The 70,419-nt window shown below is 35.3% G+C and overlaps 1 protein-coding gene and 1 pseudogene across 1 annotated transcript; both read right to left on the bottom strand.

The window, feature by feature from the left end:
- Positions 1-1,191: 1,191 nt before the first annotated feature.
- Positions 1,192-55,838, bottom strand: LOC121474207 (transmembrane protease serine 11C-like). The gene is made up of 10 exons (XM_041727115.1): positions 55,783-55,838; positions 47,963-48,081; positions 41,191-41,309; positions 32,599-32,666; positions 29,382-29,545; positions 10,968-11,006; positions 7,322-7,493; positions 5,827-6,086; positions 4,723-4,865; positions 1,192-1,353 (listed from the first exon to the last, which is right to left on the bottom strand). Exons 1-10 carry the CDS (start codon positions 55,836-55,838, stop codon positions 1,192-1,194), a joined length of 1,302 nt encoding a protein of 433 aa, XP_041583049.1.
- LOC121474208 lies at positions 15,562-16,686 on the bottom strand (annotated as a pseudogene).
- Positions 55,839-70,419: the final 14,581 nt, after the last annotated feature.

The raw sequence follows: 70,419 nt of genomic DNA on the forward strand, positions 1-70,419 counted from the left end.
AACGTTGTGAGGGCTTAGTGTAATAATGCATATAAGCTGTGCCTGGCACATAGTGGTCTATAAATGTTAGCTACTATATGAACATAATTGTTCTTGGGGTCCATGAACAAAATCTATATCATAATAAAAGCTATTAGTGGTAGCTTTCGGTGATGAAAAAGAGAAAGATAAACTGACTTGGAGATACGGCCTGGACCACACACAGTCTGGGAACTCACTGCCAAAAGATAATATTCATGAAAAAAGCCAACTGATCTGTTTATGTGGCAAGTTGGCATGAGCCCTAACAGTGCATTTATAGACCTCTGTGCCCTCAGCTGGAATGTTTCTGTATGGGCAAAAGGAAAGTGAAATGAAAGCAAAATTTCCATATTATTTATTCTGTCTGGTAATTGATATTATTGAGGAATTTTAAGAGATTGAAGATATGGAATACATATCTTATATGTTATCTGCATAGCATGTTCAAGCCTACATAGTGAAACACAGCCCATGTGTCTGATGATAATTTTACTATTACGTGCTTCAATGTGAGAAACATCTTGGCCTCACATGTAAAAGAGAAATAGGAACAGATCAATTCAACGTATCCCGTGGGATTATCATGCTGTTTTGTGTCAAGAGAGTGAGGAAGCCATAGATAGGGAAGAGATTAACGTTGGCATGAAGACTGGAAAGAACACAGCTAGACAGATTTTCTTTGGGAACTTTTATAGGCATTACACTGCAATTCACTAGGCTGCAACTTACCAACACATGGATCGTGTGGCAGCCGTGTGATTCAGCAGGGGATTATTTATACATTCGGAAGGGAGTTGATTGCCAACACATATTCTGTGATTTCCTAAGGTACCTGGGTCGACAAATCGGTGGAGAAGACCTCCTTAGTAAACTGTAATCCATGTTTGTTCATATAATTACCTTCAGTCTGGAGAGGGGTAAAGGGGAAATTATATATCCTAGTTCATTACTGTCACTAGCCCCTTTTCACAATCTAACATACAAATTTTTCATAGTTCTGAAATTGTATATCCTTATATTTGCAACATTAAATGCACATAAAGAAAGGTATTCTAAGTTAAATGTGGTTTACAAACATATTTGGAATTGTTTACAAATTACAATTTGTAATTTGTATACAATTATACCTGAAAAAGGTATAATTTTCAAACTTTATAAAGAACTTCTGCACTAGAGACCAGTTTTGGACAAGATCCAATCTCGATAGTATGTTACACGAGTGTAGACACCAGGCTTGTTTCGGAGAGCACATTCATCTCCCCAGCTTACAATGCCAGCAAGGAACCAAGTGCCTTTATAATCTGCACCAACCAGAGGTCCACCGGAGTCACCCTAGAGAGAAAAAGGATACATACAATTACTATACTTTAAAGGTGAATACTGCTTATTTTTCTCTTCTGTAATAAAGTCAGGGAGATGCAGAAAAAGGAAAAAAAAAAAACCCTAGATATTTCAATATTGAGTGGAGTCATTCAGTATTTTTTTTTTTTTGTGGCTGGTTTATCTCACTTAACACAGTGTCTTTAAGTTTCACCCATGTTGTAGCATGTGTCAGCATTTCCTTGCTTTTTAAGGACGAATAATACTCAGTTTTATGTATATACAACATTTTGCTTATCCAATTATCCATCAGTGGGCACTTGGGTTGCTTTCATCTTTTGGATTGTGAATAATGCTCCTATGGGTTCAATGTCCAAATATCTATTTGTGCCCCTTCTTTTGAGTATATATCCAGAAGTGGAATTGCTGGATCATATGGTAATCTATTTTTAACTTTTGTGAGGAACCGCCATACTGTTTTCCATAGAGGCTGCACCATTTTACATTCCCACCAATAGTACACAAAGCTTATTTTACAATTTTTAAAAATCTAGTGCCCTCCCTCTGAATCTAATCTCTTAGTTTCAAATTCATGGAGTAAATGGAGAATAATAGATAGCAATCTCTCCATTTCTTGTCCTGTCTCTTTTGACTTCCTAGCTCATCTGCATCAGTCCACACCTGTATTCATACTCCTTGTCAGCTAAATGGAGATACTTAGTTCTTTCTAAGGCTAATCCCTCCACCTGCGCTCTGGATCAAGGACACTGTTCTATCAATAATCTTCTCTTGTTTGTTTTTCCTAATATGCCTTCATTTTCTCCACTGTCTTTCCCCACCAGGCATATACATTGTTTTTTCCAGTTTTGCCCATCCAAAAAAAATGACAGCCTTTCTGATCTTAAGACCTCTTCTATTGCTCTAATTATTTTCCTTTCATAGCTAAGTGGCTTGAAAGGCTATCAGATTTCTTCTGAAGTAGAAGTTTATATTGAAATTTTCATTTCCTGGTCTTATTTTTCTTCTAAATGGTTTTTCTTTCTACCAAAGAACCTTCTAAACTTCTTATTTTTCTGATCTTTCTTATCTCTTCCTGTTAGCCCCTTAAAAGCATTTATACCAGAGTTCTATCACTTAGGTGCTTATTTTATATACTGTATCTGAGCAATTTCTATCAGTGCTCCTGAATTTAACTACCACCACAGGATGATGATAACTTTCAGATATATATCTACGGCCAGAACTCTTTCTTGAGCTCAAGGTTTTTATTTCTAATGGCACATTGGACATATATACCTGGATATTTCACAGGCACTTCAAATTTAGCACACTCCAAACTTCATTCTCCACAAAACTTCCTTTTCTCCTGTACATCTTCTCTCCAGTTGCTCAGGGAGAAACATGGAATTTAGCATGTATTCCTTCTTTTCCCTCATCCTTAATTCTAATCACTCCTGCAGTCTTGTCTACCTGTCTTGTCTCTTCATTCCTAATGTGTCTTAGTTGAAGCCCTTATTACCTTTTTTAGGATCTTTTAATAGTTCTCAATATCTCTAACTTACTTGCTTCCAGTCCATCTTCCACTCTACGTGTATTGGATTTGGCAATTATATTGTCATTAGTAATCTTAGCTAAAATACTTACACTGATCTGATAGGGCAAAAGTCTGTAAGCAGTGGGTTAGAGAGTAAATAAGTTGAGACTATGGAACACTGATGGTAAACTATTCTGTAGAGATTTGACCAAGAAGGGAAAAAGAAAGATAAAGTAGGATGTACTAAAGTAGAGACCTAATAATACTTATAGGAATGTGGAAGAGTCCATTGGAGTGGGACAGTTTGGAAAATATGGAAGAAAGTTCAAAGTAATGTAAAGTTCAAATATTTGTGTAGACAGAGAGTGGGTGAAGAATACAGACAAAAGATTAGGTTTGAAGAGTAGAAGTAATTAATTTGTTTGTCCTGAGCCTGGAGGGTGAAGATAAGGACAGAAAAGAAATTAAAGGATCTCTCATGACTTTTTTCATTTCTTTTTTCTAGTTAGTATGATGAAATGTCATATGTTAAGGAGTGTAAGGGCATATAGGATCACATTCAAACAATGCAATGAAAGGCTGACATAGACTACAAAGGAGGTATTAAATAATTCTATAGTGTGTTAAGGACCCAGCTGTGATATATATGACACCAGTTTACAAGGCTATCAGATTTCTTCTAGTTGTGCTCAGGAGCTCACACATAGGAGTCAATAAAATAATCATATTGCTCTGTGGCTGGAGATTATTTAGCATAGGTGTGGGGAAGTAGAAGATGGTGAAGTCACTGAGGGTACTGTCAATGGAGTGGTTGAAATAATAACACCTCGAGGCTGCATAGGGTTAGAAGAGAGTCATGGTGCTAAAGGTGATGGATAGAGAAAATTGAGAGAAACTAGGATTTAAACTTGTCATAACTTGGAAGAATAAGGTTAGTGGGGCAGTTGGAAGGATGGGAATCTGTAATTGGAGATGATAATTATGTATTGTAAGTACTTGTTTGTTCGTCTTCTAACTCTAGAGTACGGGGATAATGCTTTATTCACTTTTAACTCCTCTGCACTCAGCACAGCGTCTGGTATGGAGTAGTCCATTAAAATGAATGAATTAAAAAAAAAGGGTCTTTCTGGATTTACCACTGATTCTGCTTGCCTAGATAACTGCAGTAGTACTTTTGTTAACTCTGAGACTATTGCTTATAAATAGCACCAGAGGTGTTTGAAGCATATTAAGCATAGGAAAGGCAGCTTAGTGGAGCATTCACTATGTATACGCTCTATAGCACAGTGTGCTCTGCTGAAGTCTGAGTTCTACTACTTAATACCTGTGAGTTTAAACAATTTATTTGATCTCCTTGTCTCAAGTTTCTTCATCTGAGAAATAGGACTTACAATAGTATAAACGTATGCCACAGGATGATCATAGCTTAAATAAATTAATATTTGTAAAGAGCTTAAAACAGTGCCTACCACATGGAGATGCTATACAAGCATTGTTAAGTCAACAAATTATTTAGAGTGTTGGAATCACCCAAAAGAAGAAAGCTCCATGATCATTAGGTTTGGTGTTGGATTCAGTTGAGTGCTTCTCAGTGAAGGAGGACCAATCTAACTACTAAAGTTGCCAATATTCCATTCATCTCTTTATTGCTTATTCCAGATTTAGTCTCTTCCCCACTCCTACGTCATGACAGCTTCTTGTAACAGTAAGAGCAGTTTAGCCCTGTAGTATTTTAATTTAATAACTATCTTATTAAATAAAAAATTTCTTCTTTTGAGAAAATTGAACAAATAGACTGGAGTTAAAACACACAAAAAAAATCTTGAAAATGGAATAGGCAGATTTACCTGGCAGGCATCCACACTTCCCTCCAGGAACCCGGCACACAACATTCCAGGTGTGATCACACCACTGTATACCTCTTCACTGTTGCAGGTTTTATTATCTATAATCTTCACTAATCCTTTTTGGAGTATATTAGGACTTGTTCCTAAAGGAAGAAAATTATATAATTTTTGCTAAAGTTAATATTGATATCTCTGTCTAGGCTTATTAGTACCTAACACTATGTACAATTTTCAAATCAATGTAAAACATCCATTTAGTTTTGTCTCCTTTCTTAGTCACAAAGCAGATTACATGTATGCCTTAGAAAACAAAATGTAAAATTCATATTCCAGAAGCATATATTTTATAATCATTCTAAGATTTTCTGCCGTTACTGTAATTCTGAATCTTATAATTAATTTTAGATTTTTTCTTGCTTTCAGATGCTTTTATGAACATAAATTGCCACTAAATCTTTACATCATTAAGGTCATGGGATGCACATATTTAAATGATTTTTGCTTAGGTATTGCCTTGTCACTTAGGGCTACTCATTTCTCCCCATCAGAAATGTCCAATCTTCTGTAGTCCTTTTTATGTTTTTATTTTTATTTTATTATTTTATTTTTTTGTAGTCCTTTTTAATTGTTTGCTATGGTACTTACCTGCACAAAACATGCTGTGTAATGTACTTATTTATTATATTTCATGGTTATTGTCTTCGTTTTGCTAAAAATGTAAGCTTCATGAGGACAGGAATATTTGCCTCTTTTATTCATTAAAATATCCAAACCATGCATACTGGTGTTTGGAATAAAGGTGGTAATCAAGATAAATGTTTATTGAATGAATGAATGAATAAAATAGAGGAAAATGAATTACTGCTTCAAATAATGCATTTCTATAAAAACTGCCATTGTTAAGGGAAATTATGGCAAAAGTTCTATGAAATTGTAGTTTCTGTATGAATGTAGTTGAGGATATTTTTCCATCCATTGCACATTATCTTCTTTGAAATGATCCAGAGAGAGTATCTCTCAGGTTTAGTTGTGATTTGGAATGTTTTTTTTTAACTCTTAAAACTCAAATTCAAACAATGTAATGAAGGAAGGTTAGGAACTCACCATCAGACTTTAATGTTCCCCATCCAGTGACCACCACATCTGAATTGGGTGGGAATGTATAAGTAGCTTCTGGAAGACATGCTCTTCGGATGTTGCTTGTATATAATACTGGCGAGGACAGATGTACAACAGCGATGTCATTATCATGTGCAGGATAATGGTAGTTTTCATGAATTATAATATCCTTGATACTTCGCTGTGTTTGTGGGTCACTTAAAAGAAGTCCAAAACTAACACTCCATTCTTTGGGATCACTGGCTCTAAGGAAAATAGATTTATTTATTAAAAGTCCTATATTTCAGAGTTGTAGGAATTAATATATGTTTTCAAACAATTAGGTATGTATTGAATACCCATAGTGCATTTAACATACAAAAGCAAAGCTGTATGTAAAAGAAAAAATAAAAACAACACAAATAGACTGAATAATTCAGTAAGCTATATTTTTATTTTTTCAATAAGCTATATTTTAAAAAACAAGCCATGGGAACTAATTTTATCTGACTAGAAAGGCTCAAGAGTATTTAGAAAGATAAATATGATAAGACAAGAAAGTAAGACTAAATAAAAAGTGGGCAAGATTATGGGACAGAGTAAACTTATGGAAGTAGCCTAAATTCTCTATTACCATTAAAAGCTATGAAGAGGAAGATGCTTCTGATTTTTACTATAATTTGTTAATGAAGGATTTTTGTATTAAGCCCTGAAAAATAGTGCTGTTAGAACATTTCAAAGTCTTAAGTTTAAAGGGGATTTTTATTTAAAAATAAAACCAGTAAGTGCTACATAAAGCCAATAGAAATTTAAAAAAGGGTAAAAATAAACCAAACATTTGGTGCACTCCTTTAAAGAATTAATAATTTCAAGTAGGGCTATAATATATATGGGGTGATGCAAGATGAATTCATACACCTGTGATTAAATAAATAAGACCAGATAAAATAATGATGAGAAAGAAATAGAAGGCCGGTGTTCAGTTTAGGATTTATTGTTTCTTTATAAAATTGAATTAAGTCTAGCTTAGTGATTCTCAGCTGAGGGCTATTTTGTCCTCCAGGAGACATCTGGCAATAACTGGAGACATTTTTGGTGGTCAATCCTGGGGGGATGCTACTGGCATTTGGTGGATAGGGGCCAGGGATGTTCCTAAATATCCTATAATGCCTGGGATAGCCATCCCAAAACAAAGAATCATTTGGACCACATATAATAGTGCCACTGTTGACAGACCCTCTTCTAGCCTAAATATATCTTCTTTTTAAAACTGATTCATTGAGTGATTTTGAGAGTATACTCCACAATACTGAACAGTTGGAGGCATAGTTGTATGGCCATATTCTTTTTGTTTTGTTTTGAATTTAAAACATTTATTTAAACTCAATAGACAACATATAGTACACCATTAGTTTCAGATGTATGTCCATATTCTTGAAAGATATGTTTCAGACTTTTGGTACATGAGTAGCTTTGAGGCTTTATGTAGTCCAAAGCTTACTTTATAAAACAATGAGCAGCAGTGACAAGCCAGCTGTTACTAATCAGAGTGGCTCCACATCGGTGGACACTGTTCTGTTGAAGGCTAGCTTGCCAAGGCCATTCCCCTTCCTGGGCATCCATACCCCCTGCTATCTTGTTGCCAGAAGGAGTTATTGTCCGTTGTCCACAACCTGCTCAAAATAGAATTCATTAGCATATAATGATATTGATATTGCCTATGCATGCATTGCTATAGTAAACAAACTCTCATAATAAGATTGACTGAGGAAAAGCCCACAGTCTAACTGAGGACATGAGATTTCCTGAGAATTCATTCAAATTAGATTGACATCTTCCTCCTCCATCCTCATCAGTTACATATACTCTCTGTGTATCTGTATGGCCTTGCTATGATCTGTTATAAGAACCAAGTGAAATGAAATGTTTGCATTTGGAAGATAAGAATTGCTATCCAGTTACTAAGTTGTATATAGAAATGTGTGCTTTTAATTTTGTGAGCAGTTGTTTAAAGCAGTGATTGCTCTGAAACATTCATAAGAGAGGGTGAATGGCTGTGAATGTCAATGAGATGTTGACAAGAGAGAGTAAACAGAAACGTGTTTGCATTCAAGTTAAATCCACAATATCTGGCTAAAAGGAATAACACATGAAGAGAGCCAAACTTTTCCCAAAGTAAAATGCTTCTCTGCATCAGGACTGTGCTCTAGTGTCAATTTATTTTTTAAAAAAGATTTAATTTATTTATTCATGAGACATACTGAAAGAGAGGCAGAGACACAGGCAGAGGGAGAAGCGGGCTCCCTGCGGGGAACCTGATGTGGAACTTGATCCCCGGACCCCGGATCATGACCGGAGTCAAAGGCAGACACTCAACCACTGAGCCACCCATGTGTCCCTCTAGTGTCAATTTAGATCCAGAGAAACTGGATTCTTTAAATTTTTAAAGCAAATCTGTAGTAATAGTACAACTTTACTTTTATTTTGTCTCTTTCTGATTCTCTTGATTATGTCATCTTACTCTAACAAAAGCACTGAGCTCGTTAAAGATTTGTGGTATCTTTTACTAGAGATTGTCAGCCTCATTAATCAAACTTTTTAGGGGGCAGGAACCATATCTTTTAAAATATATATATTTCTAGGACCTATCATAGAGAACTTACCACCTATAAGGAACTCAATAAATATTTGTAGAAATGAAGTCTATGTCATATAACTCACAAGATATTTTGAAATAAAAATATTTGACTTCAAGACCCCTTTCTGTAATGGGTGTGTTCCATAATATTTAGAGAATGAGAAACACTTGCCATAATCAATGCAGTGGGCATAGATGAAAGCAGTGGTTCTCAATCAGGGACAATTTTGCACTCCACCCCTAATCCCAAGAGAAATTTATCAATATCTGGAAATATTTTTAGTTGTCATAATTTATGTGTGGGAGTGCACTACTGGTAGGTAGAGGCCAGGGATGCTGCTAAAAATCCTATAATGCATAGAACTGTTCCTAAAACAAAGAATTATCCAACCCCAAATGCTGATAGTGTTAAGGTTATGGAACTCTGACTTAGAGAAAGGTATTTGTATCAAGAATGAGAACATTTAAATTAATTGGAGAGGGTAGATGGTCAATTGTTTCATAGGGATACTACAAGATATGGTTGAGATACTCTTTCTCGAAGGTGGAAAGGCATCAGGAGGACAGGGGAGGGACATGCAGACTTATAAAAAGGTCTTTGCTAGCCCTCTGAAGTCCTTAAATTTGTATATTGCTTCTGATACTGGATTGTTCTCTTTGATGCAATCTAAACCTCTGATTATTAAGGCATCCTCTTTATAAAAACCACTTAGCTGAAGCAGAGCCTAGGTGGTTGTTATTTTTGAATGAGAGAGTCTCACTTTGACTCACTGACTGTGACGCCCTTTTCTTTTCCTCTTTCTTTCCACTCCCTTATCATGGAATCTTCAGAGGATAAAACAAATAACTCAGAACCCAAAGGTATAATGGTTCTTCCCTATCCTCCCTTTGGTTTGGACAACTCCTAAAGGAAGTTGGCTTTTACTCAACTTGCTTCGGAGAAATAGGAAAACAAAGATGCTTCACCGTGGGCTAGGAGAACCTCCCCTGGGTGATTCTACTTTCCTGTTTGTGCATTTGTTCAGAATTGTAATCTAATTTATATCCATGCCTCAATCTCCATTCTGAGTTCTCATTTACTCATAGTGTTGTGTCTGTTAAGCTTCCAGCTGCCACCTCTGCAGTATTACCTTGTTGTTACCTCTGCTGAAATCTTAATGGCACCTTGTAGCTTTTGTTATTTCAGAAAAGGTCATACGGTAAACTTCAAGAATTTAAGGAATATCATGAAGACTTGATGGTTGACACTTTCTGAAACATCAAAGACTCTACCAAGCTCTTACACCCTCCCTACCCTTCTAACTTCCATCTCATCTCTCATTACTGTACTTTAATATATTTTGTCATGTACCAAACTCCAGTCTTTCTTCAATCCTGTTTGATTTTTCTTGCCTACCATTCCCCTCTCACTTTTTATTTAAAGTACAATTAAAATTTCAAATAGGCCAAGTCAAATTCAGAATATTGATCTGAATGGTTGCTTAGTTCAGATGCACAGATTGGCTGATCTCTTTCTTATTGCCATTTTTACTCCTGTCTTGATTACCTCTCTTCTATGAAACTGACACATTTTTAATTGTGGATTTTGATTGTATCCATACTAAAATTTCCAATTGGAATGATTGACTTAAAAATGTCCTATTAAGTAGCTTGAGGATTGTTCAGTCAAAATACATTCAGAGAGCAAAATAATCTAACACAGTTTTGTGCTTAAGTTTTGCCCAGCTTGCTCAGAAATAACTCTTCTGGTGACTGAAAGGTACTAAGAGCCATCATGGTTGGTGTCACTGGGCCCTGAAGAGTGATTTCCAGCTCCTAATTAGTCTCAATGCCCAGATAAGGGCAGTGCTTCTCTGACAGCCTGCTACAGGTTCTGGCAACCCTGGGGATCAAATTTCCCACAGTGGTTGTAGAGAAAGTGGAAGCAGAGTGTCTTGGTCAGCAAGGAAGCTACTTGCATGTGAGTCCCAGCTCACTAAGGTTGGCTTGCATGATCAGAATTCCATAGTGAGTTCCTAGGCCTAAAGTTTTTATAGGTAGAGTAAAAAAAAATACAACCAACATCTACTGAGTGCTTATTATGAACTGTATACTTTTGTAAGTACCTTACTTGTGCTATCTTCTTATGTCATTGCAACAGCTTGGAACTGAGGGTTTGGGAAACTAACGTTAACCATCCAGTTAGGATGTGTTGGGTCTGGGGCTCAAAACTGATGTGCAGCTGGTTTTAGATCCTAAATTCTTCATTATCACTGCTTGTCCATAGATCCCATCTGTCATTATGCCATGTAATCCTGCGTTTCTCATTTAAAATCAATTTATATCAGTCAATTTAATCAATGATATCAGTCTATTTAAGACCAACCACAGTCACATTTTCACAAATTTCTAAAAGCAGACTTCCCACTATATCCTTATGGGTACCATATTGATTGTCAAGTGGAAGTCTTTTTCTGCCATCCCGGGAATTAAGTTTCACTGGAAAATTACTCTTTGTTAATGAACTTACAAGCATTGAGAAGATTTTCTGCTGTCGGCATTGCAATATCTAAAAGTCAAAAAAAAAAGAAAAAGGAAATATTTACATTTATGAACATATTAATACTAATTATTTCTTTTTGGGGAACACATTATTCTGTAAATGTAATCATTTTATTCATTTTTGATCATATAATTTCTAGTTCATGGATTAGCATAGAGAGAAATAAAATTTTAGTATTCATTCTTCTGTTTATAAAAAAGACTCTCAAGTTCCGCATTATAAGTTGAAAAAGAGGTCTGGGTCCTGGGAAGTACTACAATATATGAAAAATAGTGATCTTTCACTGTATCTTGAATTCAAATCACCAGATGACTCATTTATGCACCACTTTATTTTTTTTTTAAAGATTTTATTTATTTATTCATCATAGACATAGGGGGAGAAAGAGGCAGAGACACAGGCAGAGGCAGAAGCAGGCTCAATGCAAGGAGCCTGATGTGGGACTTGATCCGGGGACTCCAGGATCACGCCCTGGGCCAAAGGCAGGCGCTAAACTGCTGAGCCACCCAGGGATCCCCTATGCACCACTTTAAATAGTCTTCACCAGTAGCTTATCCCAATAACAATGTTGTAACAAATTCTACACAGATTTGGATCCACTTTACTCAGGAGTGATTTGACACATGTCCTTTTCAAGTTAGTGCCTTAGATTTTTCATTTTCTGCCAGAAGGAACCCACTGGACATTCCAAGATGGACAATAGGAAATGTGGGAGTTAACTCTGCTGGAATTGGTGTAAGATGGGAGTCAATAGACAAATGCCTACCCCTTTAGTAATAGAGGAATACAGTTCTAATATAGTACTCAGAAGATCCCATGGGATGGAGCTAGAGTTGCTTCCGATGCTGAAAATTCTTCCTCTCTATTTTATTCATTTTGCTCTACTCTTTCTCAGATCAACTACTACATGAAAGTCTCTGTGTCAGGCTTTGCTTTTTGAGAAACCAGGTTAAGATACTGAAATAACCATTTACCATAACAGATAATGCTAATAAGTAGGAGAGACTATGCACATTATTATATTTAGTGCATTTTTTGGTGTTGAGTGCATTTTGCTACAATTTGATCCTTTTAAAATTAATATCCTTTGTGTGGTTTCAATTATTCAAAACACTCAATTAAGCGTGTCATTTCATCTACCATTTGCTTTGGATAAAAAATTTTTTTACTCTAGTAATAAGGCAGACTTTAGTATTGTCTACCCATTCCTAGACATCTAGGGAGTATTTTAGGCTAAGATTTACAATAGATTGTTTTGCTTTAGGTCCCAAATCCTTGCAGAACTGCAAACCTGTTTAATTCATGATGAAAGTGTGTGGGAAGGTGGACGAGTGAATCACAATTATGTCCCAAATTTCAGATGGAAAGAAATGTAAATATACTAGCCATTTCTATTTAAGAGTTTCTCTTTAAAAATGAATTACTACCTGCTTGATAGTTAAATACTATAAATGCCAATGTAAGTTCATTTTTATTATGCTCTTGTATTTCTATAAATCCAGAAGGGAGTATCCATTTGTATATAATTATAGTTGCACACTTTTACATTAGGTTGCACAACAAATCAGGGAGACAAAAGAATCTTACCAGAAAGTCAGCTTGTTTGAACAAAAAGGTAGGACCAATTAAACTGTCAGATAGACTGAGTAGACATGAGCCAGATTCACTTAAACAGAAAGGTGGCCCATTTCCACCTAATCCTTCAGAGCTGCCTTCCAGCAGCTAATTTTATTTGGACAGGATACCTAAAGAGTTTGATATTGAACTTTGTGTGTTTAGTAAAATATACCAAACCGTAGTAAGAGATTGGGAAATGCTTAAACTCCTGAAAATCAACTGGAAAAATGTCAAATCCTACACCTTACGAGAACTAATTATTTAGAAAACCCTACTATATTCACAGAACCTTCTTTCTTTGAGGTTTCTTTATTGATGTATGATTTGCTAAAGGGAAGAAATGTTTTTGACTTATAATTTGCTTTTAATAGTTGTATAATCCCAGAGCTTAATAGAATAACTATCACTTGGGTTGGAGGAGGACAGACAAGTACAATAAATGGAGAAGTAATTTAAGCTGTCACTCCTTCGGATTGAGTCACTGCTGTGTGGCTCTTTGTGTTTCCTTCCTTTAAATCCCTTGGCTCACACTCAAAGGCTAGAACTCTTATGGATTTACCTGTGAATCAGGAGTCAACTCTGTAACCTAAGATACTGTCTACAATGTAGCGTATAAAGGAAGTGACAAAAAACAATGGCACTGTCTCTGCCAAGGAGGAGATTCCATCAAAGGATAATAAGACAAATCAGTTTTAAAAAACAGCTGAGGAACTGTGCATTGATCTCCTATGGGCCAGGAATAAAAAACGATGGATGTGGACCCTGTCCTCAGTGAACTTGGAGTGTAGTGGGAGAGATGTACAACTAAGTAGTTAATGTAATCCTCTATGATTAGTGCTATGGTATATTTGTGCATAGAAAATTGGATGCACCAAGAAAAATCATGCAGCATAGAAGGGCAGCAGGGGAAATAGGAATAGCTGATGACAAACATTCTTTTGGGAAGGAGTCAATGAAATTTACTGGGGGCAAAATAGGCATGATTCACTCATTGTTGAACGTTAGATTAGGAGAGATGCTTAGATGCTTTCTGAATGGGCTTTTGGATCTATAATTATTTAATGTTTAGTGTCTTTCTGGGATTGTAAAATAAGAAATGCAAATTTGGATATGCTCATAAAAGCATATCCAGCGACTCTTTTCTTCCTTAAAAAATATCTGAAACATAAGAATGATGAAAACTAAGCTGTATGATTCTGAAGTATAAGGAAGATTTTTACAGTAGCAGTAGATAAATTTATAACATAAATTTTGCATAGAGCATGGGCTTTAACTTAGTGAATTTATTACTTAGGTGAATTTATTACTTTATGTGAGTCCAAATGTTAAATAAATTGATTAATCCTACTTTTCAGATAGTTTTCCTAGGGTTCTAGCATTAAAAATATAGAGGAGATTAGCTGATTCACTTTTGGAGTTTTTTATGGGATCTTTAAAGATTTTCATGTGTTAGGTTTGAGAAAATTTTAAAAATAAATAAATGTACATAGACTTTCTGAATAAGGTTACTACTATAAAATTGTTTTGTAACACAGGAAATATCATCTTCCACCTTGGAAGTTTATTTATAATGTTTTCACCACCCCGATCCCCTCCAAAAAGGAGCATTAATATGACTGGTCTGAATTAAAACACAAAGGAACAGAGCACGGACTTGGATTGTGGTTGAACAAAAACTGATTCTTCACACACTACAGGTTTGGATTAATCACCTGACTGCATACGTAGCTTTAGCAAATGCGTTTCTTTATGTTTCTAATTAGACTGAAAATTATGTCTATGGTTAGACATAACATATCTGTCATTCCTCAGAGTGATGTAGATTAGTTTTTTTTACAGCACGTATCTCCAATATGCTATTTTGTCCCTGAAGATGAAATTTAAAAAATATTTTAAGACTTAATTAACTATAACAAATACATCTTTTAATAAAATGCTTTAGGGCAGCCCCGGTGGCGCAGCGGTTTAGTGCCGCCTGCAGCCCGGGGTGTGATCCTGGAGACCCTGGATCGAGTCCCACATCGGGCTCCCTGCAGGGAGCCTGCTTCTCCCTCTGCCTGTGTCTCTGCCTCTCTCTTCGCTCTCTCTGAATGAATAAATAAATAAATCTTAAAATAAAATAAAATGTTTTAATAAAATTAATAAATTTTAAAATTAATGATATCTTTAAAATTAATTAAACCTAATAGTCAATTGTATATGCGGGTGGTAGCTTTTAAAAAAATATTATTTATTCATGAGAGACACAGAGAGAGAGGCAGAGACACAGGCAGAGGGAGAAGCAGGTTCCCCGCAAGGAGCTTGATACAGGAATCCGGGATCACGACCTGAGCTGAAGGCAGATGCCCCACTGCTGAGCCACCCAGGTGTCCCTGCAGGTGGTAGTTTTTAAGGTAGAACTGTGCTCCAATTTTTTTTAATCTTTTTTTTTTTTTTTTGCATTGCACTTTTTTAATTGCACAGGTTGTTTTAAATAAATGGAGAAAGCACTGTAACCAGAGCACTGTTCCTCTCTTACACTAGCAGGGAAAGATTCCATCAAGTATTTACATAGTAAATTTTCATAGTTATACAAAAGATTCTTGATTTTTACTTGAAGTGTACATGAGGGAAATGAGCCCCTTTAGATAGGTGTTCTCTGCTTGCAGAAGCAAACTAAAGGACCTAAAATTGGAGGCCAGCTTGGGATGCCAAGACGAGGGAAAAGAAATATTAAAGGCCCACTCAAATTTCATGTCTAAGACACTTGTCCAATGATGCTTACATAAGAATTTTAGGCCAGACTACTGCCCTTAAGATACAGGTACCACTTCAAAAGCTGTAATTCTGGATTATAGTAATATATCTGAGTACCTAGCACTGCTAGATGACAAAAGACAATACTTGAGGTGACCTATAAGATTTGAACAGACAAATACTTTAGAAGAATCCCCTAGGACCGTATACCCTCTACTTTGGCTTTTTTAAACGAAGCACAGGCTTCTCTGCTATCTTCAGGCAGTATAATGGTCAAGGGAAAGGGTAACAGCACTGATCATTCCTTAGACACTAATCAGCTGGGGAAAGAGTTCATTGGCAAAAGGGTCCTCCCAAGAAGGGTCTACACCAAGCAGTGAGGACATGTCGTTGAAGGGAGAAAGGGACCCCTTATATCCACAGTCACTATAAGCATCCAGTAGAGAAGATGGCTTCAGGCAGTGGCTGGATGAAAGTAGATCTGAGGTGCCCAGCTCTGGAACGGAGTCATCTTCTATAAGTTCTTCCTTCCCTGAGACAGTGAATTCAGGGAGATCTTTCTCTGAAGGGCTGAAAGGTGCTTCCTCAATTTTCACTACCGCATTAGCTTGGGTCTCCGACTCAGAGGGTATCTCTAAGACTAGGGGCTTGGTATATTCGTGGTCAGAAGGAATAAGTTCATTAATGGCTTCCAGCTTGGCTGATGAGGTCCCCAGTGATGGAGAAGGGGAAGCCGGTAAGGAGCTGGGTCCTTCTGGGTGGACCCCTGGACGCTGCTCCAGGCTGTAGACTCTGGGGAAGGATGTCTGAAGGACATGGCTGGACCCAAGTTGAACAGAATGCCCAACAGGGTATCAGACTGAGTCTGAAGAGTCAATGCTGTCAGGATCCATGGGGGGATGCTCTGGGGGTGGGGGGTGCACCTGCTGCGGCCTCACTCTGTTCCCCTGGGCCTGGGTCTCCATCCCCAACCGCTGTCCTGACTCCTGGCTCTCAACTACAAGGCCATGAGGTTTCTCTTGTGAAAGCTGATTTTCTAGCAAAAGTTTTTGGTTCTTTTCTTCCAAATCTACCACTTGCTGTTCCAGCTCCCTCATTCGAGCTTTCTTGCGGTCTCTGGCAGGCTGGGCTGCTGCTCTTTCCTGCGCAGCACCTCCTCCTGGGGCTCAGGTGCATAAGGCTGGCGGCCCTGCAGGCGGCCTCCGGGAGGGCCCAGCGCGGCCGGTGGGGCGGGGGGCTGCGGGGGGCCGCGGGGGGCTGCGGGCTCGCCCCACAGAAGCAGCACTTTGGGGGGCTCAGCGGCCGGGCTCTGCGCGGCTGCCACCACCACCATTGCTCTACAGTGTCACCAATTTTTTAAAATTTTCATGCAGATTTCAAGAAATGTGAAGAATGCAAATTTATTTGGATGTTATTCTATATTTAGGCATCATCGATCTTAAGCCTTTAAGCAGTACAAAAGGCTCCTAAAATGGAGAGAGGACAAACATGTCCTGAAGAATGCATTTAGATAGTTGGTACAGGGAGCAGTGGACAGTGTGAGTAATGGCATCTGTCTTAGGCTTTTGGAATGACATGCTTGTGTTTCTAAGGGGCCCTTTTGAGGACAAATATTGGATAGAAGGTTAATATGTACGATTAGCACTTTCACTTAGAAAAGTTTCTAGTTTGGTTCTCTCTGGGGCCTAGGCATCTTGTGAAGGTCAGCACTTCGATGGCTTGGCCCTGGGGTAACACCCAGCGGAGAATACTTTGGGGACGGATTTCTTTCAGTTCATATCCATTGCTTTCCTTAAGAAATATATGAAGCTACTTCTTAGCTCTGTCTTCTCAGATAATTTTTTAAGAAGATTTTATTTAGCCATTTGCCTGAGAGAGAGAGCGAGAGAGCACAAGGAGAGGAGTGGAAGAGGGAGAAGCAGATCCCCCACTAAGCAGGGAGCAGGTGAGGCCTGATCCCGGGACCCTGGGATCATGACCTGAACAGAAGGCAGATGCTTAACCAACAGAGCCATCCAGGCGCCCCTTCTCAGACAATTTCTTAATTTCATGTTCTCTGTCAGTTTGCACATAGTAGTTTTTGATGCAAAATAACCATCACCTTGTAATAATTTTGTTCATCCTGAACAAATTAAAAGTTTTTCTCTGGAATTTACCTAAGTTGCTTGTTTAAAATGTATTTTTTCTACAGTAAAATAATTCTTCTGGCAACTGTGCATATTTAAAAAAACAGAAAAATAAAAATATTCAGGCATTAGTTAATGGACCCAATGATAACCATAAGAGAACTTGTAGACTTATTTTATGCAATACTTATGAGTAAAGCCATGAAAATTACATGGTTTTTGAAGTTGCACAAGTAACCTGTCATTGAACACAAACCACAACTATTCTTTTCTTACTCAGAACACGTAGGACTCCTGTGTGTTTCTTCAGACATTTTACATAAGAGACAAAGAATGTAGAAGGCACAAAGAATGGAAAAACTGGTTAGGAAAAAATTCTGAAATCTCTAAGTTTAAATTTCTTCCTGACTCAAGTTGACAGACTGAGTAAAGACATTTCTTTTTTTTTAAAGAGAGCTATTCATATTTTGAATGACTTTTTTTTTGGTCCCTTATTGACTTTTTCCTTAGATGAGCTTTAATAAAAGCTCTTGGATGCACAACTTATCAGTAACAAAAATCACTTTAAGGGGAAAAAACATTAAAACTGGCATCTAGTATATGGTATTTTCAGCTATTTAATGTGTACTGCAATAAGAGAAGCAGGCAAGAGTCATACAGAATTCATCAGTAATGTAAAAAGAAGAATCAAAGTGGTTTTGCCTGATAGTTTCAGTACCTTTCCAATCTTATATTAAGTGTTTGTGATTGTCAAAAGATTTTAACATCAAGAAAAAATCTCAACCTAACTTTGCATCTCAAGGAACTAGAAGAAGAACAAAGTTACCATGAGGAAAGAAATAATAAGTGTCAGAGAAGAAATAAGTAAAATAGAGATAAATCATAGAAAAGATCAGTGAAGCTAAGAGCTGGTTCTTTGAAAAGAGAAACAAAAATGACAAAGCTTTAGTTAGACTCACTAAGAAATAAGAGGGATATTTCAAATAAATAAAATCAGAAGTGAAAGAGATGTTATAACTGATACCCAGAAATACAGAGAATCCTAAGCTACTATGAGCAATTATATTGCCAACAATTTAACAATTTAGAAGAAATAGATAAATCTCTAGAAACATACAACCTACCCAGACTGAATCATCAGATTACAAAATCTGAACAGACTAATTACTGCTAAAGAGATTCAGTCAGTAAACAAAAAGCCCCCAACAAAAAAAAAGTATAGAAACAGATGGCTTCACTGGTGAATTCTATCAAACATTTATAGGAGAATTAATACCAATTCTTTTCAGACTTTTCCAAAAGGTAGAAGATGAGGGAACACCCCAAACTCATGAAGTCAGTATTAACCTGACACCAAACAAAGAAGGATGTCATGAGAAAAAAAAAAATATATATATATAGGTCAATGTCTCTGATGAACAAGGATGCAAAAATCCTCATAAAATATTAGCAAACTGCATTCAACAATGGCTTAAAAGAATCATACATCATGATTAAGTGGGATTTATCCTAGGGGTGCAAGGTTTGTTCAATATCTGCAAATCAATCAATGTGGGGTGGGGGGAGTTGGGCAAAATGGGAGAAGTGAGTCTAAAGGGGGTTATTTTCCACTTATAAAATACATAAGCTATGTACATGGGGATGTAATGTACAGCATCGTGACTATCATTAATACCATATTGCATTTTTGAAACTTCCTAAGAGAACAGAACTTAAAAGTTCTCATGACAAGAAAATGTTTTATTTTTTATTTATTTTTTTAAGAAAATGTTTTAAATAAATATTTATGGTGACAGTTGTTAACTAGAGTGATTGTGGTGTTCATTTGGCAATATATACAGATATTGAATCGTTATGTTGTACACCTGAAATGAATGTAATTAATGTTGCATATCAATTATACTTCAGTAGAAAAGATTTTAGTCTGCTGGAATGGAAGATAAAATATCATTATTATATTATGGTAGGAGTAACTCCATAGTGCTAGACTTTTAGTCTTAAAAATATTGCCAAGCTTCTCAAAGACATTTAAAAAACTCATGCTGGGCGCCTGAGTGGCTCAGTGGTTGAGCACCTGCCTTTGGCTCGGGTCGTGATCCCCGGGTCCTGGGATTGAGTCCTGCATCGGGCTCCCTGAGAGGAGCCTGCTTCTCCCTCTGCCTGTGTCTCTGCCTCTCTCTCTGTGTCTCTCATGAATAAATAATAAAATCTTTTAAAAAAAACCTCATGCTATGACCCATTTAAATAATATTTGTTACAACAGTAACCCAGAAATCTAGGAACATAAGAGATAAAGAGCCAAACTTATCAGGATGTCTAATATCTAATCCCAAGAAATGTGTATGTAAGTATAATTTTTAAAAAAATTTTATTATAATAGCAGACTCAGATGCATTTGTAATAAATAATATTTGTGTACCCTTTTCCAAATTTCCCCCAAAGGTAATAATAGCTCTTAGAGATGTAAAGACATCTTCAAAACTATTGTAAAATATCAAAACCAGGATATTGACATTGATGCTGTCAAATACAAAACATTTCCATCACCACAAGACTTTGTCGTGTTGGGCAGCCCGGGTGGCTCAGCGGTTTAGCGCCGCCTTCAGCCCAGGGCCTGATCCTGGAGACCTGGGATCGAGTCCGTCAGGCTCCCTGCATGGAGCCTGCTTCTCCCTCTGCCTGTGTCTCTGCCTCTCTCTCTCTGTGTCTCCCATGAATGAATGAATAAATAAAATCTTAAAAAAAAAGAATTTGTCATGTTGCTCTTTAATAGTCACAACTACTTATTTCCAATCCTACTCCCACCTTAATCCTTGGTACCCACTAATCTGTTCTCCCTTTCTATAATTTTGTCATTTCAAGAATGTTATATATTCATATAAATAGAATCATACAGTATGTAATTTTCTGGATTGGCTTCTTTCACTCAGTGGAATTTTCTAGAGATTCATCCAAGTTCTTTTATTACTGAGTAGTATTCCATGATATGATGTGCTCAAGTTTGTTTAACCCTTAACTTCTTGAAGGATATCTGGATTGTTTTAAGTTTTTGGCTATTAGGAATAAAGCTGCTTTAGAGATCATGTATACATTTTTGGATGAACACAACCATCATTTGTCTGGGGTAATGCCTAGGAGTGGAATTAATGGGTTTTATGGCTTTTGCATTTTTAATTAAAAAAATACCACCCCCCCCCCAAGAAACCCCAACCAAACTGTTCTCCAGAATGGATGTACCATTTTAAATCCCCAGAAGTATAGTATGGATGATTCAATTCCTCCATATCTTTGCCAGCATTTGGTTTTGCCATCATTTAAAATTTTTTAAGCCATTCCTGTAAATGTAGCAATATCTTATTGTAGTTTTAAGTTGTATTTCTCTAATTGCTAATGATATTGAACACCTATTCAAGTGCTTATTTGCTATCTGTATACTCTTTTTGGTTAAATATCTCTTCACATCTTTTGCCTGTTTTTTTTTTAAAAGATTTTATTTATTTATTAATGAGAGACACACACACACAGAGGCAGAGACATAGGCAGAGGGAGAAGCAGGCTCCATGCAGGAGCCCAGTGTGGGACTCGATCCTTGGACTCCAGGATCATGCCCTGGGCTGAAGGCAGGGGCTAAACCACTGAGCCACCCAGGCATCCCATGCCTGTTTTCTAAATTGATTGATTTTTTTTTTTTTTTACTGGTTTTGAGAGTTATCTCTATATTTTAGATACTAGTCCTTTGTAAGTGGTGTAAAATTTTTTTTCCAGTCTGTAGCTTGTCTTTCTATCCTCTTAACAGTAATTTTATCTGGAAATGTATATTCTAGTACTCAAAATGTAAGCTAATCATCTATATTCTACTATGTCTCTCTTGTCTGCTATTTTATATGAAGTTATCATGCCACTAATTCCTCAAACTTAAAACTTGAATATTGTATTCAATTCCTCTCACTGTTATGCCTCACACCATTTAAGTTCTGTCAATTCTATAAATATAATCTCTCTGATATATGTCACTATTTCTAGTATTATTATTTTTTTTTTAAAGATTTTATTTATTTATTCATGAGAGACACACAGAGAGAGGCAGAGTCGGACCCTGGGATCACAACCTGAGCCCAAGGCAGATGCTCAACCACTGAGCCACCCAGGCATCCCATCTAGTATTATTTTCAATTCTTCACATTTGCACCATTTTCTTTTTTAACCAATCTCTCTGCTTAAAAACTCTCCCCTCTAGCTCATTTTATGCAATACTATCAAATAAAATTTTAGAAAGCAAAACTTTGGCCTTGTATTTTTTGTAATTTAATGGACTTTAACAGACCCTACCAAAGTGTAAACTCTTGAACTTAAAACTCACCACTCTTATAACTCATTCAGGCTGGGCATAAGAAGTGTAATGGCCCCAAAGGCTTAGGTTCTTAGGAAATGATAAAAAGCTAGAACAAACCTGAGGGTGAAAGGGACATTAGTCTAGCTATATGTACAGTTAATACCTATAGTAAGAGTACAGTAAGTACTCTTAGGAGTATGTGAGGCAAGTAGGCTGTCTGAAAGCCCATAGCAAATTTGAGATTGTTTGGGCTTGATGGTGACTGGCTGTGTACTCTTGCAGGTTATATTAGAGTTCTCTAGAGAAACAGAAGTATTTGTTTATTTATTTATTCATTCATTCATTTATGTTTTATGAGGAATTGGCTCAGAAGCAATTATGAAGGCTGAGAAGTCCTCTGATCTGCCCTCTGTAAGCTGTAGACCCATAAAGCCAGTGGTATAACTCCAGTTCAAATCCAAAGGCCTGAGAAATGGATTGCCAATGGTGTGAATTCCTGTACCAGGGGAGGAGAAAACCAATGTTCTAGCTCAACAATCAGGCAGAAAGAGAGAATTTACCCTTTCTGTATCTTTTTATCCTATTTAGGCCTTTAATGGGTTGGATTATGCCCCCACACACAATGGGGAAGGCAATCAGGTTTACTCAGTCCATTAATTCAAATGTTAATATCTTCCGGAAACATCCTCACAGATATACCCAGAAGTAATATCTAACCAGCTATCTAACCATCCTGTGGTTCAGTCAAGTTGCCACATAAAATTAATCACACAGATCTATCCAACTTCAGATGGATAATGTTGGATATCAGTTAGGACAGTAATGTCTGTGTTCCAGGCATGTCTAATACATAGTTGTATTATTTAATAATGTGCATGTCAAACTCAAAGCTTGAGGCTGCATTTTTAAAATCCTTAAATATTATTTTAAATAAATATCTAGCTTTACTGGAAGACATTTTGAAATACCAACAGGAATAATGCTCCAAATCTTTTAGGAGACTTGGCAACATTTTCTCTGGAATAAAGTCAAGAATCAGGAAACAATGGTGTCTGAGGAGTCAAAAGTTATATAAAAAGTTAACTCACTAGAGCTTATTTAATTAAGTAATGAGGTCCTAGACACCCTCATTCAAAGGCTATTTACTTTTTCCAATTTTTATGTATAAATTACTATGAAATATTTAAAAGAAATTTGGAGAAGGTAGAAGAAAGAACACAGAAAACAGAAGTGATAGCAAGAATTCTGCTTGACATTGAAGTATGAGAAAGAAATAAAATAAAAAGAACAAACATAAGAGCTGAAAACCCTAAATATTAGGATCATTTATTGAGGGCACCAATAATCCTACATTTCCCTAAGGGAACTACAATACCCATTATATATTAATGAATGTCCATAGCGATGCCAGAAAAGTAGGTGTTGAATTTGAGAAAGGTTTTTGAAAAAAAAATGTTTTAAAGAGACTTTCGCTATTTGTCAAAAAAGTAAAATATAAATAAATAAATAAATAAATAAATAAATAAATAAATAAAACCTTAAAAAAAGGGGGGGGCATCTGGGTGGCTCAATGAGTTAAGCATCTTCCTTTGGCTCAGGTCATGATCTTGGAGTCCTGGATGGAGCACCATGTTGGACTCTCTGCTCAACAGGGAGTCTGCTTCTCTCTCTCCCCTTCTCTCTCTCCCTCTCCCTGTCCTGCTCATGCTCACTCTTTCTCTATCTCTTGACTAAATAAAAATTTAAAAATAAAGTATTTGGAAAATTTGCCTATTTAGAAGAGTTACTTCCAAGGTATTTTGAATGGTCAAGGTCTTACACTAAGAATATTCTAAGAAACTATTTGCTGATAAAACAGGTTTATAGAGCATTGATTCTTTGTTAAGAAAGGACACTCTGGGCAATCCTATGCTTTTAGAAAATGTCCTCTAGGATTAAAGAATCATTAAAGAATGATTGGTTCCTTAAAAGCATAGTAGAAGTGAAGCCATGCATTATCTCAGGATCAAGCCACGTGAAAGAATGTGTTCTACTAACATCATCATCCATATCTCAGTGCTTGCCAGCTGCTCCCAAATGAGTGGTAGGACAGAGCTTCATTCTTCCTCTTGTAACACTCTTAATAATGGGTTAGGATCGTCATCCTTGTATATAGAGTTCTGTGTTCTTATTCTTTCTATTACTTCCACATAATTTGAGTTTTTACTTGAACAAATATGATTTAGCATAAGTATTTAAAATATTTCTCATACTTATTCAATAGATAGCTAAGTGTACCAGTATATATACAAGGCATCTTTGTGTAGGAAATGATTATTATTTTTCTATATACTCATTAAAATTATGAGCATTCTACTTTATAAGGTGTTTCAGTTAAAACTCTACTTAGCTTATGAGGCATTTTTTCACTTTTACAAGGAATGACTTCAGTTTTTCCTTCCAGAACTTTTAGGAGAGCCACCATGTAGTCATCCTTGCAGTCCTGTAGTTGGTGCATCTAGTCTAGTGTTACATTTTTTTCTTAGCTCTTGGAGTGATAGTTTATGACAGTCAGTGTCAAGTGCATCATGCTGTGAGGTCAACTTGTTTGGTGAGATATAATTTGCATTGTTTTACTTGTTCTTTCTTTGTATGCATTAAAATTTAAATTGCATAAACATTAGGTATTATATGTATGTTCTGTTTCGGTCATTAAAATATGAAATAACAAGATCATGTGAGTAATCATACTATAAAATAAGTAATAAAGGAAAATTGACTATGTTAGCCAATTTTAAATATTGAGGTTATCATCTCTATTTTTTTTTTTTAGATTTTATTTATTTACTTGAGAGAGAAAAAGAGCACGAGTTGGGGAGGTGTGTTAAGGGAAGAGGCAGAGGGAGGAGCAGACTCCCGCTGTAGGGAGCCTGACTGAGGGCTCCATCCCAGGACCCTGACATCATGACCTGGTCAGGAGGCAGACACTTAACTGACTGAACCACACAGGTGCCCCTATCATCTCTATTTTAAGGGAATGTGATGTCAATTAAGTGCAAGTAAACAGAAATTCAGAGATTTGGGAATGCATAAAAATTTTTCCCATTGAAGTCAATGGTATTAAGTTAAGGAACTTGCCTTAGGAGAGTTTAGAATTGGTGGAAAAAACGTGGCTATCTAACTAAAGAATGCACTCCATAAATACTGGTTGTTAGTACCTTGGAAAGTAGTAGATGTAATTTTTCATGGAATTCAGGAATGACTGGAAAATTAAACGTTGTGTTCATGGGTATTAATAATTGAAGCATTCTTTGCATCCTAAATCTGGGAGTGGCAATGTCTATTAGTAGCATACTTGCGATCATTCATTTCACAAGCTGATGACAGTATTAGGTCCAATCCACATTACACTGTTTATACTAGATAAGCTTAAAATATATTTGTGTAATAGTCATACTGCTTGTGTTTTTCATATACACTAAATCAGTGTAAGCTTAAATATATATCTGCGTATATGTATTTATTTATTTTATAGGCTTTTTGCTGAGAGGGACAATATTCTTTTTCTCTTAAATTTCCCTACAGTACCTAGTACCTTGTTTGTTCAAGTACTTCATAACTGTTGATAATTGTTAATATTGCATAATATTTGATTTCAACTCCTCTCAGCAATTCTTTAAGTTAGATATGGATTTACATGCTTTCTTCATTGATGTTAACACTGAGGTCAGAGTTTAAAAGATTTTGATCTGCAACGATTGACTTCAGATTTAAAAGAAGAAGCCAGATATTTTTTTACACTGGAATTTTAAAAGTTGCATCTTAAGTAGATTTTTAGTGCAGCTCTCAGTTCTAAACTGATTCATGAAGTAGTGTTGAGAATGTACTCAAAATCAGAACATACGGCTTAAAGAATCAGGTTTGCCCGAGACTTTATTTTATGACTTAGAGTGAATTTTATTTCATTGACTCTTCTTTACCTACAAATAAGGCTACCAGACCAGAGATTGCTAAGGTCTTTTTCAACTTTAAGTTCTTCTAAATGCCCACAGTGCAATAAATAATGCACTTTTCATGAATTTAATTTGGACCAGAAATCAGTAACCCATTTTCACTATTCCTGATTTTGCCACTGATCTGGAATAAATAACTTAACCTGCATGACAGTTATAGAGAATTCAAATTCTAAGTGGAAATCCTGTGAGATTTATCCTTTTAGTCATGATGATAGATGGCAAACTATTTTTTTTAAAAAAATCAGCCAATATCCTTTTTAGATACTCATTCCAATATCATTTGGTATGTGCATAAGAAAAAGAAATGAATTTCCTATTAGCATAAGCAAAAAATGGGAAGTGAGAATTTTATCCAAATTTCCTGGCCCAAAGTCAGTATTCAGTCAGTATTTATTTGATAAATGAAAAAATAAATTAAGCCAATAATTATTTAGTATTATTACTAAGAATTACATAAAGCAGTTTTCCTGGGGTAGGTGTAATTATCAAGTACTGAAACATTGATGGGCACTTAAGTTGATTAACTTATTATTTCTGCAAAAACAGTACTTTTCATCCCTTGATTCAACTACCACTGATGTACTTCATCCTTGGGGCTTGTAACATTTTTACATTGGGCTATTGCCCTGCCTTGAATCTATATATCAAAGGCACATAGATATGTTCCCTAAGATTCCATTGGTGTGCAGTGAATATTCAAGAATACAGTTACCAGAAGAATAACCATGATCTCTGGCAAAATACTCTTACAAAGTATATATATAGAAGAAAATCTATCTTGGTTACTGTTTTTTTGGTCTCTACGTTAGACACTGCACTAAGGGCTTTAGATGTGTGTGTTCATTTTTCTTTTTTTTCAGAAAAAACACTTCTACTATAAAGTATATCAATCATGATCTCCTTTATAAAGGTGAAAAAGTGGGATCCCTGGGTGGCGCAGCGGTTTGGCGCCTGCCTTTGGCCCAGGGCGTGATCCTGGAGACCCGGGATCGAATCCCACATCAGGCTCCGGGTGCATGGAGCCTGCTTCTCCCTCCGCCTATGTCTCTGCCTCTCTCTCTCTCTCTCTCTCTGTGACTATCATAAATAAATAAAAATTAAAAAAAAAAGGTGAAAAAGTTAAAGCTCTGTCAGATGAAGTAATTTGTTTTTGGTGGGGGTTTAGGGGTAGGGGGATATGGAGTTGCCCCTACTGCACTAGTACTTTGAAGTGTGGGGAAAGTACTTGGGAAAAGGACAATGACCCCCCCTCCCCCCCACATCCATAGTGAAGTTTCTGACTCCTCATCCATAGTGAAGTCTAAGTTTGGGGGAGAAGATTTGGGCGGCCTACTGATAAAAATAATAGCATATACACATATATAAAGTTGACTTGCAAATATATAATCCATAGGACATACATTTTTACTGTTTTTTTTCTCTGAAAACTAATTAATATTACTTTACCCTAGTCCTGTTTTTTAAAGTGCATGAGGTCTTTGAAATACAGCAGCCGTATGCATTATTTTTTATTCTTGCCATCACCATGATGAAGTGTTTAGACTGAGGTGCAGAAATGTTAAGCAATTTTTCCAAAGTCACACAGTTGATATACAGTGGACCTGGGATTAAAATCTCAGCAGGTCTGGCAGCTCTGGTGGCTTAGCGGTTTAGTGCTACCTTCGGCCCGGGGTGTGATCATGGAGACCCTGGATCCGGGTCCGCATTGGGCTCTCTGCATGGAGCCTGCCTCTCCCTCTGCCTGTGTCTCAACCTCTCTCTGTGTGACTCTCATGAATAGATAAATAAAAAAAAAATCTTTAAAAAAATCTCAGCAGGTCTTAACCACTATTTTGTATCTTCTCTTTCTAGACATAATAATATAGGAACCTTAGTTCTGTATTTAGCCATGTTGTAACTAGTAGAGAAGGCCAGTGGTGTCCAAGCCACAGCTGTGGGAAGTAGTGACTTCTTCCTCTTTGTTAAGCAGCTTGTATAAAAATAAAATTCAGCAATATTGACATACTTAGGAGCAGGCTCTAAGCAACTAAACTAACCAGAAAACATAAGGTCAGACTGTCAATAAGATAGCAGCAACCTTGTGACAACAACCTTGATTATCTAACTAAGGTTTTCATAAATCCCTAAACCAGAGACATGTTTACGTGGTGACCAATGAAGATTCATAATCACCTAACTAAGAGCTGTCTTAAATGTGAGTTTTGTGTTAACTCATTTCATTGTGGTTTTGCAGAACCAGTACAGTTGGCTGCTGGGTTTGGTACTCTACCTGCGAACCCCTGGTTTCACAAGGCATCTAACTTCTGATGAAGGATGAAAGAGGAAGAAGAGGGGGTTTCTAAGCAACAAGTAGAGGCCAAGACAATACCAAAGCACCATCTGTACTTAAGTGTATTACACTTAACAGTCACTGTTAAGTGACACCCTTCCTAAAATAGTAGGGTGGCATTGTAATAAATAGAATTACTGAAGAAAATAGTGGAAATCTAATGCTGTTTCTTTACATATGAATTCATGTTTTTAGCAGATGAATTTTTAAGAATATATCTTTGGTGGCAAATTCTCTATAAATTGCAGATCTGCTCTATTTCTCTGTGTTCTTTTGAGGTCACCACACATAGGATAAGCTGTGTGAGAAGGAAGGTTCTAAGAGAAAGCATCTAAACCTGAGAAGAGTCACATTTCAATAACCTAATGGTTTCTTATCCAGGGGAAGCATGTTCAGGTTTTGCTTTTGATCCGTTTGATGTTCTATGCAAATGAACCCTTGGCCTAGATTTATTTTTTTCACAAACATTTCATCCTTTTAGTCTTTCCTATAGGGTCAGGGATACTTTTCTGCCTTGGTCAAACATGTGATAGCAGAGAATTGATGGCCAAGCTTAGCTGTGCCAAGCATTGGCTATACCAGAGAGACACTCATTATCCTGGGCATGAAGGGACATTTGTCTCTACCTTTTAGAAGCTGTCTTTCACAATATTGTTAGGTGACCAAGAATAAGAATTAGATTGTATAATTGTACACCTGAAACTAATATAACGCTGTATGTTAGCTATACTGGAATTAAAAAAAATAAAAAAAGAATTAGATTGTACTTATGAGTGAGAGAGAGAGAAAGTCCATTAAAAGCCTATGAGGAAGTAGGCTTGAAAATAAAGAGATTCAAACTCATTCAAATTCAAACTCATTTCAAACTCATTTCTGGAAGAATCTAGGAGCCTAGATTCTTGAAATAGCCAAAAGAACTCAGGGAGAAATCACAACCCACAGAACAAGCCATTAAGAGTTTATGGCTGCCTTGTTTTGCAAAGAAATGTTATTTGGGTCCCTGACTACTTTTTTTTTTTAAACTCTATCATCAAGTAAAGTTTAATTCCAGGAGTACAAGAATGGTATTATATCAAGACATTGATTAAAACATAGACCCTGATTACTTTAACAGTGGTTAAAAGCAGTAATCAATGTATATTAAATCATATTTAAGAAGGAAGTGTTGTTTTTAATTTTTACAAAAAACACTATATTAAAATTAAAACTTGAAAATCACTCTATACCATACACAAAAAGACTTACCTGAAAATTTAAATGAAGAAGAATCTATACATAAAGACCCAGTTTTGCCTTTTAGCTTCTGATATAAAGTGGTTTCAATCCTATCTCGAAATTTTGCTGCAGTATTTTTAAAACAGGATTTAAACTTCAGCACAGCATGTATTATCACTTTCCCTTGGGCTCGGCTGCAGAATAGAAACAGACAAATAAATTATAATTTTATTACTGGAGCCTTGATCATTCTTAATGGAGTCATTTTATAATTTTGCTAAGCAGAGCTCCTGGCAGCTATTCCACTCTCGGGGGGTAGAAATGGCACTTTATGTCCATGGTGAACAGTAAAGAGAGTGTGATTTAGACTCAGAGGAGCTGTGTTTGTATTCTAGATTCACCATCTGCTAACTCCTTGACTACAGCAGGTGGTTGGCATTCTTTGTACTTCAGCAAATTTCTTCATCTCTGTAATGGGGATAATATTATTTACTGGGTTATTGTACACACCATATAAATTAATGTACATGGAGGTATTTTGTAAATGTCAGTGCTGTGCAAAAAATTTATTAGTATAAGTATATCTATGTATAATAAATCCATGATGTCTCTAAGAGCATAGGGCCAATAGCACATAACAGAATGAAACTTAACAGGTGAAATGAAAGAATCATTTATTATCTTGGTTTTCTTGTGTGTATGTGTGTGTTTTCATTTGTTTTGCTTTTAAAGATTTTATTTATTTATTCATGAGAAATACAGAGAGAGGCAGAGACACAGGCAGAGGGAGAAGCAGGCTCCTCTCAGGGAGCCTGATGTGGGACTCGATCCCAGGATTCAGGGATCATGCCCTGAGCCTAAGGCAGATGCTCAACTGCTGAGCTACCCAGGCATCCCCTGGTTTTTGTTTTTTGTTTTTATTTTTGTTTTGGTGGAGGCACAGTTTGCAAGAGTGGGCCAGTTTCTCTCTCATCTGTTGGAAATCATGACTGAGCAAACACCTTAGACTGGATTTATTTTATTTGTAATTCTGACTTGAAGATTCAAGTGTACTATCCAGAAATTTTAAGAGGGGTTAACTATTTCTGACTTGATGAGATATCTATTCTGCTCTATTCTATGTTTCTGTACTTCCTCCCTTCTTCCCAGGCATTTCTCTATATTTATGCATCTGAAAATCCACAACAACCTCTGAGTATGTGACTCAAGAGAGATCTTGAAAACATCCACTTGCAAACCTTCATAATACCCGTGAACAAAAACAGAAGCCATGGCTAAGATCCAAGATTTTCTAAGTAATTGCAAAGCTTTATTATTTTAATAATATTTTTCCAGGGTAATTCTAGGTAATGGATTAGCTAAGTTTTATATAACCTTTTATTATTTTATGTTTTAGGACATACGTACACCAGATGCTCCTCCTCTAAGCACTATACATGTATTCTTTTTATTTCCTAGGTACCGTACTCAGCATTTAGTAGTTATATGTCAATTTACTAAGTATTCTCACCTCTTCTGCTTTTACGCAGGTGCAATGCTAGTATTTTCTTATGTTATTTATAGAGACAAACCCTTTACTTCTCATGGAATAGACAAGGCATATTGTATTGCTCTGTTGATTTTAAAGATTTTGTCAAACCATAGATGTCACTCTGAACTTTTCTCCTGGATGGGATAACAATCTAAAAATAAACTAAATACAACATATGGATTCTTAATCTGACATCATCAGAATCATATGACCCTCTTTTACACTGAAATCATGAACTAAAAGTTATTTTAATATTACCTTCTCTTGACTCATAAAATAATCTTTAGTTTTATATGACAAATGCATCTAATTCTTTTCCATTGGCAGTTTTCCTTTCCATTCTTGAAGTTTCAGTTCAGCCATTCAGTCAGTCATTCACTTAACAAATGTGTATTAGTCCAGGCAATATAGCAGACAGCATTCTAGGTACCAGAGCTACATCCACTACCAGCATATAAGAGCCCAAGGTGCCTGCTCTCATGCTAGTAAGAGAAACAGATAAACAAGAAAATGAAGGTATAAAATAACCTTCAATGTGTGTTCTATGAAGAAGACAGCAATGACTTGAAGGTTGGAGGTGGCAATATTATAGACAGCTTCAGGGAAGGATTCTTTTTTTTTCAAACGTTTGTTTAAATTTAATTTGCCAACATATAGTATAACACCCCATGCTCATCCCATCAAGTGCCCTCCTCAGTGCCCATCACCCAGTTACCCCAAACCCTCACCCACCTCTCCTTCCACAACCCTTTGTTTGTTTCCCAGAGTTAGGAGTCTCTCATGGCTTGTCTTCCTCTCTAATTTTTCCCCACTCAGTTTCCCTCCTTCAGTGAAGGCCTCTTTGAAGTGAGGTCCCAATGACAAGGAGTGAGTCGTGAGAACTGAGGGAGAAAAATCCCAGAAAGAAGGAATAGCAAGTACAAAGGCCTTGACCAAGTCAGACTTAATACTGTTACCACTTGGGGATTTGGGTCTTGTATTGCCAGATCTTTTTACTTTTCAACACATTCTGAGAATTATGTCTTTTATGTAATATTTCCCAACTTCTACATTAATTAATTAATTAATTAATTAATTTTTAGATTTTATTTATTTATTTGAGATAGTGAAAGAGCAAGCACAAGCTTGGGGAGGAGAGGCAGGCGAAAGGGGGAAGCAGACTCCCCACTGAGTGGGGAGGCCAATATGGGGCTCAATTCCATGACCCTGAGATCATGACCTGAGCTAAAGGCAGATGTTTGACTGAGCCACCCAGGCACCCCCCAACCTTTACATTTAATCCACGAGTCTTTAAGCTAGATTTGGCTACCTATTAGTTTGCTCCCCCCAGACCAGATATTCTGTATATGGCTTTCTTATCTTCTCCATTTTTTTCCTATATTGAAATAATCTCCTGACTTTATATTTGTCTTCTGACCTTGTGCCTTCAAATAAAAACCAAAACTTTATATTTGTCTTGTGACCTTGTGCCTTCAAATAAAAAACAAACCCATGCAACCTTTACCTGAAACTCATAATCAATCAGAATTGGTTCTGGTTAAATAATTTTCCAAAAGATCTTGAATATCTTTTTTTTTTTTTTTACATTTGAAAATGCTAGTGCTTTTGAAGCCTCAAACTAAAATTTATTTCATCCTTTGAATTTATACCAAGTGAAGATGAGGCATGAAGTGAACAGAATTTTCTGCTCTGTGCTTCTTGGGTGATTTTACATACCTTACTTGGACAACATGAGATTTAACATACTGTCTTCTCAGTTTGGATCCATGAAATGTTTCATTTATCTGTTCAAAAGTAAAATGAATGGTGACTTATGGTTTTTTTTTTAACTTTTAATTTTTCATTGTGGAGAACTCCAAATATACACAATGGCAAAAGAAAGAGTATGGTGAACCCCATGAACCCATCATTCAGCTTCACCAGTTATCATTAAATGGCTAAACCGGCTTTATTTTATTACTACTGGCATCCTAAGAATTAAAGAAACCCTTAATATCATTGAATATTTCGAAGTTTGAGAAGAGAAAAAAGAGATAGGGGAAAAATAATAAACAGTGAGAGAAAATGGTTCTGAATTAAAAATCATTATTCACATATGCCCACTGAGAAAAATACAGGATTAAGAACTCTAAAGCAAGATAAAAATCAGAATTCAAATCTCAATAGAGGAAAAAATGCAGAGAGGAAATAGTGGTGAACAATGAAACCTGAGGAGGGGGTGTGTTCAATGCAATGAATATATAATTTCAATGCTTGCAGTGGAAGCAACCTACTTTAAGAAACATCCTACCTAGTAAGAGTTTAGAGCATCAGATACTATCTCAGCAAAACCTAATCACTAGAAATAGAAGTGGGGGAGGGAAGAGGAAATAAAAACGTTAAAAAGCCTTTTCAAGAGTAAAGAATGAGAAGAGGAGAGGACAGAAGTGACAGTCATTAAAAGCCTCTTCTAAGGTTAGGGCTTAGGTAAGAGAAATAACTAACATTTGATGGGGCTAATAATTTCTGTAATACTAGTGGAAAAATAAATGCATCCAATTTTGAGTTCCAGAAAAAATAACTAATAACTAAGTATGTTGAAATTTCCAAGAAGAAAAAATACAATGAAAAACAATTTAAGCCAGCCATAAATAAGGAAAAGAAAGCAAAAACGTAAAATAAATTATTTACTTAAAGGAAACTGCAGAAATAAAATCAAGTATCCTACTTGTTACAATTGATGGGAATAGGTAATCTATCAGGTTGCATTTGAAAACAAAACCTCGGTATCTGTTATTTATTTATTTATTTAGTTATTTTTTATAAAGATTTTATTCATTTATTCATGAGAGACACAGAAACACAGGCAGAAACAGGCTCCCTGTGGGGAATCTGATGCAGGACTCGATCCCAGGACCCCTGGATCACGACCTGAACTGAAGGCAGATGCTCAACCACTGAGCCACCCAGGCATCCCAGTATCTGTTATTTAAAAGGATCATATGTGTAAATAAAGCAATGAAAGATTGTTGGAGATGAAGCTGTGGGAAGGAAATACTATCCCATTAATTGAAACCCAGTAATGGAATCCAAAAGTATATCCTAGAATATAACATTTATGTTATATAACAAGGATGGCATTTTAATTATTGGGATAGGCTGGATTATTTAATAAGTGGTATCAGGTCACCTTAACCTAAACTACTTCAATATGGATAAAGACTTAAAAGTGGGGTGCAAAAACTTCCTAGGAAATGGAATACACTTCTTTTAGGAACTGTGCAAACCATTTCAATCATTTGAACTTAGCCAAAAGGCCAAGAAGCGATGAAACCATCTCAATCAAAACAGAAAATTTAGAAAATCAAAAATACTGATTTGAAGGGGCACCTGCACCCTGATGTTGATAGTAGTATTATCAACAATAGCCAAATTGTGGAAAGAGCCCAAGTGTCCATCAATTGATAAATGGATAAAGAAGATGTGGTATATATATACTGTGCAATATTAGTCAGCCACCAAAAGAATAAAATCTTGCTATTTGCAACAACATGGATGGAGCTACAGTGCATTATGCTACTATGTTAGTCAGAGAAAGACAAATACGGTATGATTTCACTCATGTGAATTTAAGAAACAAAATAGATGAAGATAAGAGAAGGAGGAAAAAAGAGAGAAGCAAACCATCAGAGACTCTTAACTATAGAGAAAAAACCTGAGGATTGATGGAGGAGAGGTGGGTGGAAGGATGGCTTAAACGTACGATCAGTATTAAGGAGGGCACTTGTTTTGAGCACTGGTTGTTATACGTTAGTGATGAATCACTATATTCTACTCCTCAAACCAATATTACACTATATGTTAACTAACTAGAATTTAAGCGAAAATTTGAAAAAAAAAGTTTTAAAAAACAGTATACAATATTTATACTGAGTAATTAATTATATTAGGACTATAATAATTATATAATTTTTATATTATAGTAGGACTATAATTTCATTAAAAAATGAAGCTCATTTTTAATTTTTTTTACTGGAGTTCAATTTGCCAACATTTAGCATAACACCCAGCGCTCATCCCGCCAAGTGCCCCCCTCAGTGCCCATCACCCAGTCCCCCCAATCCTCCGCCCACCTCCCTTTCCACTACCCCTTGTTCATATCCCAGAGTTAGGTGTCTCTTATGTTTTGTCACCCTCACTGATATTTCCACTCATTTTCTCTCCTTTCCCTTTATTCCCTTTCACTAATTTTTATATTCCCCAAATGAATGAGACCATATAATGTTTGTTCTTTTCCAATTGACTTATTTCACTCAGCATAATACCTTCCAGTTCCCTCCATGTCGAAGCAAATGGTGGGTATTTGTCGTTTCTAATGGCTGAGGAATATTCCATTGTATACATAAACCACAGCTTCTTTATCCATCATCTTTCGATGGACACCGAGGCTCCTTCCACAGTTTGGCTACTGTGGACATTGCTGCTATAAACATCAGGGTGAAGGTGTTCTGGCATTTCACTGGATCTGTATCTTTGGGGTAAATCCCCAGCAGTGCAATTGCTGGGTCATAGGGCAGATCTATTTTTAACTCTTTGAGGAACCTCCACACAGTTTTCCAGAGTTTTCCACACAGCCATTTCCAGAACTGGCTGCATCAGTTCACATTCCCACCAACAGTGCAAGAGGGGTCCCCTTTCTCCACATCCTCTCCAACATTTATTGTTTCCTGTCTTGTTAATTTTCACCATTCTCACTCTTGTGAGGTGGCATCTCAATGTGGTTTTGACTTGTATTTCCCTGATGACAAGTGATATGGAACATTTTCTCATGTGCTTGTTGGCCATGCCAATGTCTTCCTCTGTGAAATTTCTGTTCATGTCTTTTGCCCATTTCATGATTGGATTGTTTGTTTCTTTGTTGTTGAGTTTAATAAGTTCTTTATAGATCTTGGATACTAGCCCTTTATCTGATATGATCTTCTCAATAGATGCAGAGAAAGCATTTGACAAAATACAGCATCCATTCCTGATCAAAACTCTTCAGAGTGTAGGGATAGAGGAAACATTCCTCAGCATCTTAAAAGCCATCTACGAAAAGCCCACAGCAAATATCATTCTCAATGGGGAAAGAGAATGGGAGCCTTTCCCCTATGATCAGGAACATGACAGGGATGTCCACTCTCACCACGGCTATTCAACATAGTTCCAGAAGTCCTAGCCTCAGCAATCAGGCAACAAAAAGAAATAAAAGGCATTCAAATTGGCAAAGAAGAAGTCAAACTCTTCCGCTTTGCGGATGACATGATACTGTACATAGAAAACCCAAAAGCCTCCACCCCAATATTGCTAGAACTCATACAGCAATTTGACAGTGTGCCAGGATACAAAATCAATGCCCAGAAATCAGTGTCATTTCTATACACTGAGACTGAAGAAAGAGAAATTAAGGAGTCAATCCCATTTACAATTGCACTGAAAAGCATAAGATACCTAGGAATAAACCTAAGCAAAGACGTAAAAGATCTATACCCTAAAAACTACAGAACACTTCTGAAAGAAATTGAGGAAGACACAAAGAGATGGAAAAATATTCCATGCTCATGGATTGGAAGAATTAATATTGTGAAAATGTCTATGCTACCCAGGGCAATGTACATGTTCAATGCAATCCCTATCAAAATACCATGGACTTTCTTCAGAGAGTTGGAATAAATCATCTTAAGATTTGTGTTGAATACCAATAAAAAATAAATTTATAAAAAATTTGTGTGGAATCAGAAAAGACCCCAAATAGCCAGGGGAATATTAAAAAAGAAAACCAGAGCTGGGGGCATCACAATGCCAGATTTCAGGTTGTACTACAAAGCTGTGGACATCAAGACAGTGTGGTACTGGCACAAAAACAGACACATAGATCAGTGGAACAGAATAGAGAATTCAGAAATGGACCCTCAACTTTATGGTCAACTAATATTCGACAAAGCAGGAAAGACTGGAAAAAGACAGTCTCTTCAATAAAAGGTGCTGGGAAAATTGGACATCTACATTAGAAGAATGAAACTAGACCATTCTCTTACACCATACACAAAGATAAACTCAAAATGGATGAAAGATCTAAATGTGAGACAAGAATCCATCAAAATCCTAGAGGAGAACACAGGCAACACCCTTTTTGAACTTGGCCACAGCAACCTCTTGCAAGATACATCCATGAAGGCAAGAGAAATAAAAGCAAAAATGAATTATTGGGACTTAATCAAAATAAAAAGCTTCTGCACAGCAAAAGAAACAGTCAACAAAACTAAAAGACAACCTACAGAATGGGAGAATATATTTGCAAAAATGAAGCTTATTGTTTGAAATGAAAAAAATAATAAAGTAGACATAAGACCATCTAAACAGTGACATGTAAAAAGCACATTTGGAAAGATATTTTCATGCAAATAGGAGTATTAACATCTGTAATTTACAGAGATTTTTACAAATTGGCAAGGATAAGACTACTGGAATAATGAGGCAAAGGATGTGAATGGGAAATTCACACATGAGAAAGTCCAAATGGCCACCATGCAGAGAAATAGACCTTCAATCTCACTACTGGTCAGTGAAATTCGAATTAAAGTAACAATGATATACATTTATCAGATTAATACAAAGTAAAAAGTGTATTTTTTGCACCTGTTGCTGGTGTAGATGTGAAGAGTAAGCAAATATGTGACTGGTAGATGTGTGAATTATTTCAACTTTAGAAAACAATCTGGCAACATTTCTTAAAATAGTCATTTGATGAAGAAATCTTAGTCTATACACCTATCAAATATGTGTAAGTATATGGTTGCATGTAAGAGGATTTGTTTTGCAATGTTGGTTATATTAGTCAAAACCTAGAAACAAAATAAATGCCTGTAAGTAGGGGGAGGGTGAAGTATATTATGCTACATCTACACCAAAGAATAGTATGCATTCATTGACAAGAATAGATTATACCTTTATATTGACTTGGAGGGATTTCGATGAGATACTGCTGAGGAAAACAAATAAGTTTTATAAAATTGTGTGTAAGGAACTGTCTATGAAAACTTTCAGACTAACGTAGATTTTCTGAAGATCAATAAAAATAACTATGTCACAAAAAGGAGAAGAAAATATTTCTAGAAAGCAATTGGAGGCACTTTTCTAAAAATTTCCAGTTCCAGTTCTGATTTATCTAATTTTAGCATAGTAACAGTTTGGCATTGTTTAACATTCATTTTTAATTAATATTTATACAAATCATCCACATATTTAAAATTCTGTCTTTCAAATTGGTTCACAAATATATAGGAAAATGTTTTTGGTGGTATTGTTATATTATTAAATTATGCTGTTAAATGTATAACAAAGGATTATAAGATGACGTGTTGTTATAATGGCAGGAAAATACTACTTCCACATGACAGATACACCAAAAAATGGATGCCATAGAGATAGAACGTTTGCTAGATAGGTGCTCTCAGATGTGTAGTGAAAGTTGGGTCTATGGTTCTTTCTGCCTTTTAACAGTAACCACCCTCCCCCTATGACTACAGACATCCCGAATATCCAGTATTTCATTCTTCTATTCTTGTTTCTCAACTGTAGAAAAGAAAACTAGCACATCAGTAATTTTGTTAGTTATATTTATATCATTTGAAATATGAATAATAGCTCTGTAATGTTGGTTACATTTTTTTTTGTAAACCCTGCATCTTCTTAATTTCTTCATGGCTGAAGACTTAGTGTACAATCATTTAATACATTAGATATTATTTTGTTTTAAAAATAGCTTAGAGAGTATGGTAATATGGAATTTAGGACCATTGCTGGTATTTTGGTTTTCTGATATGTTTTCAGGGGCATAAAATTGCATGAACACTGACAATTTTTACTCAAACTAAAATATTGTTAACCTATATTGGATGGAACAGGAGTCCTTAATGTTACCCTTCATTTTATTACCTTTAAAAATTATATTTTTCTAATCCTGATTAATTCTATAGATAACCTGTCATTTGAAAGGCTGCCCCAAAAAAAGAATATGCATAAAGGTGCATATGCCTATATCAGGTTCAGGTTAACTCAGTGGAAAATTTATTTGACAGATGACCTGGTTATGTAGTGACCAAAGATGCCTCCTGCTCTTGGACACTGTGATAAGTGGTTTGATATATGAGCTTGACTGGCTTGTTTGGTATGGGTAATTTTAATACTCTATCCATATCAGATATAATTTTGGTCATCTATAATACAATGCATTATATGTGAAAACCATATAGAGTTTGTTTAAACATTTTTCAATATTTGACTGGCCATGTGAAATTGATGTAATCCGAAATGCGCTCAAGATTTTACATTTGCATGGTCTTTTGCATAGGACAGAAAAATCATAAAGAAGGTGGAAGCAAACTTTCAGTGTGACCCTGAGTAAGTTAACCTTTTAGGACCTTAGTCTCCTCCTATGGAAAATGGGAATATTGTAAGGATTAAAAAAAAATAACATACAAAGTACTTAGAGCAGTACTGATCATTAATAAAGCTAATTATTATTGTTAAGGTCTCATTTCACTTGAATTTTTAGAATTTCTATTCACTGTAATTGAGCATCATATCTGCTGTAGAGCTACAAAAAATAAGAAATGGCATAGAGATTTCTTCTTGAGTTGCCCACTGGAAAACCACATGTCTAAAATATGAAAATGTTCCCTATGAAGGCCTAACCTGTGTAGTTAAAAGCAGCATCTTTCTTTATCCAGTTTATTTCTTCTTTTTAGAGTCAGTCATCATAAGAATTATTTAATGGAAACCAGAAGAAGAACAGTGTATTATAATAATGATTAATAGGCAAGTTTCATGAATGATTCACAACTCCATTTGGTGATCGTATACCAAAGGAGTACTTATAAATACTTGTACTTATGAATGCTGTGGACATGGTGATAATCATAACACACAGAGCATCATAAGTGAAAACAGGCATGTAAAAGCAGGACTTTAACACATGTAGAGGAAAAAGTATGAGAAATACCTGGTAGCTGTTTTAATATAGTTGTGTTAAAACTGGGAATGAGGACTGCTAAAGGAGCCTGGAACTAGGTGTCAGGATTGGTGCTAATTGACCAATACGATGTGATAATTGATAAAACCAATCATTTTAGAATATTAATTTTGAGGTAAACATTGGTTAATTCATTTGAATGAATTGATCTAAATTTATAGATGAAAAGATGATTTTCTTAGTTTGGGTATATTTGGAATTATTTTGAAGTTATATATTAACTATTATGTTTATGATTTATTAAGAATGTTAATGATGCTCTTGTTTTAGATATTTTTAGGCTATTATATTTTAAGGGATTACAGAATAACAGGACTTTTGCTAAGATTATGACATATTTCATCTTATGTGATGCTTACTACAATCCTATGATATAGATATATATATATAGCTTAAGGTTATATAGCTGGTAAATGGCTAAACTTAGAATTGAACAAGGACTCTGGGTCCAAGGCCTGTTCTTAACCATTGTGTTCCCTAGCTCCCTTGTCATTTCCTTTTTATCATAAAACTAAACTAAAGGTGGGGATTGTCTTCCTCCATTTTCTATATGCTACTTTTAGCATACCATGATTTTTAAAGACTGAATTTATTATAAACTTGGAGATAGAGGGATATGATGGAAAGACTATAAGCTTTAATCCGATCGACCTGGATCTGAAGTTGTCCTGTTAGGAATCTGCTCAAGGAAATGGAAGATGGATGATGCCACCACTGCTCTCAGCAGGATTTAGTTTGGTTGGTAAAGTTACTTGAGCTAATTAGAGTATATCTACAATAAAGGAAGATTATGTCTAAGGGGCAGTCAAGACTTTTCATTAGGTTTTTAGTCTGCTAAAGGTGAACTTAAAGCACACTCTTAAGTAGACATTTAAAACTTGATAAAGATCTTTATTTTGGGCAATATGTCCTTTTCTACATTGGACATTCTTCTTCCTTGAAGGACTCCTTAGTTTAGGAACAGAAACTGCATGACTTTCATCAGGTATCTTGGAGGTAGGATATATTTTATTTATTTAATTTATTAATGCATTAGAAATATTCATGTCTGTAATGTGACAGGCATTTCTTAGGTGTTCTCTCATATTTAGATATGTCCCTCTTGCATTTTTTTTTCCTGGTCATGTTTTCTAACTAACTTTCTGAAAGTGCTGACTATCTTAATCGAGAACTTGAAAGGTGATTGTTGAGTTTCTGGCACTTCTAGAAACATAACATTTAAAAGGGCTATGCACAGAAAAAAAATGTCAACTTACCAAAGACACTATCTTTTTGTTTAGATCCATATATTCTTGTGAATACGGTTTTTCAAATTTGCTGTCATAGTCAATGTTATTGACTTTAAAGCTGATGTGGTGGTAGAAAGGCGTCTTCTCTGGAAAGGAGGGAAAAGAAAAAAAAACAGTTATCAATTCATTCATTTTGTGACTATTTTCATTCTTAAGAGGATCATGTGAAATATAAAATTCTAATGAAATTGCAGATAACTCAACATTTCAATAGTCTTTATTCCTAGTGATTTTTTTTAATTTATGATAGTCACACACACACACACACACACACACACACACAGAGAGAGAGAGAGAGAGAGAGAGAGAGAAGCAGAGACATAGACAGAGGGAGAAGCAGGCTCCATACACTGGGAGCCCGACGTGGGATTCGATCCCGGGTCTCCAGTATCATGCCCTGGGCCAAAGGCAGGCGCCAAACCCCTGTGCCACCCAGGGATCCCCTATTCCTAGTGATTGTTAAACTGACTTTGACAGAGCAATGTTTATTAAATTATAAACTCACCCGAAGGTGTATTTGGAATTTTTAATGTAAAATTTGAATGTGTCAGATTTCAAATTTGGGCCATCTGAAGGCAGATATTAAAGTATAGATAATTATCTTAGGTTTTGTGATCATTACAGTTACATTTAGGAAAATCAGTAGGGTCCTAGTTTTTTTTTTTAGGGTCCTAGGTTTTATCATTTATGAAACACCTAGGAAATGAAAATGAATAAAAGAGAAAGTATAATGAAGCATGACTTGTGAGTACTGCAAATTAAGTAAATAGAATAAAAAGAGAAACTTAAAAATGTACAAAAGTAAAGCAAAGGAAAAAGTTGAGTGTTAAGCTGAACTCTTCTATTTTAATACATCAAATATAGTAGAAATTGTTTTTCTTGCAATTTTTCTCAGATCCTGTTGTACCTTTCCATTCTAGAGATTAGAGAACATGATGAGAGGAGAAAGAGAGGGAGAAAGAGAGCCAGAGTGTGAGCAAGCTCAAACTCTTTCAAGCAATAGAAAAGAAGAAGAAGAAGAAGAAGAAGAAGAAGAAGAAGAAGAAGAAGAAGAAGAAGAAGAAGAAGAAGAAGAAGAAGAAGAAGAAGAAGAAGAAGAAGAAGAAGAAGAAGAAGAAGAAGAAGAAGAAGAAGAAGAAGAAGAAGAAGAAGAAGAAGAAGAAGAAGAATGAGGAGGAGGAGGGGGGAAGGGGAAGGAGAGAAGGAGGGGAGGAGGAGGAGGAGGAGGAGGAGGAGGAGGAAGAGGGAATACTTTCAAACTCATTTTGTGGAGTCAACATTACTCTCATACCAAAGTCAGGTAAGGACACTACATAAAAAGAAGATATAGATCAATATCCCTGATGAATATGGGTGCAAAAATCCTCAACAAAATACTAGCAAACTGAATTTAAGAATACATTGAAAAGATCATACACCATGATCAAATGGGATTTATCCTTGGGATGCTAGGATAGTTCAATATACACAAATCAATAAATGTGATATACCACATTAATAGAAGAAAAATAAAAATCATGATACTCCGATGGATACAGAAAAAGCATTTGACAAAATACAACAGTATTTAATGTCATAAAAACATTCAACACACAGGGTCTAGAAGAAACAAATCTCAACATGATAAAAGCCATATATGCCAAATCATAGCCAACATCATACCTAATGGTGAAAGATTTTTTTTTAGTTTTTTTTTTTAATTTTTATTTTTATTTATGATAGTCACAGGGAGAGAAAGAGAGAGGCAGAGACAGAAGCAGGCTCCATGCACCGGGAGCCCGACGTGGGATTCGATCCCAGGTCTCCAGGATCTCGCCCTGGGCCAAAGGCAGGCGCCAAACTGCTGCGCCACCCAGGGATCCCCCTAATGGTGAAAGATTAAAAGCTTTTCTTCTAAGGTCAGTAATAAGACAAATATGCCCACTCTCATCACAGCCAGAGCAATCAAGCAAGAGAAAGAAATAAAAGGCATCCAAATTTGAAAGGAAGAAGTAAAATTGTCAATGTGATCTTATTTAAAGAAAATCCTATAGATTCCAGCAAAAAGTTGTTAGAACTAATCAAGTTCAGTAAAATTGAGGACACAAAATCAACACACAACAAACAGTTGTTCTATACACTAACAATGAAACATGTGAAACAATGTTATGTGTATGGTGCTATATAATACATATATATGTTATATAATATATGTATTTTGTTATGTAAGTGTATTAAGTTAGTTCATTGTACACCTTCAGCTTACACATGTGTCAATTATGTCAATTATGTCTCAATAAAACTGGAAAAAGAAAATTCCAAAGGAATATAGTATTTTTGTTGTTATATATTTTTATTCTTAAATATTTCATAACTTATTTTTCTATTAGAATATTCAGGGTTGAGAATCTAGGACATTGAGGCAGTGTTGGGTTATATTAAATTCTTAGAATACTTAATGAATTTTGAACAGTAAAGAGGAAAGCCATTGTCTAACTCTGTTATTCCATAAACAGAACGTATAATGGTCCATTGATTGATGCATGGATGAAGAAGATGTGGTATATACATACAATGGGGTATTGTTCAGCCATAAAAAGAAAAGAATGAAAACTTGCCTTTTGCACTGACATGGATGGAGCTAGAGAGCATTATGCTGAGTGAAATAAATCAGAGGTAAACAAATGCTGTGTGATTTCACTCATATGTACCATTTAGGAAAGAAAACAAGCAAAGGCAAAAAGAGAGAGAAAGGCAAACCAAGAAAGGACCTTGAAGACAAGGAAGGAGAGACTCAAAGTTTGGCCTCACTGCAGGCACTTATTGTTTCTGAATCTCTCCTGAGACAAAGGACACAGACGCGTGGATTTTCTTGCATTTCAGGACCCTTCTGTCTGTGGCTGGGGTGGTAGCAGGTTGCGGGTCTGTGCCAAAGCTTTTAAAGGAATATTCTCAAGATGTAGATGTGATTTCTCTACATAATTTCACCTGAGGAAGAAACTTAGAGAAGGAAGAAAAAAGGGCAGAAATGGAAGGTTCTCAGATAAATGTTTTCTGGGTCAGGGGTTGTCTACTTTTCTTCTGGCAAAGCCATGGTTTTAGAATGAGCAGACATTTACTTCTGTACCTCGGGTGTTCCTGTGTAACAAATTTGTTTCAACTACTTTTTTTGTAGTTTTTTTCATAACAGATTTGAGTAATTGAAATAGAGCCTAGAATGGCCCAGCAAGAGGAAAAATATTTACTTTTTGGCCCTTTACAGGAAAAGTGTGATGATCGTGCTGTAGATGCTGAGCACTTTTAGCACAAAGAGTAGGTGAGCTCTAGAAACTGTCTTCCATTACTGCTATTCCTCCATTATGGCACCTGGCCTACTATCTGTCATTAAATACATCGTAGTCACCCAGTGAATGCTTGTTGAACTGAATCTGGGTAGTTTCAGATACTCTTCCTTTTTTTCTTTTCTTCTTTCTTTCCTTTTCTTTCTTTCTTTCTTTCTTTCTTTCTTTCTTTCTTTCTTTCTTCTTTCTTTCTTTCTTTCTTTCTCTTTCTTTCTTTCTTTCTTTCTTCTTTCTTTCTTTCTTTCTTTCTTTCTTTCTTTCTTTCTTTCTTCTTTCTTTCTTTCTTTCTTTCTTCCTTTCCTCTTTTCCTTCCTTCCTTCCTTCCTTCCTTCCTTCCTTCCTTCCTTCCTTCCTTCCTTCTCTCTCTATTCCTTCCTATCAATCTATTTTATACCAATTTACCCATCTCTTAAAAAGTTTACCAAATAGAAAACACAACATTATCATTATATAGAGTCATATGAAGCATAAAAATGTAGGTATTCTGGAATGAATGTATGGCGTTTTAGTTTTTCTAGCTGTCTTTATTTAATCAACCACTAGTTTATGTGACAGGGTAATTATTGAGAGGATGGCTCACTGCTTTCAGGTTTAGAGTCTGGTGTAGCAAACTAGAAAATCTTCAAATGGTACTGAAAGCTTCATTCAAAGGAAGATTATCATAAGACTGCCTCTGTATGATGCCAAAGCATCTGGATAAAACATAAAATATTTGGTTCATCAGATTGAGATTTGGTTTATTTAATGACAAATATGTAGATTTCTTAAAAGGATCTTTCTGATTCATATAATGTTTTATTTTATACAAGATATTGTGGCATCAGGTATGTAGTCTTAAGGTGAAAAAATGATATTTATTCATTTATGTATTCATTCATTCATTTACTCATGAGAGGTACAGAGAGAGAGAGGCAGAGGGAGAAGCAGCTCCCTGAGGGGAGCCTGATGCTGAACTTGAGATCCCAGGACCCCACAGATCACGGCCTGAGCAAAAAGCAGATGCTCAACCACTGAGCCACCCAGGCAGCCCAACCAATGAGTGTTAAAAAGATAAGCCCTATAAAATACTTTACACAGTCTCAGGAGGTGCTAATCTTGTTCCCAAAGGTTTACTATGACTTGAGAAAACTTACAGTATTAACAAAACTTGCTTATTCTGATGCAGAAGTATTTAATTTGGGCTTTTTTCCTTTTTATTTTTTAAATATTTTATTTATTTATTTAGGAGAGATACAGAGAGAGAAAGAGAGAGAGAGGCAGAAACACAGGCAGAGGGAGAAGCAAGAAGCTCTCAATTCAGAGAGCCTGACGTGGGACTCGATCCCAGGTCTCCAGGATCATACCCTAGGCTGAAGGTGGCGCTAAACCGCTGAGCCACCGGGGCTGCCCGATTTTTCCTTTTTAGAAATTTTTATAAGTTGCTAAAGTTTACAATTTCTGGGAAATAAATATAAGTAATTCTAGGAGCAAGATCTTAAATATATTAAAACTCATATGAATTTTCATATGGATAGTTTCTTCTAGGCCCACTAAACATCTGCATAAAATATTGCTTTAGTATAAACTGCAAGTGATGATTATACACACAAACACAAATAGGTAGATAGATAAACTTGGTATTTCAAACAAGTTTATTTTATTGTATGTAACCATAAAGCAATTTTGTTTTTAAATTCTTTAGTAACAAATAGTGTTCTGGTCACTATAAACCGTAGAATGTGCTCTCAATTCAGATATAAAATACCCAGATCTCTTTTTTAGTCAAAATTTGAACTTGATGTAAAGCTGAGGGTTTTTTCCTCTCTCTCTCTTTACTCAGCTGGTGCTGCTATTCTTCCTTTTCCACTTCATTGACTGGATTTGGACTCCTCTAGGTCCTTACTTGAAAGGTTAAGAATTTGGAATTTAGCTTTAGTACTCTGGAAACTTAGTATATATTTAAAATCAATTTCTTTCTAGGTTTTCCTGAACTTTTCTTAAATTGGATTCTCTCTCAAAGCCCACCTCTCAGGTTATATGAGGGGGAAAACATCTGTTGTTCACATATTGGGGAGGTTGTAGTAGCTTAAAAAAATTATGGTATGCCTATGTCCACAGATAAACTCTTAAAATATCTTTTCTTCTCTCCAGTGTCTGGCAGTTTTATTCTTTGAAGGAAAGGCAGTAGGCTCTGTGTCTATATCTTGAGTGAGCAACTTATTCAAAGATTTATGGGCATTTGCCATACTATGACTCTTGGTCTGGCAGTGTTGGCAGCTGGCATTACAATCCACCTAATGATCATGTTCACACAATCTATGTGTAGGAAGGGTGTGTATGGAAGACAAAGTGTAATAGTATAAATAGTTTTTTGAGGATATGGCCTCTTTACACCAGTGTATACAACTCTATTTGTCTCTATGGAAATTATTTTTCCCTTATAAACTAAAATGGTTGCTTACCTAGACAGCTTTTTTTTCTAAATATATTTTTTCCAGAAAATACTATCATGTTCTAAAGCAGTAGTTCCCAATTTATGACCCATGAGTTATATGGAATAGGGGAATGGTGACAGTAGAAGATGATTCTAGGGAAAAATATTTATATATACATCATTCATTATTCTAGATTAAAAAATGATGATTCTCATACTTATATGTATTACAAATTTTCAAACATAGGTAGATATAGTTAATTAAATGCAAGTTAATTTAAAAGGAATTACTAAATTTATAGTTGTCTTTATTTCTTTATTCAACAAAGTAATTATTCTCTTGCAAGAATGTAGAAATATTTTCCTATAAAAACGCCCCCATTCTTGAAAATATTAGAAAATAGTGGGTTAAAGAAAGTGACAAGGACAGCACACAGCAAATCTGGCCAATGTGCTATTTTTAAGAGAGATTGATCTTGAGGATCCCATAATTTTTTGTACTTTATGTAAAATATCTAAAAAATTGTATTTGTACTGACCTTTTAGATTTCATCCTCAGTAGTAGGCAATATTCTAGGTAGTCAGAATTTATGAGAAGAAAATATTGGATGGAGAAAAAATTATAGGCTTTGAAACAAAAAAATTTGAGCTTAAAATCCCATATTCTGGGCTTTTATACTTATTTGTTAACTTACTGATAATCTCTTGAGAAAGTTACAAGTTCAGCAATGATAGGGACTGTGGCTTATTCATCAACATATTCCTAGAACCCAAGTCTTTAGCAGGAATTTAAGAAAAGAGTACACCAAATCTTCAGGTCTAGAATACTCTAAGCCAGTGGTCACTAAAGAAGTTTATAGTCAATGTTATTAACCTTAAGAAATTCTCTCTACTAAATAATCTTGTCTGACTTCTTTCCTTCCCCCATTTTCAAAATTCCTAATTTCCCCAATAATAGAAGCAATAATTCTGTGCGATTAGAAAGTTAGGCACAGTAAGTACTTACCATAAATGACAAAATAAACAATGAGTCCAATGATTATTGCAACAATAGCCAGCATTAAGATACCCAGGGTAATCTTTCCACATGTTGTGAGTTTCATTTTTGTGTTTGACTCTGTCCCTCTAGGCAGAAAGGAGAGGAAAGCAAGTGTTAATAAGAGCAAGAAATAGGACATTCGCAATAATAAATATGTACTTGATGTGAAGCATAACATAAATTATTTTACATTAATTATAGACTCAATGGACTGCTGAGCTTGGAAAACAACATATAGGACTAGTAAATATAATATTTTTTCTGCTTATTTTTCATTATTCATTGTTATTATGAATAATAATGGTAATAGTAAAATCAAAATTCATTCATTTACCAAATACTTATGGATGTTCTACTATGGACTAGGCATAGTAGTCAGAGCAAAGATCTCTTTCCTTATGGAGATTACATTTTACTGAGGGGAGATAGCAAAGAAGAATATAATTAATAAACAATAATATATATCTATATATAATTAATAAATAAATATAACTGTGAAAAAGATCTTAAGTGCTATAGAAAAAATAGAGCTAGGTAAAGATCAGAAATGTGGGAATGTATATGAGATGATAGAGGCAGAATATGATATTAAATAGAGTGTTCAGGTTAGGCCTAATGAGAAGCTAAAATCCAAGAGACTTGAAACATGATGTTGTTGGCCATACAGCTATCTGGAATGTCCCAGGCAGATGGAATAACTCTACAAAGGCCAGGAGGGAGAGGTATGCCTAGACGAGCATGCTAGGAGGGCAGTGTGACTGAAACAGTGAATAAGAACAGTAACAAAGGAGTAATTATGAGAGGTACCAAGGCCTTGGTCATAAAGGGCTTGGTGGGTCATTGTAATAGTTTTGGCTTTTTCTCTAAGTGAAATGTGAGTTTTAGGAGGCTTTGGGCAGAACACTGTGATGAGCTGACCTAATTTCTTATGGGATCTCCCTGACTGCTTTGTGGAAAGTAAGTTGTGTATGGCAAGGGTGGAAGCAGAACCACAAGATAGAAAACGATTATAATAATTCAAGCACAAGATGATGTTGATGTGGGCCAGAGTGGTAGAGGTAGAGGAAGTGAAAAGGGTTTGAATTTGCATACGTCTTGACTACAGAGTTGGTAGGATAGAGGTCTCAGACAGGAATATAAATTTGGCATTCTTCAACATGTATGTTAGCATCTGAGACTAGGAGAGATTTACCAGGTAAGTATAGATAGAAAAGACCAGGATATGGTTACTGCAGCACTTCCAAATCCAGAGATTAGGAAGAAGAGCAAAACCAAGCAAAGGAGACAGAGGGAGCAACTAGTAAGGGTAGGAGGAAAAGAGAGAAAGTGGTGTTCTGGAAGCCAACAGAAGTGTATCGGGGAAAGGGAAGGGAATCAACTGTCAAATGTTGCTGATAATTTAAAATAAGTGAACAAGCATTGAAAATTGACCATTGGATTAGCATTATAGAGATAACTGATTACCTTAATGCAAGAAGTTTAGGAGTGGAAGAGGAAGGGAATAGTTAGAAATGGATTCAAAGACAATGCAAATAGGAACACCTGAGTGGCTCAGTGGTTGAAAGTCTGCCTTTGGCTCAGGTCGTGATCCTGGGGTCCTGGAACTGAGTCCTGCATTGGGCTCCTGGCAGGGACCTTGCTTCTCCCTCTGCCTATGTCTCTGCCTCTCTCTGTGTCTCTCAAGAATAAATAAAATATTTAAAAAAGACAGTGGAAGTAGAGAGACTGGAGTAGAGACCACAGTCCATTTTTTCAAAGATTTTGCTGAAAACAGGTAATAAAGAAATGGAACTATACATGTTGAAGGAATGAGATCAAGAGAAACTTTATAATAGAATAATGTAATAAACCTTCATATCCTTCACATAGATTTAAGAACTGGGAACACCTTACAGTATTTTACCTATTTTTCTGAAATATTTTAAAGTAGTTGCAGAAAAATAATTGCATCATGACATTCACACCTAAATATTTCATTTTCCCTCTAAAAATAAGGATATTAAAAAAACATGACCATTGTAATACGTAATGAAATTACCAATAATTCCTGAATGCCTCTATTACCAAGTTTATATTCAAATATCTCTAGTTGTCCTCAATTGTCTTTCACAATTTTTTTTTTGTTTTTGAACAAAAAATCAAACACAAATATTCACACTGCACTTGGTTACTATACTTCTTATCTTTTAAAATCTAGAACAGCTTCAATACTCTGCCCTCATTTTAAATTTTTTCATGACATTGATTTATTAAAGGCACTGGGTTAGTTGTCCTCTGGAATACCTCAGAGGAAGAGAAGTTTGTGTATTTATGTTTCAAAATTTTTTTAATTAAATGTTTTATTTTGTGATAGACTCATATGTTGTAAGAAATAATACAGAGGGATCTCTGGTACGTTTTTCCCAGTTTTCTCCAGTGGTAACAAATTGTAGAACTATATAGCACAGTATCACATTAGGATATTTATAGTGATATGGCCAAGATACCTAACATGTCTATCACAAGGGTCCCTCATGTTGGTTTGTTTGTTAGTTTTTTTGCCACATGTACTTGTCTTCAGTCCCCTTATCCTTATTAACTCCCTGGCAACCACTAGTCTCTTCTTTTCTATAATTTTGTCATTTAAAAAATGTTATATAATTGGAATCCTACAATATGCAACTTTTTAGATTTTGTTTTGTTTTGTTTTGTTTTTCACTCAGCAAAATTCTCTGGCATTCATTCAGGTTGTTGCATATATCAATAGTTGTTTTCAATTTTTTTTCAGAAATTGCTGATGTATGTACTAACCCTTTCTCAGATATGTCATTTGCAAATATCTTCTCTTAGTCCATAAGTTGCCTTTTAGTTTTGTTGATTGTTTCCTTCACTGTATAGAAGCTTTTTATTTTGATGTAGGCCCAGTAGTTTATTTTTGCATTTGTTTCCCTTGCCTCAGGGGATTTATCTAAAAAAAAAACAGTTGCTATGGCTGATGTCAGAGACATTACAGCTTGTGCTCTCTTCTGGGATTTTTATGGTTTCAGGTCTCACGATTAGATCCTTAATCCATTTTGAGTTTATTTTGTGTATGGTTTAAGAAAGCATTCCAATTTCATTCTCTTGGATGTAGCTGTTGAGTTTTCCCAACACTATTTGTTGAAGAGACTGTCTTTTTCCCATTGGATGTTCTTGCTTCCTTTCTCAAAGATTAATTGACAATATGATTGTGGGTTTATTTCTGGGGTCTCTATTTTGCTCTATTGATCTATGTGTCTATTTTTGTGCTAGTACCATAATGTTTTGATTACTACAGCTTTGTAGTACATGTGAAATCTGGTATTATGATACCTCCAGTTTTATTCTTTATCAAGATTGCTTTGGTTATTCAGGGTTTTATTTGTTTCTACACAAGTTTTGGGATTATTTGTTCTAGTTTTGTGAAAAATGCTGTTGGTATTTTGATAGGGATTATATTAAATCTGTAGATTGCTTTGAGTAGTATGAACATTTTAACAGTATTTGTTCTCCAAATCTATGGACACTTCGCATCTTTCCATTTCTGTGTATTATCCTCAATTTCTTTCATCAATGTTTTATAGTTTTCAGAGTACAGGTCTTTCACTTCCTTGGTTAAGTTTATTCCTTGGCAATTGTATATGGCCTAAATTGTTATTTTGTAGTGAGTTTCTTGTAGACAACATATGACTGGGTTATATATATATTTTTTTTAATTTTTATTTATTTATGATAGCCACAGAGAGATAGAGAGAGAGGCAGAGACACAGGCAGAGGGAGAAGCAGGCTCCATGCACCGGGAGCCCGACGTGGGATTCGATCCCGGGTCTCCAGGATCGCGCCCTGGGCCAAAGGCAGGCGCCAAACCGCTGCGCCACCCAGGGATCCCCTGGGTTATATTTTTAAATCCATTTTATTAATATCTGTCTTTTACAGGTATGTTTAGACAATTTACATTTAGTGTAATTATAAGTATTTTAGGGCTCAAGTCTGCCTTTCAAATACCTTAATCAAAACATCTTTAAGAAGCTCTGGGAGATTGTTCATCATTATTCATAGACTCATGGGATTGTTAGAAGCATGGGATGACATGCACAGTTTGGAAACAATAGTAGGATAGAGTAAGAGAATAAGAATAATAAAAGCTCTTATAATAAACTATCATTTATGAATTGGGAGGCAACTTTATTCCATGTCTCTATGTTTCAATATTGTTAAATGTTTGGAGCACACAAAATGTGCGTGGAGGAAATGACTCTTTAGAAGTTGAATAGTTTATTGTATTCATGTTTATTAAGCATCTTCTATGTGCAAGACATTGTGCTAGGCAGGGGGTATACAATGATGAGCAAGAGCACTAACAAATGCAAACTGCAAGAATGTAAAATATTAGTTTTGTCTTATATACTTATTATATACTATATTATTATACTTGTTTGCAAGTATACGGGTGGTACTAGTTTGGGCTACCATAACAAAGTACTGTTGTTGAGTGCCTTCAACAACAGAAACTTATTTTCTCACAGTTTTGGAGGCTAGAAGTCTGAGACAGAGGTGTTGGCAGGGTTGTGTTTTTTTCTAATGCTTCTCTCCTTGGCTTATAAATGACTGTTTTTCTCCTTATGTCTTCACATCATCTTCCTTCTGTACATAAATGTGTCCTTATTTTTGTTTCTTTCTTTTTTTCTGTCTTAAACAACACAAAAATTTCTTTTCTCACAGTTCTAGGGGTCAGAAGGCTGAGATCAAGGTGTTGGGAGGGTGAGTTTCTCCTGAGGTTTCCCTTATTGTTTTGTAAGACGGTCATGGTTTTCAGATGATTTTCCCTCTGTGTATGTCTGGCCAAATTTCCTCTTCTTATAAGGACACCCGCCATACTGGATTGGACCCACCTTAATGATATCCTTATAACTTAGTTGCTTCTCTAGAGACCCTATCTCCAAGTATAATCAGATTCTGATGTTCTATGGTTTAGGATATTGACATGAATTTTGAGGGGACACAATTCAGTCAATAACATTTTTGGATTACATTATATACTTGATATTATATATTTTATATACAATATGCCAGTATGTACAATATTCCATGTATGCTTATATGTTTGTGTGTATGTTTCATATATGCATATCAGTATAGGTGAATGATATTAATAAATATTGATTAGTTTGAAATACCTATATTTATTTGGTTTTTGTTTGAAAACAGAATCAAGTACCTATAAAAATTTTATTTTTTGGTTAATGGTCGTTCTCTGAATAGATGATACTCCCTAAGGAGCTAATGTTAACTAGATATCCAATGCAGGTTAAATTTTCAAGTCTTATGTTCTTAGAAATTTCATTTTACTTAAAAACCACTTTGACCATTTCAATATATTTTGTCCAAATTATGTTTTCAGTTTGCACATAAATGTTAATATCTTCATATTTCTATGAAGGTATGATGCCCATGAACATTTTTGGTTCATAATAAAATAAAAATCCCTAAAAGACACTTCACTATGAAAAATGTTTTCCTGTAAATATTTATAATCTGACCAAATCACTGAGTTTAGAATAGTGTTTAAAATTCGAGGAAAAAATAAATGACTAAATTATTTGGTGAAACCCTGGTAACTTAAATTCCTGTTATCCTAAAACATCCTCTCCCACATCCATATATGTATGCTTATATATTTTACTCAATACAGTTTGCCACGGAATAAGCCTCAATGAAAACATGATGATTGTAATATGAAATTGGTGGCAAAATCTTGGAGTATATTTTTTATTCATCTCAGTTGCATCCTTCTAATAGATCGAACTATTTAAAAATGCTGCTTTTTTTGGTTAAAAAACTTGAATTTTGGTAATTTTACAATAATTCACCCTAGAGGTACACAGATACACTTTGTTTATTGTCTCCTCTTGTCATAAGATAATATAAAAGTGATTCTTGTAACTAAGAATTTGTTTAATAGGGAGATTGACTTCAATCCTCCTGCCAATGTAAAGTTCCTAAAATGAGAGATGCATAGCCGTTTGGAACTGGAAGGGATTTTGCAAATCACCCATTCTGGTTTCCTGATTTTAAGAGGACAGCCAAAATCTGAGATCACTAGTGATTTTACTATCTAGATTCACAAATGTAAAATTTTGGTTAATGAGTAAAAATAAATTTTAAAGGCAAATGAACTAAATGTTGCTGTCATTCTTACCTGAGTATTCTAAAATGCAGATGTTCTTCCTACTTGCAAAGGGTTTTATTGATTTGGAGGGTGATTTCCCCTGTGTGTGTATGCGTGTGTGTGCACATGCATGTCTATGTATGTGTATTCCTGAATTCAAAAGGAAAATTAAACTCTGTCAAGATCCAGTTCTTTTAAGTATTCTTCTAAAAACAATGCCAGACATATAAATTCCATTTTCCCAAAGTGTTATTATTATGTGGAATCTTAGCTGAAAATAGATTACTTATTTGGCAGCAAGTGGGTCTTGGGTGTAGTTAACATGAGCAATAAAAAAACTTGTTTTTATTTTAGCAACGTGCCTTAACTTTTTCAAATTTCTGTATTTATTCACAAAGTATATCCTGGAGCCTTTCAGGTGCTATATTAAGATCGTAGTGATATTTAGGATTATTTAGCGATTTCAGAAACACTGGCTTTTTGGTGAGTTGTGCTTTTTATTAATTCTTTGAATGGATGAAACTAGATCTGTCTATATATTATTTCTCACATACTGTTTATGGAGCACAAGGAGTTGAGTAAGTTGACATGGACATGAGAGCTAAGATGAAACATTTTTACTGACTTTTTGTTAATTCATAAGGATTAACAGTAACAATTTGGAAAATATTTCAGAGATTCTCTTAGCTAATTAAACTAAATACTAATGTGAATATGTAAAGTGAGTGATTTTTAAAGCTGTTTGTTGTGATGTTACATTCTGCACAATATGTTAAACTGTTCACCTAGAATCTAGATGTTGGCATGATGTAGCAACCAGAGAAGTTGTCTGAAGATTTTATTAAAAATATGGGTTGGGTTCAATGGGTTTATCAAAGCATTCATTTTGTTGGAGTGCTAGGGAAGACTAATATTTATGTGAACATTTATCTTTGCCTTAATTTGATTAGCATAGGAATCAAGCCATAAAAATTATTTGTTCATCTGTGTGCGCCATGTGCCAACAAGTCAGCACATTTGTTTGACTTTCAGGCCAACTGCTATCTGAGCATAAGGCATAGCTAATGGGAAGAGATGAAATCCCCTATTCTTTTTTCCAATTAAAATTTTAAATCATACCACTAAAAATGTCCAACAGTGAAGTGCTGTGATGTTTCAATAATTAAAAATTAAGACTTAAACTTTTCTCTGCCACATCCTACAGCTAAAATGTATATTGTGAACATATTAATGTCTCTATTATCAGCATACATCATTAGAAATAGAGACATATAACTATTTTGTATTCTTTTAATTTTCAAAGTGAAATTCTTTTTAAAAGTAAAATGCCCCAATTTTACTTCAGCAGTTTCAGCATAGTTTTCATGAATGCTTTAATTTTGCTGGAAATATTTCTCACAAAAATTAACATCCCAAATAGATTCTAATGATTAAAATTTATGAATCTTAATCATTCTAGTTTTTCTTTTATTTGGGAGATGTATTGTTCCTATTTTTATAAAATGTCACTTTTAAGAATTTTAAAATAGAGATGAAACTACTTTAACTAATTTGATCCATTCAGAGAATTTCTCCGAGGAGAAATGGCGAGCCCTCCTGCCACCCACTGCCATCAGCTTACCTGTCCTGCAGTGGTGTCCATGCATGCTGTCTCTGAGGAACCTGTCCCTTTGCCATCTTCTCCTTGAGTGCCGTGTGGCACAGTCATTCTCCACCTATTTAGCTTATGAAATTCTGACTTTTATGTGTTTTATGATAATGATAATACTTAGCACTCATATAACTCCTCTTCAAAGTGCTTTCTGAACATTTACTAATTAATTTTATATTAGTAAAACATGTGCTATGTATATGCTGCTCCTTAAGTAATAAATAATCCTATGACCCAAGTGGAGGCAAATTTAAAACTCTCATTTGTTGTGACTGAGGAACCAGTTGGGTCACCTGGATTGAGAAGGATAGTGAACCTTTTCTCAGCTTTGCATTTTGTGAATATGGAGACAAGTCTCTGCTCTTCTCAGGCTCTAGAATCCACTTCCAAAGACTGTCGCAATTTATTGCTTTTTGGTGGAGGGCCAGTGGCTCTCCAAGTTCTAACCCTCCATTAGGACCTGAATTTTCTCCAATTTATAATTGTCTTCAACTTCCTTCTAGTCATATATTATCCTTTCATGAATTCCTCCATGAAATTTTGACTGCTGTCCTAATACTAGTATCCATTAAAAATTTTCTGTGCCCTAAAATCCAAAGGGTGTTGCTTTTTTATTAAAAATATATATGGGTTTAACAAGTAATCTTTCAAGTTTTGGATAGAATTCTCATTCTCAGCAGCCAATTTAGATGTTGGTGTGGAGACTACGTAGGACACATCCTAATGTTTAGCTAACTGGAAGAGAAAGAACTTACCAGAGGCCAGGGACCAGCAGCAAGGGAGAATCTAGTTATCTGGAATCTAGGACAGAAGGCTTCCTTGGGTAACCTTATCATATGATCAAGTAAAATCATTGTTCTACCTATGCGACCTCCTCCTTCTCTCCCAAACATGTAAAGGGAAAGATAATCAGAGAAATCATATTTGCCTCAGAATGAAAAAGAACCATAATGGTAGTTCTTGTATCAGTTATTGATAGGACCTTGATCAGACAAATATATTTGAATTCTTTAAAAATTTCCATTTTAATTGTATTTAAGCATTCCAGACTCTATGCTTCTGCATATGTTCTCAAAATATCCAGTATGTTCTCACTCTCATTTATCTTTGTAAATCCTACTCATTTTTTAAAAAGACTTATTTATTTGAGAGAGAGAAAGAGACAGAATGAGGGGAGTGGAAGAGGGAGAGAATCTCCAGCAGACTCACCGCTGTGTGCAGAGCCCAATGATGTGGGGCTCAATCTCATGACTCTGAGATCATGACCTGAGCCAAAACCAAGAGTCAGATGCTGAACCAATTAAGTCACCCATGTGCAGAAAATGTGCGAGAGAGCTGGTTGACCTGTTGGAAACTGTGCCAGCCATTAGTAGCATGAGTTGAGTCTGAATCAGAGATAAAATAGGAACCCAGACCTCTGAGAGGACAGGTGTGGAGGGCTGATAATGCCTGCAGACCAGATGAGGCAATGTGCATCTTTGGAGAGGACAGTCTGGACAATGATGACTGTAGGGTCAGTCCCTTAGCCCCAATCCTTTGACACTAGGTAAAAGCTAGAATACCTGGAACTAAGATGATGGGAAAGACTATAGTAGCTTGCCTGATAAAACCCTAAGCTATCTAGGAAAACCCTGGATTGATTAAATCTACCAAGAAGAGAATGTATAGTTACCACCACTAGGCAGAATGGAGGCTCGAAAGAGACATAATTAAGAAAATTACTTTTGGTGGGGGGCATACTTCAGTTTATCACAAGAAAACATATCAGCTAGAGTAGCAAGTTTGAATATGAGCTTAAAAATTGAGGCAGCTTTTAAATTATAAAGAAAAGTTTCTAGGAAATTTTAGTTTTTAAGCAACGAGATGTTTAGAAGTATTAAGGAAAGACATAGGATAGTAGCTTTATGAAGTTATATAGAACAAAGATGCCATAGAAAGGTTATAAGGAAGTTACAGCTCTAAGTTTCCTTTTAAATTCCATAATTTTATAGTCTGAAAGTGTCTTCCTTATCTATACACCTAACATCTGTGACAATGTATACTAGAACACTTTAAAAAATAAAGTATTTTTTTCTTGTTACAACTCTTATGTGATCACTTTAAAAGCCATCGTTAAAAATAACCAACTATAGGATTGAAATGAGAAAGGTTTAGAAAGTAATTTTGAAGGACTCCTGGGTGGCTCAGGGGTTTGAGCATCTGTCTTTGGCTCAGGGCGTGATCCTGGAGTCCCGAGGATCAGTCCCGCATCCGGCTCCCTGCATGGAGCCTGCTTCTCCCTCTGCCTATGTCTCTGCCTCTCTCTCTCTCTGTGTCTCTCATGAATAAATAAATAAAATCTTAAAGGAAAAGGAAGGATTGCTTAACTTTTTTTGGCCTATTCATTTATAGCCACTATTAACACTTCATGTGAAAATTTAAAAATGAATATCCTTTAAAAGTAAGCATAAAATACATATTACGCACTTTCCTACCCAGTTGTCATATAGAAAACATTTAATGAAGGGAAGGTTAGGAAAGGCACAAAAGACAAAACATAAAAATATCTCAATGTTTAAAAGATACTTAGGTGACTAAGTATGGGGTGGCTCAGCTGTTGAGCATTTGCCTTCAGCTCAGGGTGTGATCCTGGGATTGAGTCCCACATTGGGCTCCTCACCCCCCCCCCCGCCCACCCCGAGCCTGCTTCTCCCTCTGCCTCTCTCTTTGTGTCTCTCATGAGTAAATAAATAAAATCTTTTTTTAAAAGGGCACTTATGAAAGAGGAAAGATTACTGGTTTTTAAACATAATTACCCATTTTATAAGACAGTGTTCTGTGTAAAAATTTTTATTTGCAATCCCAAGAAAGATAGTTTAACAGGTAATCCTGTAATATATGCAATTCGTAGTTTGAGAAATAGTATTTATGGAGTTTATTAATATATGTGTATACTCATTAATAATTCATATTTTAATCTATTTTTGTAAAAATTATCTAATAAAAACAAATATTAGTCAAATTCTCTATTTTTACCTGAGAATACTTTCTTTGATTTTTTTTGTTAATGTACCTGATTATGGTTCTATGGATACATATATTTCCTTTAAGTTCCATAATTGTATATATTTGAAAATGTTTATATCTATGTCTATGTCTCTGTATGTACCCAGCTGATGTGTTAGCACTATAACATTTTCTAACTCAGCCTGTACACTAGGAAAACTTTTTGAAAGAATTTTACCAAAGTTTAGATCAAATGCACTCTAGGTTTTTCTCCCAAACTTATTTTGATTTTAGAAGCCATAATAAAAAATAGGAGCATATACGATAAAATTTCCTATCACTGCAATATCCATCTACTATGAGAAGAAATGTAATTTTATTTTAGTGACATTGAATTTTAATTTTCATTCATTCAATCCTTTGGCAAGCTTTCATTGAATGTCTGTTACTTATTATGCATCATGATAGGAATTCTAAGATAAAAGTCAATATTGAAAATTTAAATCCCACAAGGATTTTGTGGAAAGTTTCTGTATGTGTGTTGAAGGTGTAAATTTCATGAGAAAGCTATTACGTAACTGGTCATGAGGTCAATTGCTATATATTTTTGTCTTCTCAGTCCCAATGATTATATCATTCATTATTACTGAATTCCATAAGAAACCTAATGTGCAAATACACATACACAAATTTTGCTTTTTTAGATGTTTAAAACTTACCTGAGTAATTAAAATCCAGTATGTCAAAAAGTAGGATCCTATTGAACTTTTCCATATATACATAAGTATTGAAAATATATACTCATATATTGGTAAATATTTTCATTTAGTTGATGGATAATTTCACGTTTGCTTAACACAAACATTATCCTCGTAGCATATTCTCGTAGATTCCATTACTTTGCCTAATTTTATTTGGTTCACTTTTAACTCATTTAGGAATTTTCAATTTTACTTTTGAAATTTAAGGACATATTTTAGAGGAGCATAATAAAAATCTTTTTTTGGAGGCAGGGTAAAGGAATCCTCTAATTAGAGAGCTCTTTTTCATGAGAGAGCTATTCTTATTTTCTAACTTTCTTAATGTTGCCACTGGGCAAGGCCCTACAACTATATGTCTCTATGCTGGCATTTATCCCCCAGATAATATGAAACTATGAAGAAATGAAAGCCACGCTTCTGGTTCTCTAGAATTGGTGGAGAAGAAAGGAAGTCTTCATTTCAATCTCTGCCATTTAGGATAAATGTTACCATAAAATTAAGGGCATTTTATGCTGTGACTGATGTTTCCTGAGCCAAGTTTGGGCAAAAAAAAATGAAGTTACATTCAATTTATGTAAACCAAGTGTGACAAGTCCAATATAAAAATGTTTAGAGAAGGGATTGTAAAATCTTCAGGGTTTTAGAAAATAAAAGTTTCCTTGTGCTGAAGTGCTACAAACCAAATAGTAAGATTTCTTTTCTTTTTTTCTTTTCTTTTTTTTCTTTTCTTTTCTTTTTTCTTTTCTTTCTTTCTTTCTTTCTTTCTTTCTTTCTCTCTCTCTCTCTCTCTCTTTCTTTCTTTCTTTTTCTTTCTTTCTTTCTTTCTTTCTTTCTTTCTTTCTTTCTTTCTTTCTCTTTCTTTCTTTCTTTCTTTCTTTCTTTCTTTCTTTCTTTCTTTCTTTCTTTTCTTTCTTTCTTTTTCTCTTCTCTTTTTACCAGAATAATATAATTAGATAGACTTTAACATCTGGAGAATAATTTTAAAGCTCTTTTTTTTTAGTAGGTTCAGGTAGGTGGTATAAACATATTTTTGGAGCTAGTGTTGATTTTTAAAAAAATCTTTATTGCTTATGACTTTAACAGTTCACTAAAATTTATATTTTATTAGATTGCTCTTACTCTCAAGAGTAGAAAGTGATATATTTAAGGTTGAAAAGATATAGGATTGCATTCCAGTCCATTTAGGTACCTAGAAAATGTCAGTGAAATCACCCCATGAAGGCATAAATCACAATGAGAGGAGCAAAAGCAGGATTTTTCAGGTGACCCGTGATAAATACGAGTGAGTGGTATTGAGTTAGGACAATATTAAAACTAGAAAAGAAGTTTAGGAATTACAGATAGTGTGTGATTTAGTCAACCCCATGTACAGAGAAAGATACAGTAAGTTGAAACTATAGTAGAACACTGTCTCCAGCTGACTTACGGGAAGCCCAGACGTTTTTACCAGCACCACTCATACCTTTATCCTAAATTCCTTCTCAGCATCTGTTTTCATCGCAGTGACATATATATGGAAGTTTTAGTTTTCTTTTTTAGAGGCAGGGCTTTGTTGGAGGCAGTGTCCAGAGGGAGTTCAGAGGAAGCATCAGGTCTTTAGACTGTCATCTCTCAGGGTTAGAGGAGTCAAGAACCAAAACAGAACATTTTATTATAATGAGGGGTTTGGTGAAATTTTAAGGAAAGGACGATTAATAAAAGCCAAATATTCAAGAACTATCTTGAGACTCTGGACCCCATCAGAATCGTCTATTATGAAAAAGTGTGGCACAGGTTTGGGGGAAGACTGTAAAGCCACTCTTTCTGCCCCTATACAGACATTTCTATCATTCCTGAAGGTTAGAAGTTTAGGAAATCTCCAGAGATGGTAGCATTTGTGGCCTGGATGTGGAGATAGGTGTCATAGTGGTGAGACTATGAGTGGCTTTGTAGGCAATGTGGGCATATTCAAGCCTGGGAAAGAAAGGAAAACAGGGCAGCTTCTATGTGGTGCTTACAGATGGAAGCAGCGTTGTTCAAAAAGGAGACATACGTGCTATATTGTCACACCAAGAGTGTAAATACATCTAGAGAGACATGAGGAAGACCATAAAGAAATTTGCTAAACCGAGTGTCATAATTTTGAAGGTATCAATTTGAGTTAGAGTCAGTGTGTATTTGTTGATAATAAGCTGTGAATACATAATAACATTTGAAAATCTAGATTATCAAAACATGGTGACTCTCATAATGTAGAAGGCATTAGTGAGAACATGACTATCATTATAATGTAGAGGGAATTGTATTTAGATAGCCTCCTTCTTAGTTTGAAAACTCAGTTTGGAAAATAAAAATAATATGGCAAATTCAAATCATGCTGAAGATTAGTTTCTAAAGGATAAATACAAAGGCATTAGAGTCCAAAAAACTGCCTTGAGATCTTAACTGCAATTTACCAGCTCTGTGATATCAGACATTTTGCTGAACTTCTCTGAACCTCATGTTCTTCCTCTTAAACATAGCTGAAATAATAATATTAAGTGAAAGGCCTAGTGGTAAGCAAATGCTTCATAATATATATAACTTATAACTATAACTTATAACTATTGTTATTGTCAGCTCATACTTTCAGTCAGTGGAGTATCAGTCACGTTTGCTTGGTCCCCTGTCATACATTATTTTCCAAAAAATTCCTGTGATAAAATAAGTTTTTGCTTCTATGGTTTCCACTTATTATTTAAAAATACCCTCAATGAAGTAGTAAAGTTCATGAGGAAATATTTGTAAATTCTAGATTACAATGAATTTTCTTAGCTGATAACTTCAAAATTGGTCAAGTGAAGAAACTGTGAATACATGTGTTTAACTGGGGTAACCCAGCAAATCTGCTCATGTGAGAGTATCCTAACAAAACTATCAGTAAAAACAGATATTCTTATAAAACTGTTACCTGAAGCAAGTTTTAACAGAAGAGAGTATGTTTTGGATAATATATAGACTTTAATAGTAGGGTAGGCCTAAAATGTTAACAACCACAGTTTCAATACATTTATGTTAGAATTCAGAGAAATTGTCTCGACTTCCTGGGTTCTACCCAAATGAGTCTTATGATCATGTAAGAAAAGCCCACTTCACAGTATTTTAGGAATGCTTTATTTTTGTAAAAGAAAGTGATCCAGAGGTATTTCTATATGAACTAATTCTTTCCCCTACTACTTTAAGAAAAGCACTTTCCCTGATCTCTGTGTGTAAAAAGAGAGGTTTAATGTTAGTTTCATTTAAAGAGAAAATGTAGATGATTGGTAACAAGAGCATGTGAACTTTGAAGCTTTCACACTTTAATTTTTCCTGATCAGGTTTTGTCTGGCATGAATTCTGAAAAGGAGCTCAGTGCAGTCTCTTTTAAAAATAGATGGCCTTTATTTAATTACCCAGCCTGACTGGAGGGAACTGAAATCTTTTGTTTACTAGGATTGGAAATTTCATCTGGAAGAGGATTTTGCACTTTCCGCTAAGGAGGGGCACATCTTTTTTTTTTGACTCTGATTAGATTTTTAGAAAAAGACCTCTTGCTTAAAATTAAAATCCAAGATTAATATAAAAATAGGACTTTAAAATGTATAGCCGTTGCAAAATAAATTACTCAGAGTTACTCTATTTTAAAATCTTTGTTCTTAGTTTTATATGGTCCATTTCACATAATTTATTATAATGTCCAGTTTACTTGAAGTAAACCCCTGTGAAAAGGGAAAATTATTGTTGAAGCCTTACAGCTAAGGAAATGGGAACACTGCCCATGGCCTACCATGTTCTTCAATAGACCAGTATGACTGAAGGAATAGTAAAAGTGGCTGCTGAGAGGTGGTGTACAGGGATAGAGAGCTTTGGTCTGAGTCAGAGAACCAGCAATTGAGCTGTCTACTGCCATTTCCTACTGTGTGGGCATGGTCACCTCAGTTCATGTCTGACATTTTACTTAGAGTTCAAACAACTTTTTAAAGGAACATGCTTGCTTCTTTAACTAAATATGACCATTAGATCATACCATGAGTCAAATTTGCTTCCCTATCCTTTTCTTTCCTAAAATCCTTTACAAAAATGTCTGATAATTTGAAAATACTATCCAATGCAAGGCCTTAGCAATTAGGCTAATAGTATCATTGCTGTTCATCAAGTTTTTCTTTATACGGTTGCCATCCAAAAATGTATCCATAAGGCTCTGACATCATGTTAAAGTTTCTTTTCAGTGTGGATGCCTGCAATAAAACCTACTTTTAAAAATTATAAGTCTATGATAGTTTAGAAAGCTACGTGAAATAGGTTTAGGGAAAATTCTGACATTTTCCCTGCCATGAGTCCAAACATTTAAATATCTACTGATATCGAAGGGATTTACTGAATTTATCTCTTCTTAGCATATATTAATGTCGTAAGTCTTAGTATTGGCTAATATATTTGATAGTTTTCTTTCCCTGTTGCCAATCAAGTAAAGAAACAGCTGACAGGAAACCTTGACCATTTTCCTTGACCAGTAGAACCAACACAGGAAAATGAGTTGTGGTAGTCATAAAAATGGAAATGTTTAGAATATTAAAAGATGCTTACTTCAAGACTTTTTCTATGAAAGCACTTCAAAAAAATATATGTGTATATGTATATTATCCTCAAACTTATAGTTTAGGAAAATTACTAATTGCAAAAGAAACAGTACCAGATATTCTAATAGTACCATGCACACTAGAAATGTTTCTTAACAGTATTAACATTGCTAGGCAATTGTGCTAGATCTATAAAAATTCAAATGAAAACAATTGTTAAAATATTAATATGGATTATGAACAGGGAAAAATTTGCTTTTTCTGCTATCTACAATGATATATACTTTTTAAAAAAGTTTTATATATTTCCTTCAAGGGCTCTTTTCTGAATGATCCAAGAATTATTCATTGTTCTCCCTTACAATGCCTGAGGATCGTAAGGGAATTGTTTTGTATCAGAGATGTGAAAAATAATACACATACAGGAAAGTACATAAAACACACGTGTACAACTTAATGACTTACTACAAAGCAAATATCCATAGAAGTTTGCTAACAAGCCAGCAGCGCTCTGTCTTTCCCTTCTTGGGTTCAGTTCTACCCTGCTCCCCCAAAGGTGAACATTGTTTATAGTTTTTGGTAATAGATTCCTTGATTTTTTTGAAAACAGTTTTTCATGAGTAAAAATGAATTTTTAAACAATACAGTTGAAAAACATATAAATGGAATAGTATGCATTTTGTTTTTAATGACTAGCTTCTTTTAACTTTGTGTTTTTAAGGTTCATCTTTGTTAAGTGTGGCTCTAGTTTATTCATTTTTATGGCTGTAGGATAGTCCATTGTATGAACATAACAGAATTTACTTATTCATTTCCCTGCTGATGGCCATTTGGTTGTTGCCACTATTTGGGCTAGTATGAGTAATGCTGCTTTTGATGTAGGAATGAATTAGGGGCCCGGCAGGGAAAGATAAGGGAAATGCCCAGAGTCAGGATCCTACCCATCCAAAGAAAACTGAGATAAGACAGTAAAAACAAAAAATAAACCTGGCTCCCTAGCTCCAAAATGTTAGATGGTATCCACCTTTAATGGCAACTAACTAATCACAGAAATCCCAGATGTAGAGAAATGTTATGGAGCAGATAATAACCAGAGAGAAGGGAACATTTTGTGCTCATGATATTTACAAAAAAACAAAACAAAACAAAGCAAAAAACCTTGTTTGTTACAAGTCTACCCTGTTTGTTCTAAATATCCACCCGGATATTGACAAGAAATTTACCAAGTTCCCTGGTCAGTTTCCTATAAAAAACAGACAATAAAAGCCCTCAGTGGCAACCCTGTAGGGACCACTCTCACTTTTGAGAGATTTCTCTGTACCTTTGCTCATTGTCTGTTGTCCATGAGATTCATTCTGCAACTCCGTGAGACAAGAACCAAGCTCTCCCATATCACTTTGAATATTCCTCCTTATGTGCACCCATTTCTAACATACTCACTTTGGAGTAGAATTGCTAAATCATAAGATATACATATGATATACTTTATTGGATAATGCCAATTTCCCCTTGTTAAACTGCTGATATTAAGACAGTTTACACTATGCCATCCTTGCCAGTTTTTGAATTTGCTAGACTTTCAATTTTTATCCATTGGTGTGTTGTGCTATATTATAACGGCTTTATTTTTTTATTTTCCTTATTTCTAATAAGATGGAACCCTTTTTATTGCATTTATTGGCCATTCAGATTTTTTTTTTCTGATGTACCTAATCTTCTGTCCATTTTTTTATTATTTGTTTTTACTTATTGATTGGTAGTGACCCTTATACATTTTAGATATGAGCTATATTTTAGTTATATGTACTACAAATATCTTCCCTCAGTCATTTTCCTTTTATTCTTTAACAGTGTCTTTTGAATAACAAAATGTTCTTAATTTAATAAAATCAGATTTAACATTTTCTTTAAGTCTTTGTTATGATACTAAATATAATTTTTCATCTTAAGACATCAGGATATTTCTTGAGGTTATCAAAGTATTTCCTTATGTTCCAGAAGCTACATTTCCTATTTTTTCTTCCAGTCATCCGAAATGATTTTGTCCCCTACTTCCCTGAAAGTGTAATTGATATTTCCAATTTCAGACTCTTCTCTGAGCTACAGATATATATTTATAGTTTTTTGCCTAATCTGATTGCTTGTACATTTCAAATGTAACATTTTCAGAATGAAACTTTTTTTAAAAAACAGTTTTATTTATTTATTTGAGAGAGAGAGTGTGTGTGTGTGTTTGTGCAAGCGAAAGGAGGAGGAACAGAGTGGGAGTGGCAGAGACTATCTATCCTTCAGAGTTAACTTGGCAGTGCTCTTTTTGTAGAACCAATGAAATAAAGTATGCCTCTTCAGAATTTACATGAGGAAAAACAAGAAGTTTGCACTACAATGCATGTAGTTATTCTGATACCCAGGTGTTGTGATTCTCCCCAAAATCTTATCCTCAAATTAGAATAAAATAAGAACTTCTTTGTACGGCCTATGTGCCTATTTCTTCAACTTCTTTAACACCAGTTTCTCTTTCAATAGCTTTGGTCCAACCACATTGACTTCTTACTGTTCCTCAAACTCACAAAATTGTTACCTTAGGATTTACATACTTGCTTGTTTATCTGCCTGGCTTGGTCTTTCTTAGAAGTTGCCTTAACTAGCTCAGAATAATGCCTGGCACATTATAATCACTCAAAATATTTTTAGAGGCACCTGGATGGCTGAGTTGGTTAAGTGTCTGTCTTTGGTTCAGGTAATAATCTCACAGTCCTAGGATCAAGCCACATATCGGCTCCCAGCTCAGTGGAGAGTCTGCTTCTGGTCTCCTTTCTCCCCCACTCATGCTTGCTCTCTCTCTCAAATAAGTAAATAAAATCTAAAACAAAACAAAACAAAACAAAACAAAAACCTATTGGTAAATGGATGAGTGAAAAAATGAATGACTGGTTAGATGGATGAATTTTGTAGGGAAACCCGTTTTATTAATGTATCATCTTATTTTTATTGCATTAGTAATTTCAGTCTAATTTGTATTATTGGAGGTTAAAGGTTGGCGTTGCTCTGGAAAATGCCCTGAGATTCCTGTTTGCATTTTGAATTCCTGTTTCATTCAGTTGCTTTTTTTCCTCCAAAATGGATTTCTACTTCACTTGATTTTTGATCGGTTTGATTTCTTTACTGTAGATGATTTGTATCATGGTTGTGCACCAGATTAAAGAAACAATGTCCCAAAGCTTTGCAACTCCTTATTCTCTCAGAGATCTTATGCTCCCTCAAAACTATTTCCTTATTGAAGGTAGAATATTAGCCTGGAAGGGACCATGGAAATCATCCTTTTTTAAGCCTGACCCATTGTAGAAATCCTCCAAAACATTTCTGTAGGTGATCATCCAGCTTCTGCCTAAGTATTTCTCTTGACATGGGAACTGTTCCTTCAAAAGACAATGGATTCTTTAAAAAAAAAAAACGATTTTATTTATTTATTCATGAAAGACATAGTGAGAGGCAGAGGGAAAGGCAGGCTCCATGCAGGAAGCCCAATAGAGGGCTTGATCCTGGGACTTCAAGGTCACAGCCTGAGCCGAAGGCAGATGCTTAACCACTGAGCCACCCAGGCATTCCAGGACAACTGATTCTTATAGAAATGAATCACTAGAAGTATGCAGGGAAATAGCCTGTTTTCCCCATAGGATATTAATCAAACTGATTGACTAGAAATGAGAAAGACTGTGTTTTGGGATTTGGATTATGTGGACATATGAAAAGTATAAAAATACCCCCACGTATTTTGGATCTGTTGGAAGTGTTTAATGTTTAGCAAACTGGAAAATAGGAATTAAATTGTGTAAGTGAGAGTCTGCAACAGATTTAGATAGATAATCTAAGAAGTTCTTTGCTCCATTCTCATATAAACTACAGAGTAATTATTAATTTTGGCAAATCAATGTTCTGGGAGACTCGTTTGTTTTTTAAAGATTTTATTTATTTATTCATGAGAGACAAACAGAGAGAGGCAGAGACATAGGCAGAGGGAGAAGTAGACTCTTCTCAGGAAGCCCGATGTGAGACTTGATCCCAGGCCCCGGGATCATGCCCTGAGCCAAAGGCAGATGCTCAATTGCTGGAGCCACCCAGGCATCTCCTCACTTTTGATATTTAAGATATTTCCCCTGAATCTTCTAGGACCACAACCCTTTTTTTGTTATTCTGTAATGAATATCCTACTCTTTATTATTGCATCCATCAAGTTTTATTGTATGTTTATCAAAACCACCATTCTCTGGATGTCTTAAGTGTAGGTACTATGTCTTATTTATCTTAATTTTATTAGTGTCTGGTAAACAGCCTAGAACATATTAGGGCTCAATAAATTTGTTAAATGAATGATCTACACTCTGCAATTAAGCCCTCCAAGTAGTGCAAAAAACAGCCAATTGTTTGCTCTAAACTTTCTTGGATAAATCTCTTTTCATTAGTTCTGCTCACTGTTTTAAACCAAATAGGATTCAGTTTGAACATCAAATATTCACATTGTTTGCCTATTTTTTTTTTTTTACTGGTTAGTCTGTGTTTTCTATATGCTGAACAGAGTTTTCCCTGATAGTAATAACTTTTTCTGGCAGTGAATTAGGATACTAGAAAGTTTTTGCCAGAGTTTCCAGAATGATTTTTTTAAGAACTGAAAGAATTTATGAATTACCAGTCTTCCCACAAATATCCAAAATTGTTCTCATGGAGTTACTTAGGTCTCAGAGAAGTTGAAGCCATCAGTACTTTAAAAATAAATAAATAAGGGATCCCTGGGTGGCGCAGCGGTTTGGCGCCTGCCTTTGGCCCAGGGCGCGATCCTGGACCCGGGATCGAATCCCACGTCAGGCTCCCGGTGCATGGAGCCTGCTTCGCCCTCTGCCTGTGTCTCTGCCTCTCTCTCTCTCTCTCTCTCTCTCTCATGAATAAATAAATAAAATCTTTAAAAAAAAATAAAATAAAAATAAATAAATAAATAAGAAAGAAGCTCTTAAATAGGTATTCTGGTATTCAAATATCTCTTCATAAAAATAAACATATTTTTAAATAATATTTTATTTTCAATAAACTGAGTTTGTTTTATTTTGCTAAATAAGTACTTTATATAGCTTTCAAAATATAGGAACAAATAAAAATATGTTTATGATTATGTGAGGGCATGTACACACACACACACCCCAACACACCCATACACAAAACACACTTTCTTTGAGGCTTACTCAAAATTACCAATTTAATGTTGTCCTCACAGGATAAAGCCAGGGAGTGTCAAGCTGGACGCTTGTCTCAGTTATAGGACTTGATTATAAGGCAGCAGAAAGTGCCAAGCCTTTAAATTCTACTTAGCAGTTAGTTCTCTTGTAGGAGAACCAATTAAATAAATTGTTTTGAATTGTCCTTCATAAATTATAACTTCCATGAATACTTAGGTGGGGAAATAGTTTTAAAAGAGTTTATTTGGAATAAGGTGTATCGATAATTTGTACATTTCATCAAACTGGTTAAATTTTCAACTTCTTTTCCTTAAAAGTAAATGATTTCTCTGTAGATCTGTTTAGCAATTTACATGAGGAAATACAAGAAGTTTGCATCATAACACATGTTGTAGTTCTGATACCCAAATGTTATGGTAGCTTCTAGAAGGAGGAAGCCCTGACACATAGATGGTCATGCATAACCAAGCTTCAGTTAATGCTAAAATCCCATAAAAATTCAGTTACATTCACAATTCAGACTACATAAATTGCTGTGCCATTAAATTTTAATGGATTTATGTTCTTTTGTAAAGTGTGTGTAAGGGAGACAAAGGGAGAAAGAAAGAGGAAGAGAGAGAAATGTTCCTTTTCTACAATAATTTTATTGAAATTACACTAATCTTTCTCTTTGCAAAACAATTCTTCATATATGACTGAAAATTCATTACTTGGATTTAGCTATTGAGGATCCTTAAATTCTCAAAAATAACTTGCACTGGGTGAACTTTAGTTCTTAAGATTACTCCTATTTAGTTGTTCAAAAGCACTGCATAGTTATGTCAGTTGAGAAGGTTGTGTTGTTGTATTTCATCAGTTTATGGAAGAAATAAATTCTCTTTTTTCATAGAGATGAGGGATATTTTTAATAAAAGTCATCATAAAATCATAATTCATGGAGTCTTAGTTGAGGAATGACTATTTTAGCTTTGCTCTTAAATGCCTGAAATTTATCAGTTCCTATGGGAGTGTGTTTTTATAGGATAATTAAGATTGCTGTAGGGATTCTAGGACTTA

Source organism: Vulpes lagopus, chromosome 12 (assembly GCF_018345385.1).
Source record: "Vulpes lagopus strain Blue_001 chromosome 12, ASM1834538v1, whole genome shotgun sequence".
Taxonomy (NCBI): domain Eukaryota; kingdom Metazoa; phylum Chordata; class Mammalia; order Carnivora; family Canidae; genus Vulpes; species Vulpes lagopus.

Coding starts and splice junctions, on each gene's coding strand:
- LOC121474207 (XM_041727115.1), bottom strand. CDS start 55,838: ATGGCAAAGGGACAGGTTCCTCAGAGACAGCATGCATGGACACCACTG. Junction 11,007..29,381: donor TTCTTCATTTAAATTTTCAG/GTAAGTCTTTTT, acceptor TTTGACTTTTAG/ATATTGCAATGCCGACAGCA. Junction 7,494..10,967: donor AGAAAATCTTCTCAATGCTT/GTAAGTTCATTA, acceptor TATTTTGAGCAG/GTTGTGGACAACGGACAATA.